The sequence below is a fragment of the Manacus candei genome, unplaced genomic scaffold (assembly GCF_025592945.1).
Source record: "Manacus candei isolate 608988 ecotype Guabito, Panama unplaced genomic scaffold, ASM2559294v1 h1tg000008l, whole genome shotgun sequence".
NCBI lineage: Eukaryota > Metazoa > Chordata > Aves > Passeriformes > Pipridae > Manacus > Manacus candei.
This window is the reverse complement of record NW_026138056.1, coordinates 3,858,225-3,930,313: the sequence shown is the minus strand read 5'-3', so window position 1 is coordinate 3,930,313 and position 72,089 is coordinate 3,858,225.

The following is a 72,089-nucleotide window of genomic DNA, read 5'->3' as shown; positions in this document are numbered from 1 at the left end:
AATATTTGTAAGAGAGGGGTCTGGGAATATGATAGTCTCTAAGAGACTCCCAAAAGGGTCTCAAATCTGTTTTGTTTTTTTTTGCTTCAGGCAAGGCGGACTGACAATATACAACATTCATAGGGTTTTGGCTATATAGCTCAGATAAGCACCTATAGCTTGCCAGCTGCTTGAGAAGAAGGGAAGACAGTGTTGTATCTAAGATTCAATATGATTTTTTTTCTTTTCTACTATTTGTATATTTATGAGTTTTTCAACTGCATTGTCCACCTAAGATTTTATTAATAAATAAGCATATTTCCTTTTAGTCTAGTATGGGTGCAGTGAGTTGAGGCTGGATGGATACCAGGTTCCCACCAAAGACTCTCTATCATTCCCCTCCACAAGCAGACAGTGCACAGAAAACACAATGAATATTCATGAGTTGAGATTAGGACAGGGAGAGATCACTCACCAAATACTGTCATGGGCAAACGAAATTCAACTTGAGGATATTAATTGAATTTTATTACTAACAAAATCAGATCAGGACAATAAGAAAAATAAATCTTAAAACACTATTCCCCCACACCTCTCTACCTCCTGAGCTCTACTTCTTCCCCCTCAATGGCATAGGGAGGCAGGAGTGGGGGTTACAATCAGTTCATAATATATAATTTCTGTTGCTGCTTAAGGAGAAGAGTCTTTTCCCTGCTCTAGCGTGGAGTCCCTCCCACAGGAGGCAGTTCTTCATGAATATTGTAACGTGGTCACTCTTACATGAGGTGTGGTCCTTCAGACCCAGGCTGCTCCAGCATAGGTCCCCAAAAGGGTCACATCCCACCAGGAAACTTGCTCCACTTCGGGTTCTTCTTTCCACAGATCTGCAGGTCCGTACCAGGAGCCTGCTCCAGCAGGGGTTTCCCACAGGTTCATGGACCTCTTCAGGGCATCCACCTGTTCTGGCATGGGTCTCCTCTATGGGCTGCAAGTGGATCTGTTTATCCCTGTGATCCTCCATGGGCTGCTGCTTCACCATGGTCTGCACTATGGTCTGCATGGGAATCTCAGCTCCAATTCCTGGAGCACCTCCTCCCTCTCCTTCTCCATTGTCCGTGATGTCTGCATTGTTGTTCCTCTTGCGTATTCTCACTCTGTTCTTCTGTGGCTGCAATTACATCTGCACAATAACTTTTTTTTTTCTTTTTTTTTAAATATGTTATCACAGAGGCACTACCACCATTTCTGATTTGCCCTACTTTGGCCAGAGGCAGGTCTGTCCTGGAGCCAGCTGGCATTGGCTCTGCTGGACTTGGCAGAAACTTCTGGCAGCTTCTTGCAGAAGCCACCCCCTGGCTACCAAAACCTGGTCATGCAAACCCAGTACAATGACATTTTTAGTGGTAAAATCATAATAATAGGATAAGACCCAGAGAAATGGAGATAGCTTTTATTAGAGTTCTGAACGTTTCAGGCAGAGGTGAACACTGATGTTCAGGACTTCCCGAGGAAAAGAGTGTATAACCGTGTATCTGCACAGGAATTTGAGAACTCTCACTGCAGTGTTCTGTGGAGTCTTGATCTAAGTAAGACACCATGTTTGAAATGAACTTGTCAAAGTAAACAGCCATTTTTGAGGTTAAGCCTAGCTTCTGTCCTGACAGTGTATAGCAGCAATGAAAGAAGCAGAATGGAAGACTTTCTTGAATGAATACTTAACATCTGGTTTGGGCAGGAGTAAGTAGCCACGGTCAGTTCCTCCTCTGTAAACTTGGGAAAAAAAGAGCTCACTGGAGATATATGTAGAACTAAAATGAGATATATTCCAACATTATTTAACATTAGAGTGAATCTAGGCTGTGACAGAACTGTGGAGTTGCTGGTAGTGTGAAGACCCTTTTTATCATGAGGCACTAACAAGGACTCTTTCATCTGTTACAACCATTTTCAAAGTGAAAAAAAAAGTGGTTTAAGACAATACTAGGCTTGTTTATTCTGAAATGTTGCGTACATTCCAGCTCTTTTCCATGTCATCAGGAGATCACAGAGAGCTTGGACCTGCTACAAGAAAAATCTTTGATAGTCAGAACCAGGAGAGATGCTAGATCTGAATTTTCATTAAATGATGTGATATACTCCTATGGGACTAGAGGTACTGAGAACAGGTATTTTCAACCTGCTACTCAGCTGTACCTAATGACAGCACTGAAGATTTTATAGACCTGTGAAATTCCATACTTTAACATGCCTGACATATATTCAGCATTAGAGCAATGATTAGAGACATGTGTCTAGAGAGAAAAGCAGAGCTCTGAGGTCAGAACATCTTCCCCTTCACTTTTTGTTTGAATATCGTTTTCGGGATTGGCTTTCCCCTTAATAACAGTTGGTCTGAATGCTTTCAGAACTGTCTTTTCTGATTCATGAGTTGTCCTTTTCTCCTACATTCCTGTCTCCTTCCTTGGAAATTAGTTGCCATATCTGTAGTAAGCACAAAGTGGGTGGCCTTTGGGGGGTACCAGCCTCTGGAGGCAGACCAGGGAAGTCTCTTTCAGGTTTTGGACAGGTTCAGTCTACTTTTGAAGCAAAGTGCTTCTTTTCTTCTGGATGAGAAGATAATGTTTACTGCAGTTTCACTCCCTGAGAATTTCCATTTGCTTAATTTCTCTCCTTTACTGATTCTCAGTATATGTTAATAAAAAATAGTATCTTACCCTCTGAAGCCATTGCAATTTCATGTCAGGTGAAAAGATTCCTGTGTACTCCCTTTAAGATTCAATACACTCTTTAAGGTGGTGCAAACATCTAAGATGTCCTATTACTATGAACTCTAAACCTTTACACTTGTAACTACAGCAGCATTACAATAGTGTCTCTTATCTTGATTGCACAGCTTAACATTAGAACCAACTTTTTTCTTCCTGTTCAACCTACATAAGATATGTTTGAGCAGCATAGTAACAAATTTTGAAGTATATATGCGTATTATCCTAGATGAAAATGGTTATACAGGTAAGATACACTGCAGCAAACACATCAGTTTGCAGTTAGCTCCTGATCTCTCTGTTTTATTGTTGATGGTAGTAATAGTTACACTTAGTACCCTGGTTAAACAGAACAGAACAATGCAGTTTTATGTGTTGGGGAGACAGTAGAAAGCCAAACTCCTGCCTCACTTCCCTCACCCCAGAAAAAAAGTGTCCTTGTATTATCCCCCTCTATCATATTCTCTTTATTGGTTTTGAGGATTTATTGCATCAAATATTTGAGAACTTCTAGTTCACAAGAAACTTATGGAGTAACACTGTGATGTCTCTAGCTTGTGAACTTCCATGCCAGTCTAACTAACTAACTTATTTACCCCAGTATTCCACTATACCTGTCAAGCAGTTCAGGATATTTCCAATAGTGACTAACAGGTAATTATGGACCAATGGAGTCGCATGAAATAAAGTTCTTACTACCATCAGTAATTTAAAAATTCGCTATAGATTGTGCAGAAAGATTTCTATTATCCCCAAATACTTCAAACTGAAGATCTCTTCTTGGCCAAAATACTGAATATGAGTTTGAATATCTTGTTTTCAAACCACATTATTATAGATTATAACAATTACAAGTATTCATGTATGTAACACCTTTGGCACAAAGTCTGCAATTCTAAATTGGTTGTTTTTTGTTCTGGGGTTTGTTTTTTTTCCTTGGTTTTTCTTTTTCCCCCCTTCCTTCCAGAATATTACATAGATGGCCTGATTTTTCTCTACAAGCTTTGGAGATAATTGTTTGCATTTGCAATGTGTGCGGGCACAACATCTGCCTCAGAGTGAGTTGCTGTGTTCACTACTCAATGAAGCAGTGAAGCATTTGAAATGCAGGAACACCCCTCAGACATCATTGCTAGTTAATGATTCTTCATGCTCTGAATGTTGCATCTCTTGCATCCTGTGTCTATTAATCTTAAAATGACACACCTTACATTGTCAGTAGTCTCACTAAAAAATATATCCAACAGAAACAGAAAAAACTTGAGGAGTCTTTCAAGAAAGTGTGTGTTCAAAAAAGAAAAAAAATGTTGAGTGTATTATTCTCCCTGTTTTCCACCATAAACAACAGACATGTAACTTGGAGCTAGTTAACCAGTTAATGAATCAAGACTTATACACAGAACTCAAAATTAACAAAGATCCTTCTGCTTTCTTTTGATGTAATCTTTTTCTTTCTTTTTTTTTTTTTCAATCCATCCTGATCTCTGGAAATATGGCAAGTTTTAGGTTAGTAGGATGAACAACTAAGCAGATGTGAATAAAAATTGATGATAATGCAGTGTGCACAAGGCATGGAATGATCCTAAAATGGTACATTAGTGAATTTAAACCAAATTAAGAAAGAATTTGCAATCTCTCCAAAATGAGGGTGCACATCAAAGGGTAACTTGTTCTTTAGGAAAGGAACAATACATTCCTAAACGGCTGTTGGGGAACATTTTAAGGACAAGATAATTTAATCTCAATTTTAAACAACAATGTATTTGTGTTTGTTTTGCTATTTAGTTAGTACTCTAGCTAAAATATTACCACTCCTAACCGATGTAGACTTTTTACAGTCAGGGTCCTTAAATAGCAAGACACATTTTAGTGATTAAGCTCTTTGTGTGAAACACTGTATGGTAGTCTCAAAGAGGAAAAGTGGGTAGATTTGCAGTAACCTATATAGAACGACACGGGAGTTATACTGTAGAGCTTCCTTCCCAGTAGGATTTGACTAACTTTCCTTTGTTATATTCTGAATGCAAACTAAATAGGGTGCTTTGCATTAAATATCACCTTAGAAAAGAAAGTACCTTGAAGGCTGCCATGAAGGAAAAAGAAAGAAAGAGCAGGCAGCAGGGAAACTCTGGCACAGTGAACTATAATCTCAGTACAAATGACTCCAATAGCTAAAGAAAAGTCAGGGTCTCATTGCTTTTTGATTGTTGCAACAGTCTATTATAATATTTACTTTGAATTACAAATTTTCTCTTATAATAATGCCCGCTTTACACCAACACATTTTAGAGTAATAGTAAACCTTAAAAATAGATTAAATAATGTGAAAATTGAAAGATTAGGATTCTTAAAACCCACTTATCTGTATCAAAGGGAATCATAATGAATTTTGAGTGGTGCAACTTAGAAAGTTCTTTCCAAGCTAAAACCTGAAATCTATTGTTCAATAAAAATAACAATTTCAGTTAATTATTTTTTCCAAGGTCATACAGTACAAAGGAACTTAATATTAGTGTGTCAGAGTACTAAAGAATATTAAGAGGCACTAAGCATTAGATCTTATTTTCAAGTATTTGTAAGTCTTTTCTTAGTCTTCAGGTTTTTGAACTGGCTTAAAAGCCAAAGTGATCATTAAAAATTATTCTTTTTTCTAGTTATTCTTTGCAACCAGTCTGGAAAAAGAATATGAAAAAAATACTGTATTATGAAAATTGAAGGGTCACATATAATCACAGAAATATCCTTTTCAAACTAACAGAACTTTGAAATCTTTGGATGTTCTTCTGGACTTATATAGATTTCAGCTTGTTAAGGACTCGGTTCATGATGACACCTTACATGACAAGTGATCAGAAATTCCTAAAATGAAAATTCCTGAAAATATATAACTGGAAAATAAAAGAAAACATTATTTATGTGGCCTCAGAGTAATGGATTTATTTCTGCATAAAAATCTCTAGGTTCTAGGGTGGTTTTTATTATGTATTAGGAGATTATCCTTGTTTAACAATGCTTATTTCAGCTAAAACAAAAGAAAAATTGTTAGCATCTAATCCATTATAGACCTGATCCAGAGCTTGTGCAAATCAGCCATTTAGTAAACTAGCATGGTCTTTGGATCAGGACATATATGAAGGAAGAAAATGCTTCTGACCCCAAGAAAAACAGATTTTTTAAACATCCTGTAAATCTTGCAGATCTAGGATAACAGTAATATGATATACCCACAGAATTTAATTTATATGTTGAGAATCTGAAGTTGACTTATAAAACGCTGACCTACAAAATGAATAGAAAGGTGAGACTTAACAAATAACATCATAAAGCTTTATCTTAACTAACCATATTCGTGAAATGTAAGATAGTGGTCGATACCAGATTTATGATGATTCTATCTGATTGCATATTTCTATATCTGCTTATTCAACAGTTACCTGGTGTCAATATGATTATAAATGGGTTTGTTTGGTATGTTGAATACAATGTTGTTAGTATATTTTCCTACTTTCAGATGCCTACAATTACTTTAAATGTATATATTTATGATGAATTCAGCATTATTCAATTCCACTATATTTATTATTCTCTGCCCACTGCTTTAATCAGCATCCTGCCAAAAAATACTAAATGATTTTGAACATGGCAGACATTCACTCTACTGAAGATGCAGGGAAGTATTTGCCTAATTTTCATTCAGTTTAAATGGGAATGACTTATTATTAAACAATGACAAAACTGTATCAGGAAATCATTCTGAGGGTATTACTCTACTTTTTCTTTTTATTCATGCCTATTAGTTGTGGATGAATTGAATGAAGCAATTTTTCTTTCAGGGTTGGCATTAGCATCCAGATTTTCAGAAAACTTCCCAAACAATCCAGAACTGAATATACCACTTGCTATTTTGGAATTAAAAGCAGAGTAGGAAACTAACCTTCAGAATGCTGCTAGCAAAACAGAGTGGGTTAGAAAGTGTAATAAAACTGCCAAAGGGAGTAAGTTCTCAGGGCAAATCAGGCACCATCCAACTACTAAATCTTGTTTTGCATTCCAGCAAGCAGAAAAAAAGGGAGATGCAACAAAGAAAACAGACATCATCTTAGATTAGTCCAACGTAAATGAAATAAAGAAAGCAAGCTGAAAATTGTAGAAGAGTTGATTTCACTACATGTTTATGTTAATAGGGTATTTGACTTTTGAATGCTTCATAAACCTTGTTATGTTCAGTGCTATTTGAGGTAGTAAAACAGCTGGAACTCTGCCAGAAGCTTTAATTGGAATCAGCTTAGCAGACTCTGACAAGGTTTCCTAGTGTTTAGTTTCAACCTTATTATAAAAATGCAAAATTATGTGCTATGTGTTTTCTGTTCCTCTTTGGTGTATGTCCATAAAGGTGAGACATAGCTGCGCTAGAAAATGGAATAATTTTTTTCTCACATGCCCCAGGCCAGTGTTTTAAGAGGGCAGTGTGACTACTGTTGCTTATAATTAGATGTTTTCTCACAAAGGAGGCTGCATAGAACTCTTTCTCTTTTTTGTACATCTTGGTTATTGACTAGGGCAGTGTGTCAGATGGCCACAATAACACTAGAGGTGTTAGCAGTATATGACTGGGGAATGAGATCAGAGGGCGTCACCAAAGAAACATCAGAGGAGTAGTCTGATTACACTTTTCACCTAACAATAAAAGAGAGGGCTGCAGACTAGGGCATCTTGCCATACAGAATGAAGGGATTATTGTTTTGTGGAACCAGCTCTGCAGGCTTGTCCATATGGAGGAACCTGAAAGACAGAATTTTGTCCCAGAAAGCAACTGCACTGTTTGAGCTTTTGAAACTGATTAAAAACTTTGATTCAAGACTATTAAAAGAAAAATTGTTCATTCATTATCTATAGCTGCAAATTAATAGATTAAAGTCTTTCTCCCTTCAGATTGTCTGCATGATCTCTTGGAATTCTTTACTCAATAAATGTAGGTCACACAGATATGTAACAAATATAGATAAATGACTTTCACCAAGGTTGTTAAGACAGGAATGAATCCCAGGGTAATGTTACATTGTCAAGAGGCCAAAAGTAGTCAAGAAAGTCATGTGTGGAAAACATAGCTTTCAGAGTTTTAATAGAAAATCTTCATCTTGGGAAACTTCTAGTTCAGAGAAAATACCACCTACTCTGTCCATCCCCTTCCCATGAAGCTGATTTTTGCAGGCTATTTAGTGTCACTACCAAATCTCACAACAATGCTACTGCAGTATGAAATGCAGTTCTGCATCAATGTCAATGTTTAAATACATAAAGTGAAAGCAAGATTAGGAAAGAGCAAAAGCCATCTTTGTTTGCTATATGCCATTAGTCTGAAACATTATGGCTGAGCAGCATAAAGGTACTGACTGAGGTGAAAAATAATTTCTCTAGGCCAATGGAAGTTTGATAACCTTGCTCCCAGATGCAGGCTCAGGTTTTGCAAGAACTTGAATCAGAAGCCTGCATCTGTAACCTCAGATGCAGAAGGGCTTTTGAGTTCTCTGACTTGTGGATCTAAGGGAAAGGCAGATCATCTGACAATTTCTCACTAGCTCGGTGCTGCAGCTCAATAAATACAACTGAAGCATTATCTGTAAGAGGACAGGTTTTGTACTGACCTAATAGTGGAGTGCTTCAGGACTTGTCTGTGTGTAGGGATGGGTACAATTTTGGAAAAATTCGCTTAGGAAGACCGTAAAATGCCTTCTCAAATGGGTTAGATGTTTTTTTTCCCTTCCTTCTGCGTTTCAGAGAAAGTCGCAGGGAGAAGCGGTGAACCAGCTATCTCTTTCCCTGGTATGTACAGAGATAATGCGTTTGCAGACATACAAGGCCTCCTCAGGCTAGAGACTGTGGGGAAGGAGAGAGAGAAGATTCAAAAAGCCTTGGAGAAGGTGGGGCATTGCCCTTTTCCACTTGAGGGCCTGGCATGTGCAGCATCGTTAGGAAGTGGTCCTTGCATCTGAAATAAACCTTTTTTAAACCCTTTCACTGGCTTGGTATTCTTGGGAAGAATACCTGCATATGTTTTATCTTACACTGTGCTTCCTTTGACCTGAGGTTATTTTTAGACTTGTTTTAGGTATCATAGCAATTGTCTTCCAGTCAGATGACTACTACTGCCTAAATTTGTCTTAGCTTAGTTTTTCACTGTTGCACGCCACGGTGCATAATGTTAATTAATAGACAGTAATAATAACTATGCAGACTGAACCTTTTATGACCCTAGGAAAATTACTGCAAGACAGTATATGTATAGGAGGACAGAAAGGCTCAGACTGCAAAACCCCATTAATCTTCATGGTCAGTCACTGCTTATTAAAAGGGTGCAAACCTGAGAGACAGGAAAATCAGTGCTAAAATTAGCAAAGAGAACAGTAAAACAAGTAAGATGTGGAACTCAGAACAAAGGAAGAAAGTGAAAGAGAGCACATCTGGTAGATAACACAAAAAAATTATTGTCAAGTGAACTGAAAATTGAGAACAGGGATTGTTTCCCCAGTCATCCTGTCAGATGATGGAATCATTGTACCTTTCTCCTTTATTTTTTTTGAGTAAGCCAGTGGGGCACTGGAAGGTGAACACAACACCAGAAGAAAGGTATGTATATGTGTAAAATGTGTAGCAGTATGATTAAGGAATTTTTCCAGTAATAATTAGGTAATTCAGACTATGATTTTCAGTTTAATTACAACTGCAGTAATAACTGTTTATTGTGTTTGATTAGGCTGTTAAGACTTTAATTAGACTAACAATACATTTTTGGCTCTCTATATAAGTTGTGTCTTCTTTTTGCCCAGAACAGGATTTTGAATATAAAAGTGAATGTCACATGTATGTACCTTGGTTTCTCTGGAGAGAAGTACACAAGTCTGTGGAAAAAAGAACAATAAAATCCGCATTTGAAAACTGGTAACATCATATGGTTATGTATTTATCATGCCTGTAACATTAAAGGTCATCCATTGTCTATCCCAGCTCCTGCTCAGTTCAATCTCATTATTCGTTATGATTACTAATTTTACATGTTTAGTTGTTTCTCAGGAATCTCATCCTGAAGGAAAATAAAGTGAAAGTAAAGACATAAAGTGCTCCCATCTCATCCAAAGGGAGAAGAAAATTTGCCCCAATATTCTATCTTTTACTAAAATTCTGTTCCCAGGTTTCTGAGTAATTACTGAAACTCCACAAAGAGAAAAGTAAAAAGATTTAATTTTCTTTATGTAGTTTCCAACAGATGTCCTGACTGACTCTGACGGTAAAATAAGGTTGTAAGAAAGCAAGACCCATGGGCCCTTGTGGTTCTTGCACGAGGTTGCATGCAGCAATTAGAAGCTAGGGTTTATGTTCTCTTTGTCTAGTTTGGTGCAGACTTTTTGCCTTCCCTTGCAATAGGGCAATTAAGAGAGTAACTGATGTAACTGGGCCAGTTGTTTTTTAATCTAGATTGCTCTGTAGAACACATGAAAGAAATGTTCTCTGTTCAGCATCTGTCTGATGGAGTTAATTATTTTTTCCAGGGTTATAGTCATACTTCGTTCAGGAATACCTTTCTTAGCATCAAGTAAAACCAGGAAGAAACATTGTTTACATTAGTAGCTAATTCCATATTACATCACTTCATTTTCTGAGTCTGCAAAGATAAATGTTGTTCATACACTTTTTATGTGCAATGTTATGACTCCATTACAGTGAGAATGAAATTTCCCTTCTTTAGGTGCCAGAAAGCGTAGTGATTCTAAAGACAAGAAAGACTTCAGTTGAAGACCTAAAATCATCCTCCTGCTTCAGAAAACAAAGCTGAACAGTCCAACTGAGCAGATGACAAGAGATAAGAAAAAGTCAAACATCTAGCAACTGTAAGATTATCAAAAGCTGAACATCTAGTGTCTGCCAGTAGACAGTAGATAAGGTTGAACAACAGGAAGTGAATGAAGGTAAAGAAAGCAGAAAAGAAATTAGAGAACAAGTTTTGCATAAGGGTAGAGGAATACATCTAAAAACCTGTAAAGATACTGTAAAACTAGATGAAATACAATTTGAACTCTGCATAGTTTATATTTGCTTGTTCTCTTTTTCAAGAAGTGTTAGTGCACAATGGGCATGACTTCCTAAATATTTTCTCTCCTTTGATATTTTCAGAGACCCGAGTGTACTTAATAAGTGTATCTGAGTGATGGTAAACCATCAGCAGACATTATGTCCTAGTTCTGGCCAGGACAGGGCTAATTTTTGCAGCAGCCAGGAGGGGCATGGCCAGGACCCTGGAGTTATTCTATACCACCTCATGCCATGTATAGTGGACTGAGGAGTGGGTCTCTTGTGGTTTGGGCCAGTGGCAGAGTGTGCAGTTGTGGGGCACTGGGTTCAGTGTGGTGAGCACTTGCGTGTGAGTCGTTTGCCTACCTTGTACACTGTCATTCGTACTGTTGCTGCTGTTCGTGTTCTTACTTCATTGCTGTTTCTAGTAAACAGTTCTTATCCCAACCCCATAATCTCTACCTTTTGTGACTCCAATTCTCCAATCAGTCCTATCTCAGGGGGAGGTGGGGGAGATGTGAGTGAGCAGTGCACAGTCTGAGACCTTTCATCGGGAACACTAAATTGGGGAATGCCATTCCTAAACTATACCCTATACATGGCACACTATAACACCTATCTAGGAAAACACATACGAGGGAAGAAAAAGTTTTTGAGAATGGAAAATAAATTCAATTCCTTAATTTATTTCAGGTTTGAGTGTTATTTATTGTTATCTTTCTTCATTGAAACAGTTTTGAAAGTTCATTGTATGCAGCTATTTTATGTTCCCCTATTAAGAATCTTATTTTTACCCCTGCACAGACAGGTAGGTTATCAGATACACAGCATGATCTGATGTGTCATCTAATGATCAAGATTAATTTGTCATGTGCTGTTTGCTGATCTCTGTTCTGTGACACTAAAAGTGGTGTTGTGACTCATTGTATTTACTCTATTGCTATTGATTACACATGACTCTGTTGAGTCCATGGTACTAGGACCGTAGTTTTGACACACCTTTGACTCCAACCAAAGCATTTTGCTGCTCAGACACATAATACCCTAAAAAGAAGGCTATATTATTTGGACAACCAGGCTGTAACTATTTCAACACATGTGCTAGGTTATAGTGTCCCATACAGAAGCACCCTTTGTTGCTCAATTGAGTTATGAGAATAGTGGTACATCTTCATACAGTCCTCCATTAACCACTTCGTATGTACTGTGTACCAGAAGAACCAACTCATTATTTCTTCATAAATCAATCTCCTCATGTCTGAACTGACCACTTTTTATCTAAATCTATGTAGTTTGTAACATTTCAAATAACTGTAAATATTTGAGTAGGTGATATCTTTTACAGACCTAAAATGTGGCAAATTGGTCATGTAGCCAATGTATGAGCATTTGATGTTCCTGCCATGGCCTGCAAAGTGCACTGCTGTGAACTGCACTTTGGCTTTTGAGAAATGTAGAGAATTTTCCCTTTGGCTAAGGCTTTTCTTGCCAAACCCTACTTCCTGTAAGGAAAGGTGGCTGCTAGCATGGCATTCCTTATTTCTAATTGAAATGTGTCTTTACTGTGTTATGACTATATGAATAGTTATACATATGAATAAGAAAGGCGCTGTAAGAAATCTGACTGCTACCAGCATGTGTTGGGTATTCGTTTTTTAAGTTATGAAGCTATGTCACACCAAAAGAAAAATCAGAAATGTAGAAGCTATACCTTTTCCCAGGGTTTATTTTGATAAACAAACATATTTAAAACAACATAATCTGTACTGCAAAGGGATTTCTATATTTACGAGTTAGTTTTCTCAAAGAGGGGGAAAAAAGATAGTTTATAGACTGACACATTTTGTAACATGTAAGTTACAGAAAGGGGATTTAATGTATCATTTCATATATCACTTAGTGCTGTACATCATTCATAAATTATGTAGTTGCTTGTTCATCACTTCCAGGGGGAGGAGGCAGGAAACTGCTGCCAGCTGTTGATGTTCTGGCTTTGCTTTGAAACTCTGTGTGTTGAGGGAACAGCAAGAAACCAAACTCCTTACAGTGGGAGTTTTGGGGCCTGAAAGGTGATCTCTGGTCCAAACAGTCCTTGATAAGTTAGGAAATGACATCTGAGTGAACGTGTTATTGCCAGCTGGTTAAATAAAAAAATGTAGTTTACTGATATTAAGCCCACAAGAGATTTTTGTAACAGCATTGCTGTGAGAGAGCATACACACCTACAACACTGAAGCAACTCTTGAGGACCTTATTCCCCATGTCCACAATAGAAATTTTTCAATCTGTGTTATGATATACACTAAACCCGAGACAATGTCCATGAATTGTCATGAGCTGCAAATAGGTAGACCAGGTAACATATCATCTTCCTTTTACAAAAGAAATAATCATTGTTAAATAGAGAATTATTTTGGTTCTCTTTCAGGAGAGTGAGGAAAGTAAATAGACAGGATAGCTCTGTTTAAAAATGAGCACATGTGAACTGCCAGTATCGATTCTGTTTAAGCATGTGGAGACAAGGTCCTGATAGACAGGAACAAGTCTAAAGCACAGATTTTTCAGGGTAGAAATACTAGTGCTATTTTCTTGTCTGGACATATAATGCAATGAAACCAGAAAACAAAGTTGAATGTGTATATGAGCAAGGATTTCCTATATTGTAAGGGAACCATGAAAGAGGATTTAAATCCCAATCTTTTTTCCTTTCTCTTATCACAGAGGTTGCAGGGAGACTCTATTTTTCTCTTTTGTCCAGTTCAAAGGGGACTTGATGGCTCTTTGCATTCTGGATGGCAAAGGTGGAAATACAAGTCACTTAAGCCTGTGTCGTCTTTCAAAGATCCTAGGCACTCTTCTCTTCATTATGGTGAGACCACTTCTCATGAACACTGTTGGTGGGTTTCTTAATTTTCTTTAGTTTACCACAAGACTGACTGTATAAATAATTCATATTGCAACAGAACTGAACTATTTCAAAATATTGCTTGTTTATCAGTAGTATAAATAGGCAATTTTAGTACAATCACCTGATGCTAGGATTTTCAAAACAGTGTGGAGCATAATTCCTTTAGACTGCCTGGAAAATCCCAGCCTGGGATCTTAGCAGCATACAGAATATATTAAGAATACAGATATGTCAGGAGTTTCACATAATTATATATAGGATTTATAAAACATTTAGCTTAATCCCAGGAATTTTGAAGCTTAACTTGGTTTAAATGGTTCACAGACTTTGTAAGGCATAAATTGTATTCAGAAAGTCAAAATGTTTTTTTCCACAATCATATTCCCCCTTGGAAAATGTGTTTAGTGCAGAACAAAACTTATTGCATAAGCCTCTCTTTTGTGTATCTTCCATAAACTTCAGACTACCCTTTCCTGAAATAATCTTGTCTCTTCACAGGGTAATTTTTATAGTCCTCTGTTGGGGTAGAATTATCTAACTTTTCAATGATCAAATGTCATTATTTTAACAGATAGAGTAGTGTTTAATTGTCTCAACACTAAGAACCCTTGCTAATCAAACACTTTTTAAAGCACTTGGCAGATTCTTTGATAAAGACTGAAAGAATCAGAAAATCTCTGGGAGAAGTCAACAGGCATAACCAGGATGTCTATCTTTCAGGTTTCCGTTGAGGCTTTTCCTTATCCTTCCTGCACATCCATGTGTGTGCCAAGTTATTTTCATCAGCATTTGTCAAGGGGAGCACAGAGGTATAAAACTACTTGAAAATTTACACTGGAAAAAAAATTATTGGAGAATACCTATTACTTGAACTTAAGATGTTTTTGAAATTTAGATTCAGTACTCTTTCAAGACATTAGAGGCAGGATTCCCAGGGAGCCCTACATTCTACTGTAGAGACATGAAAGTACAAATCTACTGCCATAGGGTAGGAGTTATCTGGCACTCTGGGACTCACCACACTGAGAGTGGGGTCTGGTCTGGGTGTCAGGGATCTTCCTTGGTTTGCAACAGTTTTGCCAGTTGGTGGCTCCCAAACCACTTACCATAAATCTGACATAAAACTCAGTTTAAGCCTGGGGTATCTTTGTATAGGCTCTGGCCCAGAGGCTAAAGACTTTCAGGCTCCTTTCTCAAAGTCAGAAACCTGTTATTTTTCATTAGGATAGTTTTTCTAGCTCCAGGCAATGCTCTGGTCTACTTCAGAGCAGTAGGTAAGTGACTCTTGCAACTGCTACAGGAAACTCATACTCTGTGTGAATAAAAAAAGGTCAAATATCTAGGCACAATTTCCTCTGTTGTAAACCAGAAATCTTATTACCGACTTACACACTTCTATTAATGCTTTGTGATCCTTGGATGAAAGTCTCTGCATATTATTACATTATCTTTGTTCCATGCACTATGTAAAGACCCGAGTTCAGCCTGGCAGTATGCTTCCTTAAACACTATCAATCGCACAGTGTCTGGCACTACCGAATTAATTCAGAATATCTGTCTTTAGAACCAATGCCTTTCTACATTCACTAAAAAAAAATCCCAACAACAAACCAAAACCAACCAAGCAAACAAACAGGCAAGAAAAAGACTTAGCTACAAAAGTGATGAATACTTTTGGAAGTAGTGCTAATCAAATTTTAGCTTTTGAATTTTATGACCGAACAAATTAATTTAAGAAAAAAACCCTGAGGAGACATATGGATGACTATTGCACTGGATTTTTCATTCTGCCAAGTGGGTTTAAGGTACACTTAATTTTTTTGCATGCTCCTTCTTGAATTTGTAGAATAGAAACAGCCTGCAAAATGAATGTCTAACAAAATTATCATTTACTACAAGTATTTTATTTGAAGATTTATTTTTTTTTTTTCTTGAAAGCTTATCCTGGAGCTCTTTTCCCAATCACTGTTCTCACAGTTCAGCTTCACAACCTCATTTTGCAGGGCTGGTCCAATCCTTTTATTTTATAATAATTTTTAAATTGATGAAGGTTACTGGTTCCATCTTAAAATCATAGCCATCAAGTGTTTCACTTTTGTCAGTAGATCTCATCCCCACAATGTCCTTGTGAAACAGATAAAGAATCTGGATCTATATTATGGATGGGAAAGAGCATACACAGAATATATATGGACCATGTTGCAAGAAAAGTTAGCACTGATTTAATTGTATCCTCAGAAGAAACACTATATAGAGCTATTTGGTTGGTCCCAGTGCAGGTACTTTGAGTTACAGAATCAGAAATTTATTCTGTTACCCATCATATGGTTATCTGCTGTGGAGGGTCCAGATTTCTTTTATACTTTGGCTCCTGAATTTAATTGGAGTGGTCTTAATTCTAACTTAAGATAAAGGTACACCTTGAGATGTGAAAAAGACAGCTCCACAAAAGTGTATAAAATACTTAACCCCCACCAAACTATTTAAGTGGATGTTAAGCACCCACAACCCTACGAGGATAAAGGTCTTTCTGGTCTATTCATAGTCCTAAAGGCCAAGCAGAGAACTGGTTTCAACACAGGTTCCTGAAGTGAATACTTTTGCCACCAGATCGTTCTAATGAGGTTTTTCTTCCAAGCTGTTTTGGTAGAGGAATCTATAGATGGAAGAGCTTACATGCTTTTGAAACTCTCAGATTTGACTGAAATGGTTCCTGCTACAGCTGAAAGCATCCCTATGAATGTCTCATACCATGGCTCCTTGTAAAAGAAAGCTTGCACATCTTTCCTAACATCAGATTAGGGTTGGTCTGTTAGCACTTGTATAGAGAAGAGTATCTGATCTGAACATTTCTGCAAATAGATATAGAATAGTTTGGACAGTAAAAAACCTGGACACACAATTTTACTAGGTCTACCCCCAAAATGTACCATTATGGAATAGCAGCAGAGCAAAGAATAGAGCCTAAAATCCAAAAAAACCCCATATAAGCTTCGATTTTTTTTGGCTAACTTCAGACTCATTTTTTCTGAAGTCTTTTTCCCCTCCAAAGCAGTGTTTTCCTTACTGCAGTGAAACTAAACAAATGAAAGATTACTAAAAAAAGAATGAAAAATATTTCCTTTTTAAAAAAATGTGTTCCACCTCTTGATGTAATAATTTCTCCACATGATTTGGATTTGGTAAGACTGCCAGAGGAATGACCTTGTTCAGTACTTCAATTTATGTTTTCAACTTCAAGAATTTGAGGTGGCTTATGAGCCAGCAAATGTAAAATATGAGAACACATCTTAAAGCAAATACATTTCTTTTATTGAATAAATAGAAAATTGCAGCTTCTTATATGGCAGAAGCCCTAAACTATAAGAGTATAATGAAATCAAACCTGAAATTTCCAGTTTTATGTTATATTTTTCTCATGTCAGAGGGAAACCTAATAAGAACTGCCTTTGGTAGAAGGCATCTAAAAGAAAAGCAAATGAAAGGGAAAATAAGTTAAGAGGTTTATTTATTTATTTATTTATTTATTTATTTATTTAGTATCATTGTGAAGACTTTCATTATTGACATTATTTTATTGAAGGTAAAAATGTTTTTCAGTACAGCTAAAGAAAAGTGCCCTTTATACCTGCTCTTTAAGTACAGTTCAGTGCATTCAAAGCCAGAACACAGGAATCTATACAGAAAATATCAGACCTTCTTCTACAAAGCTTGTTTTCAGAAATATTTTCAAGATGTTAAGGGAAAAATGAAGTGGATGTACAGAGCTGGATTTTAGTATACTTTTGTTACCTATTTTTCCTGAAAACATTACTTCTTGGGGGAATATCTGATATAGAGTGAGAAGATGTTAAAAGTACTACACAGAAAAGTAAGACTTGGGCTAAATTCAAGACTTGGCTGACCATCATAGCTGTGTATCTAACTCTAAGAAAGGTAAAGAGATCCTTGACAGCACACACTTATGCATCTTTCTGTATGGGGACATATATGTGCCCGCCAAATCTATACCTTTAGATAGATACCTTTCATGAAAAGATTTCTATTACAAGACACGCAAGAGGTATTTTGAATAATGTGATAAAGAGTACTTATATGCCATGAGACAGATTGTATATATTGAAAAATGCATCTTTTTAAAAGGGGAAAAAGATTTCCTTTTCCCCTAAATATTCTTTTATAGAAATGATAAGAATGAGCCATATTTAACTTTTATTGATGGTCCCAGCCTCAGTGGATCTCTGTTCCCAGTTTACCATATTTCAGCCAAAGTATATAATATTTTCTGGCTTTGTTTTTGATAAATGTAAGATGTAATTTTTTGGTCTGAAAGCCAACATTTACATTTTGTTTTGTACTACTTTAGCAGAAATTCGAGATGATTAGCATACCTCCAGAGTAACATCTGTCTTTGTCACTAACTATAATTTTCTTTCTAGCAATTCTGTTACAGAAACATAAATGATAGGATAATTTTAGCATAGTATATGGAGTGGTTTTTTTTAAATTTTTTAAGCTAAACTGTGATTATATTCCAGATAAATATAATCTATTGGCCCTTAGGGAGCCTTGACAAATGAAATCCTAATTTATATAATTCTGTGTAGAAGACTAGTTAATTTGCCAGAAAAGAAAAGACAGCAAGGCCAGCAGCAATTGAGACAATAAACTAACAGCAGAGAAAAGCCATGCTCTTTTCCAATCTATATGAAAGAATGAAAGCTTACTGGTCAAAAAAATACATGACCAAAATAAGAAGGAATATTTGGTGCAAATCATTATGTGATAAATAAGGCAGTGTTCAATAAAGAAGCCACATGCATTTGAAGGAGTTGCAAGTTTTAGGTGATTTAATAATGCTGCCTGGTATAGACAGAAAGGAAATGGGTTGGGCTTTATGTTTTAGCGTGAAACAGAGCATGACATGAGTGCTTTGGCAGGCATCACGCTCCTTTGACTAGCAATATTTCACTGTTGCTTAAGCAATGTCTTTCCACTGAGAGGCAAAGCTTGAGTCCTTACTCCCTTTTAGTTAATGCCATCAGTTCTTGGGAAGGGCAGATTTCATATGCTGCCAGTTCTAGAGTGGGCATTCATCTTCCACTTATCTAAGCATTTTCATCTCTTTCAGATGTGTAAGGTATTTTTAAGATGCAGGTAGGTATAATGTTGCAGAAATTCTCAGTGTTCTGCCAGGGCTGAAGTTAATTTGTGTTTCAATAGCATCTCACCAAGGTGATAGTACTGAGGAAAAATTATGCATCAATCTCTCTTTTTCTTTTCTTGCTTTGTTTCATACCAGTAACTACTATGTTCCCTGGGATGGATCTGACAAAAGAGCTAAGGGAGCTAGAGCTGTGGGACAAAGCAATCAGCACACTGTGTCGTGCAATAACAGCGGTAATACCTGTCCCGTGACAGATGATCCTGGCCCTGCATCACCCATTGTATGAAATTATCTTTGTGAATATTTTATCACATTTGTAATGGAAATAGTAACACAAATGCGATGACAATACAGGATGCTTCCTTTTTTCTCTACAAGAATTTGTAAATTTTTTATGGAAAAAAGGTCATTTTTGGCAGTGTTTGAACCTTGTTTTAAACATGAGGAACACAGAATTGAAAAAAAAAAATGCAACGTTTTTAATCTGTATTAAAACTCAACAACATTTATTATGTTGATGAAATTCTTAATGCAATCCAAACTAAGCATAGGAGTTTTTAATCTGTCTATTGATATACAGAAGCTTTTTAAACATATACACATGTGATCATATACACTGAAAACCTCTCTCCTCATTTTTCTCAGAACCACAAAATCAATTATGTTGGAAAAGACCTCCAAGATCATGGGGTCCAATCTTTGATTGATCACCACCATCTCAGCTAGAGCAGAGCACTAAGTGCCACATTTAGTCTTTCCTCAAGTACCTCCAGGAATGACAATTCCAACACCTGCTTGGGCAGTCCAATCTGATTCTTGACAACCCTTTCTGTGAAGAAATTCATCCTAATGTCCAGCCTGAACCTTCCCTAGTGCAGCTTTTGGACATGTCCCCTTGTCCTGTAGCTTTTTACCTATGAGGAGAGGCAGCCCCACACCTGGCTACAACCTTCTTTCAGGTAGTTGTAGGCAATGATAAGTTCATGCCTGAGCCTCCTCTTCTCCAGGCTAAACAACCCCAGCTCCCTCAACTATTCCTTAGAGGACTTACGCTTTAGACCCTCCATGAGTTCCTCATAGGACTTACCCTCTAGACACCTTCTTACCAGACTGAGATTAAAAATCTGAACTTTTTTCCCCAAAATAGTCTTTGCCATGCTAGAAGGTAATTTCTGAAACAAACAGGTGTGCTATAAGTGTATCTTACACTTTTCTGACATGTATACTAGAGCTCTGGAAAGGTAGTAGACTACCACAGTGGAAAATTAATTCCTTGATATGACCTTGTTGTAAAGTTTAGGCAGTTCTTAAGCTCATTTCTCATATTTCCTAGTCATCCCACCTTAAATTATGCTACGGGATCTGGTCAGATTTCCAGAGCAGTTTATAGATGGGCTTTTAAGCGCAAATAATTTGATGCTAGAACAGTGTGTTTATCATTCCTGGTAAAGTGGATGATCAAAGATTTCAGCCTAAAGGTGATACTGCAATAGAAGACTGTACAAATAATAAATGATAATAATTAATCAGAACAGTCTAAGCATGAAAAGTAGCACTATATAGCTCCCCCAGGTGCCTCTTCCTGACATGAAGAGTTCACCTTGAGGATGAATTGACAGTTCATTCTCTATGCCCATGAAATTTCCAGTCTCCCTGAGAGGCTCTATTAGCAGCAATTGTGTTTGTAATTTGTAGACATGTCAATCAACTAATTTCATATAGGCCACTGAACAATTATTAGAATGCAACAATTTGGATTTTTACTGACCCAGGCTGAATTTCAGCTGGTAATTTACATCTGAAAGACTCCATATGGTATTACAAAGTCCCCGAGCCTGCAGTTTCCAACTGTTTATTTAATTCAGGTATGCTTATTAGTTTTAACACACATTCACACAGTCTACACAACTTAGTTTGTAGATCTGCATGGATAAATTCCATTGAATTGGCATTATATGTGGAAAGCATAGTTTGCTAAATTAATTTGTGTAGGCCTAGAACATTAATAAAAAAAAAGGTAGTTTTTTCAGAGTATTCAATTTCTTTCCTCTTTTTGTTCTTTTTTTTTTTTTCAGAGTGGGAGCTTCAATTCTCAGTTTCTGGAAGTATTGCACAGAATCACAGAATGTTTGGTTTTGGAAGGGACCTCTGGATATCATCTAGTCCACTCCCTTGCTAAAGCTGGTTCACCTGGAGCAGGTTGCACAGGTTCACATCCAGGTGGGTTATGAATATCTCCAGAGGAGAGGACTCCACAACCTCTCATGGCTGCCTATTCCAGTCCTATGTCACCTGCAAAGTGTTCATCCTCTTTGTGATTCAGTTTCTTTCCATTGCCCCTTGTCCTGTCACTGAGTTGAACTGAAAAGAGCCCAGCCCTATTCTCTTGACACCTGCCTTTAAGATATTTGTACATATTGATAATATCCCCTCTCAGTTATTTCTTCTCCAGGCTAAACATCCCCAGCTCCATTATCCTTTCTTCATAAGACAGATTCTCCAGTCCCCTGAGCATCTTTGTAACCCTCCACTGGACTTGCTTCTGGATCTCAATGTCTTTATTGTACTGAGGAGCCCAGAACTGGACACAGCACTCCAGATGTGGCCTCACCAGGGCAGGCTAGAGGGACCAGATCACCTCTGGCGACATGCTGGCAATGCTCTTCCCAACGCAGCCCAGGATACCATCCTGACTATAAGGGCGTGCTGCTGGCTCATGGACTGCTTGTTGTCCACCAGGACCTCCAGGTCCTTCTGCACGGAGCTCCTTTCCAACGGGTCACCCCCTAACCTGTCCTAGTGTGTTAGGTTATTCCTCCCCATGCTTCCCTTTGTTGAACTCGATTAGGTTCTTCTCTGTCCAACCTTCTAGCCGTAAAATGGATACTTTTGCCCTCATTTTTCCTGTGCTGCCCAGCCTGACTGGCTGCCCAGGCACACAAGGCTTTACGGTCCAGCTTGTGCTGGAAGCCCTGGTGTGCCCTGGGAGAGGGCTCTTCCAGCAATATGGCAACTGTGTGAATTCCCCCTTCCTGTGGCCTGGACTGCGGGCCCAGAGCCTGACAACTGCTTTCTAGGAATCTTCCCCTGAATCACATGACATTTGTCTCTGGACATGACAAATGTAAGAAGGTTCAGAGGTTCCATTTTTCTTGAGCAGATGCTGTGCAGCTTAGATAACTGACTTAATTGTTTTTTCAAGGTTTTACTCCTGGGAGAACTGCTAAACTATTTGGACACCCAGGAGCACAGTGAGTACTACTGATTTATCAAATGCATTTACCATCAATGCTTTTTCTGGGATTAAAATTTTGAACTAAAAAATGCATAATATCTGATTTTATGAGAAGTCCATATTCTTGCCTAGCTAGGAAAACCACAAGGGAGCAGCCTTTCTTAAGGTTTCTCAATTCTTTTGGTTGTCAACTAGAAAGCACAGAGAGGCACAAACAAAGTTAAGGTAGAACTTTCCATGCATATAAAAGATTTCAAGACTTGACAGTGGGAAGTTCACTTTGTTTTATTATTACAGGCAGTGCTCAGTCTTGCATAAGACTGAGTGTGTTTGGCCCAGATCTACAAGAGCTAATCAGCACACTGGGAATTAACTATGAGGGTAAGTGCTATGCTGCATTAGCCTTGAGGGGTAGAGAGTGCACTTTACAGAAGTGGGCCCCACAAGGACTTTCCAAGAGCTTGCCTCTTCAAACTGTGCAGAGTCCAGATAGCCAGTTCTAGTTCATAAGTGTAATTTGTAATTCTTCTTTTGGGAACTGTAATGGGCTCTGCACTTCACTAACCTGCAGGAATAAGACACTTCCTCCTCCCTGACCTCTTTGACTATCCAGAAGCTTTGTAAGTGTTGAAAAGTCTCAAGCTCTGCCTGAAGTCTTGTACAAGCAGCCTGAACCAAATCTGTACAGCAATGATAGCAAGAGTCAGCAAAATACTGGAAAGAAGGATCTCATTCTCATGCAAATGTCTTCAGAAAGAAAGAATAAGAGATGTGAAATATACAGAAAATATGATATATTACAGTAGTTTCTAAAAAGAACATTTTTCAAAGTTTTCTTGAGCTGTCAGCAGCTGTTTAAGTTTGTTAAGAAGCAATGGGGCAAAATGAAATCTTTTCATATATGATTATTTTTATATTTTCAGGGCCTTTTTACCCCCCAGGTATTATCTAGTGACACACAAGATAATGCACTGTGTCCATGCAGAAACACTGCAAAAAAGATCAAACATTTCACTTCATCATCTTCAAATACTTTCATGCTACCATGGGCAAGAAGAATAGAGGAAAAGAAGCAAAAGTGCACTTTAAATAGGATCTAGGAAAGAAAGAGTTTGTACACTGAGCTGCTGTAAATTACTGCGAGTAAAGTTGAAAAATCGCCAAATGCTAGAGATGTAGCAGTTTGGTAATGCAAGTAGAGATTTAAACTTCAGCGACCAACCCTACCTCTCCCCACGTTACTTGGAGAAACATAGTCCCTGCTGTTCACTTATTAGTCTCAGGAGTAAGAGAAATGTGCAGATGGCCTATATATAAATTACCCACGATTATACAAATATGGCCAATTTAAGTGTGAATGCAGTCATGGAAGCATTGAGGGACAAGCTTCATTTAAAAAAAATAAAATTAAAAAACCCCCTAAACACCACAACTCGCAGTTAAGGTATAACACAGTAAACCTTGAGTGACCTTTTTCTTTGTTTATGTTCTGTGTCATTAATTTACAGTGTCACTTTTTAAACAAGTAAATGATAAGCTTCTCTCATAATTTCCCTACTATTTCATCAAAATGGTAAATGCTCATTTCTATCATGCTGAGCACTTTCTCCAGGATAAAGCACCACTGCTTTTCCATCTATTCCCCTGCAACATATGATTACTCTCTACTCTACTCTCTCCTTAATTTTATTTAAGTATCTCAGAACTCCTTTATATAAAGAGGTGAATGAATATCATAAAACAAATAATGAGGACTTCACACCGCTTTCCAGTTAGTTAAGAAATATAAGAAGATTTAGGAAGAAATTCATTTTGTTAAAATTACTCGACCAGTTGGAACACTAAAGAAATTAAACCTTTTGGGCAACCACTGCAATTTTTGCATGCTTGTGGTGACATATGAAAACTGTTCCTTGGCCTAAAGAGACTGTGTTAGCGACTGTGTGATGATTTCAGCATGGTATGGCAGGAGAGAAACTGTCAAACCTTATTCACAGTCACATGCAGGAAGGGTAAGAAGATCTGCAAGTAAATGAGAGCTGTTTCATATGCTGTCTTAATGTACCATAATATTCTCAGGCTGTTATTTATGACTTTTTATAACACAACCATTTTGATAGCTATCTGTTACTTCTTCCAAATGAAGTAAGATTGTACAAAAGCATGTTGTAGATAGAAAAAACAGATTTTTGGTCCCCTTATTCTATTGATTTCCTTGTATCAAAATCAATACAGTATTTGTTCAAGTTTATTTAAGCACTGACCAAAAGATACTGTGGAGCAAGTCTGAAAATGCCCAGAAAAGAGTGAACTGTAGGGACTGGTTCATGCAGTATTTAGTTTCCCTTCTCCTGTGGGACAGTGATCAGATGGAAGGCAGAATGTATCAAATGAGCACAGTGGTTCTATTTGCATTTGATTTAAAGGCAAGTCTTACTTTCCTTGTACTAGTCTTAAGAAAGTTTGACTTGCTAAGCTCCTTATATGTCAATTTGTTTTTCTTCTGTTACATGACAGATCCATAAGAGAAGAGAAAAAGTCAGATGCAGGAAAGTGTGTCTCGGTCACATAACCTGATACCACTGTGGGAGGAGGGAAGGAGGGTATTAATGGCATTATTTAATGGCAGAAAAGAAAGATCCTGCATGGACCCCGGTTCTAGAAAGAGTCCATGACCTAAACTGCTTAATATTTGATAGTGGCTCTGACAGTGGGCTATTAGTACCCTTCTATATAGAATGGTTTTTTCTCCTTTAATTCAAATTCAAACTTATGAGGAATTTCCAAAATGATACGAAAATGGAAATGATAACAGGACCAAATGTTGTGTGGGTTTTTTTTTTTTTAAATTAAAAGTAATCAATAGTTTGATGATAGAAAGCTGCAATCCCAGCTGTATTTTCAGTTTTGTATTCAGTAGCCACAAACTGCAGGACATTTGTGACAAACTCACGTTTTGAGAAACCTTTCAAAGACATGACAAAAATGCAGCCTGCTCTTTATAGTCTCCAGCAATACCATCTCATGCTCTGATCTCTCTAGATTTTACATGCTCTGGTAGGCAGGTTGAGTGCTTGACTGGCAAGCACTGGCTTTTCCAAGGAAACCCAAGACACTGCTAGTGACCGTGCTGGCTGCTGTGCATTTACCACAGTCTTTGTTCAACACTAAGCCTGTCACCTGATATATCACTAATGAGCACTGACTTCTGGAATAAAGGCTCCAAGTCAAGTTGCTTAATCACCCAAGGTGTCATAAGATCCCACATCAGGGAACCTACCAGTTTTAATGTACTCTTGAATTACGTTCTTCCTGCAGCTATATTCAGAGGCAGAATACTTTAGTTCCTGTTTGAAGCTCTTCTCTTGTTTTCTCTGCTACATCATATTTGGTTTTCTGATTTATGCAGCAGGGTTTGGGAGATAAGATTGCTCATAAAAACTCTTTAGTTTCTTCAAGTGCATGGAATTAGCTTATGATTTAATATTTATAAAGTATTTTGGAATCTCTGTGAAAGGTGCTATAAGAATGCACTTCAAGGGGCTGTTTCAGATATGCAAGGTCAGGCCATAGCAGAAAAGAGCTAAGAGAGAGAGCAAATATAATTTCAGAGGATATATCACAATTAATAGACTTTGTCAAAGGGAATCCTAGGGCAATCTGCAGATGAGGAAGATGATATATCAACAGAGACTAAAAGAAGTTCAAGGCTTTTACAAAAGCATAGCTTCCTGATGCATTCTTGAAGTGTTATAACTCTACAAGCATGAGAGTAATTGTTAGACCCCAGCTACCAACCAAGCCCCACACAGCCACCCGCTCACTCCCACACCAGCAGGACTGGGGAGAGAATCAGAAGGGTAAAAGCTAGAGAACTTGTGTGTTGAGACAAAGACAGTTTAATAGGGATAGTGAAAGCTGTACATGAAAGCAAAGCAAAACAAGGAACTAATTCACTCCTTCCTATGGGCAGGTGGGTGTTCAACCATCACCAGGAGGGCAGGGCTTCACCACATGTAATGGTTACTTGGAGAGACAAACACCTTCACTCCAAATGTCCTCCCCTTCCTCCTTCTTTCCCCCACTTTATATACCGAGTGGGATGTCATATGGTCTAGAATATCCCTTTGATCAGTTTGGGTCATCTGTCCCTGCTGCATCTCCTCCCAGCCTCCCATGCACCCCCAACTTCCTTACCAGCTTGGCAGTAAAAAAATCAGAAAAGTCCTTGGTCTGTGTCAGCTCTGCTCAGCAGTAACAAAACCACCTCTGTATAATCAACCCGATATTCAGCACAAATCCAAAACATAGCCCCATATTAGCCAGTACGAAGAAAATTAACCCTACCGCAGCCAAAACCAGCACACTAATTTATGATTTATCTGTAAGTAGTGAAATGGTAGGGTTGTTCAGTTTGCTTGTTGTCTTTTGTTTTAGAAAAATACAAAATGAAAATTAAGTAAATTAACTTTATTTTAATAACAAATAATCATCAATAAAAGGAGACCATGCCAACTTGCTGAAGAAAATTGATATTTTAAACAAAACAGCCAATAATTACAGTAATTTTTTGTTCCACAAACCTCTGATTGACAATACCTTCAGACGGCTTCCCATGTAATTTTATAGCTCTAGCAATAGCTTACTGCTGCTGAACATTACAATAAATATTGACTATTTATCTTTGAATGGATGATAGTATAACAGTTTTATTCAAATAGGAATCTTTTTTTACATGGCTTTCTAAAAAGAGATTAATATAGCATACAAATATTTATTATTATAAATAATACAGCAGAGACATTATTGAGTCCACTATGGAGTCCAATGCCATCAGTCTCCCTTATCAGAAAAGGGTCCCCACAAAACCAAAAGCAATCAAACCTTGTAGAGGCAGAAGATTGGCCCTGGCACTCCAAGGGCACTGTATTTTTGAGCGACCTCAGCAGATTAGTACAGTATGGGGAGTCCTATTCAAACCTGAACTCAGAACAGGTACATAGTTACTAAAGCAGGTTGTAATGTCTCCTCTTCTGATGCTGCTGGTGACGTTTCTCAGGGCTTCTCCTTTTTCTATTCAGACTTCTCTTCTTACTACAATTCTGCATGTCAGAGCTCACAAAGCTGAAGAATACTTTATTTGTAAGGTGGAACGCAATGTTTTTAACACCCCAAATTTAAAATTTTTTTGCTTTGATTATCTTCTTCCTGAAGTTTCTTATATAGGTTTTAGTCAGCAGAACTGTGCTGCTAATATAAACCTGACACCAGGTAAACAGTATTTTGTTGTTTGGGACTGAGACTAAATGAGCTGTCCGGTTCTGATAGAGTCACAGTTGGGTGCCTTGGGAGAATTGTTGAGCCTGAATGGAAATGGCAGAAATTCAAGGAGTGACACTGGGACAGCCACTGGTCATGCAGCAGTAATTGTTAATTTCTGGTTCTCTCCATCTCAGAAAGCATATAGTTGAAAACAGTATGAGAAAAGGCAACAAGGATTATCAAACACCAACATTCATGTCAGAAACAGTTAAGTAAATGAGAAGTTTTCTTTTTTGAAAAATAAATGAGCAGGCATGGTATAAGCAGATTCAGGTATGTAGGGATTGGGAGTGGTTGTTTCCTGCATCTTCCCTTACAGGACATAAGGGGAGGAAGGGGTCAAAAGTAGCCAGCATATGTGTGAGTTGAGCAGTCTGCAATGTGTAGTTTAGTTGTGGTGCTCCTGGCCAAAAGATGTTGCAATTATTTAAGCTTACAAAGAGCCCAGAGAAAGCTGGTGAAAGTCATGGAAAACAAATCCTTCAGAAATTTCTAAATATGTTGAAGCCATGCCCGGCCCAGGAATTACTCGGGCTGCAAAAAAGTTTGGAGGCAAAGGGGATACTTCAGGGAAAAGTGAATGGTAACTCTGTTCTTATACTCTTGTCAGAAACTTCTTTTTGTTCTCTCTGAGAGATAGACACAGGGCTTAAAGGACCTGGTCAGACCAAAGAGGACTCTTCTTACAGTTTTGACATGCAGGTGGAAAGAAGTCACACCTTAGGCTCTACCTGGATCATCCAGGCTCACCAGCTGCTTTGAACACAGGAAGTAAGAAGCACCTATGGTGCAAAACAGCACTGAAATATTGAATGATCAATAGAAATTGCATGTTAACAGAGGAAAAGGAGCAACAAAGAAAGGACCTGCAGTTGCAGACCTGCAGAAAAACAGGCAGTTAAAAGCTACATGAGTGTTAAAACTCCCTGGAAAAAGAAGAGTTTTGAACAGCACTTCACTCTGCCTTTTCTAGCAATGGATGTCAGAAAAAGGCAGAGATTCAGAAGGTAGTCTTCATTCTAACAATAGCTAGCTCTGAAGCTCTTGATGTGTTTAATAGCTTCCACTTAACTCATGTAGAATATACTGACTGTAAAACCTCTAGAAATATTTGAAGATTCCTGCATTCTATGGAAACATTAAATGGACGAGAAGGCTGAAGGCTTCTCTTTTTTTTTTTTTTTTTTTTTTTTAAACAATAATGGGAAAATGCCTTGAGTATGGAACTGAGGCTGAAAAGCCAGTTTTGCAATCTAGAACAGTGGGAGGAGGTGCTAAGATATGATGAAAGGAATATCCAAGCAATGACAGAGTATGTGCAATGTACCCAAAGACTCAGTGGAATGAGGTAAGACAACTTTTCATATACAGAATGAGCAATATCTCTGCAGAAGATAAAAAGGTTGCAGTGAGGTGTTAATTCATTTTAAACTGAAAATTAGCAGGCAGTAAAAAAAGTACTGCTATACTCATTCAACCAGGACTGGCAGGAGAAAAAGACAGGTATGAATTAACGAATTAATCTTTGTGCATATTGTATGTATCTATTTCTATTAACTGTATGTGTAAACTAGATACATGTGCAAATAACATGCTAGAAGACAAAATTTGAATAGTATCAGCAAAAATTATGTTCTTATGTTAAAAGCATGCCCATCCAGAAACTCAAAGGCATGAGATAACAGACACTGAGTCTAAGTTATATTAAAGACCTAATAGAAGAGGGTTGAAGCTCAATCAAATAATAAAAAAATGTAGCTGAGAATCTTTCCAAAATGCATAGGGGTTTACACTAATACAATATAGTCAAAACTGTTGCCTGTTCATTATGAAACATTAAGCACCACTATGCTCAAATACATAGGGAGACTTTGGCCTTTCCAAGACAAAATCTGAATTTAGTTTAAATGTATCGTAAGCCCTGTAATTTAAAGATAATCCGTATAATATGAAAGTGACAATATGCAATTTATTGTCCCTACTTAAAAAAAAAAAAAAGTCTGAACGTACTCGGCAAAGAAGCAGGGGTCTTTTATGCAGCATTTGACGTGAGTTTAATAAATCAATACCTATTGTCCATTTAATCTGATAAAAATGCCCTATCTGATCTGTGACAAATATGTGCACATTGAGGTCCAGAATTAACACCAAATGTGGGACCTTAAAGAATATAATGAAAATCATTATCAAAGTGTGCCTCACACAATATCATCTTCAAATCTCAGAATGTGGAATACTTTATTGAACCAGACATTTTGCTGTTAAGTGTCTGCAAGAGATAATATCACCTTTGCCTGTATGGCATGCATTAAACAACAAGAAGAAGTGAATTTCTTGTAATTCTGCTACTGTTTTAACAGAGTTTAATTGACCTAAGTAAAAGAACAGATTGTCTTGAAAATGCATACTTTCAGAAAATGTATTTCATATAATAAGAATGATTTCTGACTGTAAATAATATTAGAATACATTTTAGGAGTCACTCAAATTTAGCTTTGACAGGAAAATTGATTATTCTTTTCAGAATTCGTAGTGCAGGGACATGATGCCAGAGACGGGACGTAGCTGCTTCCTGAGAACGTGACAGGAGGTAGCCCTTTGCACGAATATATAGGTCTGTCAGCCCTGCAAAAGCAGGGTTTGAATCTATTGAATCTAGAAAAATGCGGAAACCGTTGTTTTTAGGGAACTGTAGTTTTTACATTGTTTCTAAACAAGAGCTGCAAGTTAGAACAGGACCAGTCCCTTATTTCTTGCATTGGTGTAGATAAAATTAAACAGTTTTCCTTTTCAAAGTAAATCCTTTTCTTAGAATTTCAGAATCCAGTCATTTATGTTTCCATTGAGAGGAACTTTATCATGGGATAAAGGTTTAATCCCCAATACACTGTGCATTTTAATCAGTTTAAATCTTTGCCTGAGAACAGACATTTCACAATCAATGGATTTTAATAACCTTTGGGGGAAAATTGCATTAAAGGCAAGTAGTAATACTTTTCTGGTTTCCCTCTTTGTTACTGTTGGTTTTCTATTTTGTTATTAAGAATCTTAGCATGAGACCCAGATCTTCAGGCATTCATCTGCTCTTGATGATTTTTCCTCGTATTAGAGGAAAGTTCTAATTCTCTGTTTGTGACAACATAATAATTTCCACCGCAGCTAATTGCAATATTTGTAACCACTGATTAGAACTACAGGTGGGGATATGTAGTCAGGACCTACTGAATTAAAAACAAAACAAGTTCCAAACAAGCCAAAATAGATGACAAGGAACAGAAGTGTTTTCAACATTGTGTTTCCAAAGCAACTGTATTTTTTTTATAAAAAAGTGGATGTAAAGCATTCACTACCAGTGAAGGACTTCTTTAGACAGAGCCTCCTGGTAATTCAGTTTTCTTTACTGTGATTTCTTTACAGGAGTGGTGTTTAGGGTGATTGGAATTGTAGGTTGTGGTTTTTTTCTGGAGCCACAGAAAAAGAAATCATCTACAAACTGATGTTTCTGTCAGTCTGAGGTCTCTTCCTGAATGATTAGAAACTAGAGCAAGGCAAAGAATCTTGCTTTTATGGACCACTCTATGTTTACTTGGAGAGACAGTGAAAGAAGGAAATATCAAATAGTTCTACTGGATCACTGAAGAAGGAGTTATTAATTTATAATTTGCCCTACAAGGGATGCATACTGTGACAGTGTCCCAGCACCAGCACAGGAAGCAGTTGTAGCTCACCTGTCTTTCCTGCCTTCTTGCCCTCCATGCTAGTATGCTTTAATTATCTTTCCACATCTAACCAGGCAACCCCGAGGTGGATTAAGAAGAAATGATAACATCCCATTATCCAGGTTTCTAACTCAGGCACTTGGAAGCTGCTTTTCATGTTGTTCCTACAGCTATGGTTGCAGCATTTTTTGATGTGTTTAATGCATTACATCCTGGATTTTTTAAATCAGAAATGGATGGGATAATTATAAGAAAAAATGTTTCAGAGCAGCAGGTTGGTAGCTGGCATTTTAGCCTTGAGCGTGAGGGTGGACTTTCCAGTTCATTGGGAAGCTCTTCCTCCCTGCAGTGCAATTTCTTCCTTCACATTTCGTACAGGCTGCTATACACAGCAGGAAAGATTAAAAAGGGCTGTGACAGTCTATCCCCAAGTGAAAAATAGAGTGCAGGCATCAAACCAGCTAGACCTGGCTTAGATAAAGCAAAACTATGCTTTTACTCATTCTTTACCTTGAACCTAATTTCAACCAATATTTCTTGGAGGACTGAAAATGCTTATTCAGACCTTAATTGCAAATATCAGATAGAGAGGAGCTTTAATACCAGGTTTTGTGCTATGGAAGAGTAGAACATTTTTTATTAACTAGTATTTTTTTCTGGCCTACCACTTTCAGCTAGCAAATAATGGTCTGTGTTAGGAATTCTTTAATAGATCCAAGCTGGAAAATATGAACAGTTCCATAATGAAACAAACCGAAAAATGACAAACAATTTTTTTTCTCCAACTTTTATTTAACTGGTCCTTACACCTATTAAAATCACCTCAAAGTCAACACTATTGATTATATTTCAAAGCTCATTATGAGGACAGTTCAAAGTGAAGTGGTAGGTTATCAGACTTTGCTTTAGATTATGTTAGTCAGTACTATATTTTAAGACATCCTTTGTAACAACATGGTTTCGAAGGTTCATTTGCCACAACTTGAAAGATTTCAGTCATTGATGAAATATGTGTTCTGTGGAAGGGCACTAGGTTTTTTGTGGTGTAAATAGATCTGTTCTGCTGCAGACCCATAAATGTTGAAATCTGGATATATACTGTAAATGCTTTTAGTGTCAATATGCATGTACCTGTATAGGAACCAATTCATATGAAGTCCATGACCTGTTTTTATGTTCACTTTCAGTTAATATTCACAGAGTGACTGGAATGATCGATCAAAACTCTGTTTATTAAACAGAATTTTAATCTCAATTACAGAACCTTTTGAAATTGCTTGAATTTATTTTTCCACTTCTATGGACAAGAGTTTTCCTCTAACAGGAGTTGTGGACTTGTCTGATGGAAGAAGTGCTCTTCAAGGGAATGGAAAAAAGTAAATGTTGGGTATATAAAAAGAAGTAATTTGCAACCGTAATTGTGAAGCAACTGAAATTGCCTCTGCTTCGTAACAGATTAAGTCAACTGTGGGTAACCAAATGTAAGAGGAAAAAAACCCCAAACCAGTCAAAATTGCACCAGAAAAAGGCATGGACTAAGTGCTTCATTTTTTTTCTTTCTACTTGTCGAAGGGTGGTCTTACTAATGTTGAGACTACTGTTCTGTGAGCCTGTGATAGACCTCACAGAAGAAATTAAGTGAAATAATTTGCTGAGGAAGATGGTTGTATATTCTTTTGGTTAAAATTTGGGAATTCCCTGTCACTTTTCTCTCCTGGTCACAATGGCATGCCTGCCTGCCTGCAGATGCAGTGGTCTGCCATATCATAGACTTCCCAGCAAGTTGCTTTATGCCTTATTCCTGCCTGGCCTAACCTTACCTTTCCCCCAGAGAATTTCCCATGGGGACAGGGAGTCATTTCTCCAGCTGCACTCCTTGAATCCCACACCTTTTATCCTGCCAAACAGTGTTGGCTTTTAGACTCCAGCCTGTTATTACTGTTGCCCAACTATTTTTCCCTCATTTAGGCTCCTTCTGAAAGAAAACCCATTTATTTGTGGAGATTCCCCACTCCTGCATCTTCACAGCCCCAAAATGATGGGAATCAGCCGAAAATAAAGCTGATGCCATATCATATATGAGTCGTCAATAGAAACTGCTCTACCTAGAATCCTCAAGGGATATCTCCTTTGTGATCCTCTGGTGACTTTTAAAACTTATCAAGGACACACTGAGTATCTGCTGGTTGGCCTAGCAGTATTGTGTTGTGTTTGTGGTCATTATTTCTTCAGTCCACTGAACTGCAACAGCCAGCTGCTGAAATAAGTGCATGAAATCATTTGTCTTTCAGCCAGAGCAGAGTATTTAGGGCAGACAGCAGTGAGAGAAACTTGTACTTGCTGCTACAAGAATGAGATTTGTGTTACTCCTTTTTAAAATGCTAGTTCATCAAGGATGAGCAATGCTGTATTTGTTCATACAGACTGGAAGAAGCGAGAGTGCCAGTTCCTAGAATCCTTCTGGCCAGTTCTCTCCCAGCAGTTCACTGTCCATTCAACCTCTTCTCTGACAGAATTGTAGTCTTCCCCTTCTTCAGGATCTGCTACTTACCAAGAGAGAGGAAAGAGGAGACCTGCATGTTGCAGGTGACCTGCTGTGTACTGGAATAAGCAGAGTTCATGACAGACAACTAAACCTGAGAGCAACCCATATGCTGAAGTGTTCATGCCTAAAAGCTTCTGAGGCAATGTTTGACTGTGATACTACAGCAACAGTTGTTCACAAGAAATTCAAAGGCAAAGTTCAAATTTCAATTTGCTTGCATGAAAAGTTTGATCAGATAAGTCCTTAAAAGTAGATGATAAATACATCATATTAGACAATTCATTCAATTCATGAAAGATGTGCTGTCATTTTGATGAGAGCTGAGCAGATTATTGTTAACAATTTTTTTAACCAAAAAATCTTTTCCCCAAAAAATCTTGCTAATAGGAAACTAGCCCATCTTTTCTGTCTCTTCCCATTTCAAGTTTTAATCAGCATTCTGCATCCTTGTTAGAATTCTTCTGGAACTGCTTGTTACAGAGTGTTTCACTTGCTACCCTATCTCAAAAACTGTGCATACTCTTCTTTCTAATGTGTCTAATGTCACTGCAAGCATGTTTGTGTTCACTCTGCTTTCTTTCAGCATATTTACCACGTGCTTTGGTTTTCTATGTTGGCTTTTAAATATGTTTGTCCAAGTTATTATGTAAGAGACCTTTATTCTTCCTCTTAATTATTGTAATTTCTTTGTGTGTATGTGTGTGTGTGTGTGCATGAAACGGTGCTTTAAAAAGTTTAGTATCTGTTCACTTATGAACACTGGAGAGAGCTTCCATGTGCAATATGAGAGAATCTGTGAGGGAGAGAAAGAAATACAGCTAAACAAGTGGGATAAATGAATGTGAAAAATTTCCTGAGCTTCATAATTTAGAGAAATGAAATTTCTTCCAGAAATTAATTGCGGCTGCATGCATGCATGTATCTGGGAGCAGATTTTTTTCTTTAGCCTAGCTCATTCTAAGTGCTAAGGGCAAGCTAAGTGCAAGTGGAAAAGAAAGAAAATATCAAATATTTGTTGTCGAGATTGCAGCAAAGGAAAACCAAAAGAGGAGAGCTGCAGAGAAAGAGTCAGGAAAAAGATGGATATGCACAGGAGTGTGTACTTTACAGCTGAAAGAGATATGTAAGGACCATATTAAAAATAAAAATAAAATTCATGAATTAGAAACCTAGTAGGGAGCAAAGATTGGGAAGTATTACAAAATGAAGAGCCTACTCCTTTCACTTGTACTCAACTGAAAAAGAAGAGGAAGAATTTCACCAAGCCAACTTTTCCATTTCTGTAGAAGATTACTATGCTGTTTTATCAGGGATTGTGATAGAAGGTACATTTTATATTCCCTTTATATTTTGGCAGGGAACTGACACTTTGTTATTTACATGCATTATGTCGTTATGTTTCATTACACAGTATAATAATATGACACAGCTAAATGACAAAGTCCCCAGTGAACATTTTAAGCGGTACACATCCCAGGACTGCAGTAAACATGCTAAATTACAAATTCATGGACTGGTGAATATGGCCATTCAGCGATATAGGAATAGCTCATCTTAATAGACAGTGTGTTTTGTTGAAAGGGCATGGGCAATAGGATAGTGTTTTATTTATTTATTTACTTAAGGGCTGAGTATAGAAACCCTCAAGGAAAGAATATGCAAATTTATTTAAAGCAAACGGCAGAGTAAGCTTGTAGCTGTAAAGAGTTATCCACAGTGGGAAAAATCCTATGGACTTCAATGATGTTTTCACCACTATTGTCTACATTTACTGAAGAAAGGGCAGAGGTACTCGGACATTAATTGCAAATTAAAGGCTAGGCTTAGTGATGAAATACTGAGGTTTTATTAGCAACTGATTACTCAAAAAGCTCAGTCAATTAAAAATAACATCCTCAGGAGACTATGCATGAGTCTTGAAGTTGATCTCTCTTTCTCTACCCATAATCCTCCTTGTCATCTTCTCATGCCCATAATGTCTGCATGATGTCACATCATTTAATTTTTTGGTGTAAGAAATGTCACTTTTATTCTTGACTTTTGCTAAGAAGTGTAAAAAGAAATGTGGCTGACAAAACAATGAAATAAAAGGCATTATGTACTCTTTTTTTCTTTTATTTCTTTTACCTTTAAGAAGAGAAGGCTAAATGAATGAGATGGGGTTGGAGGGTGAGGGCAGGGGTAGTGTGGAACACTCAGCTAGAGAAGAAAACAAGAAAAACAAGTAAACCCCAAGCCTTTTATTTAAAATACACTTTGTTTTAAGGCTTCTAATTACTATTTCCCATCCTGGAAGTGGAAGGCCAGGTTGGATGGGGCTCTGAGCAACCTGGTATAGTGAAAGGTGTCCATGCCCACAGCAGAAAGTTTGGAACTAGATGATCTTTAAAACCCCTTCCAACCCAACCCATTCAATTATTCTATTTTATGATTCATAAATATATTTATTCTAGATGATTATTCTATAAAAAGCTTTAACATCCACCTTTCCCACAACAGTAGGTTTTGGATTTGCCCTTCTCTATAGACTGTATTCTTTGAATTCTCTGCTAGATACTGAATGCATCCTCTCTAGTCAACCATCATCTGTCAGTCCCTTGCTCTGTAAGATTTTCAAGCTGATGAGTTCCTTGAAGCTACAATGGTCCCAGCCTGTACATGCATATCCTTGAGCTAACATCTTCATGACTCACAGTTACAATAGAAGAAGAACAAATTGTTCTGGAATGTCACAATGAAGGTAGTAAAGTGCAGGCTGTTGAAAATAATGAAGTGGAAGTGATAAGAATTTGTTCAGAAAAGAGAATCAAGAAAGTCTTTGTTTTACATGAATTCTTTGGGATTATATAAAGACAGAAGATTGCAGAGCTGCAACCATATGTGTTTAGACAAAAATAACTTAATTACTGTATGTTAACTGAGACCAGGCTCAGGACTCTAAAAAGTTATGAAAACACCATAGTAACAGGAGAGTATATGCAGTAAAGGACAATATACCTTTAAGAACAGAGAAGTTATATTCTGCATGCAGACTTACTTACCAGAACAGGAGAAGTCTAGATGTAAATGCATGATAGAGAGGGTACAAACTGTGTTATAAGGAAATGGATGAAAATGTGCAAACCAGTGTGAAAAGAGACAGACAGCTCAGGAAATGTTTGTATGCATAACGGATTCTCTTAAAGAGGCATATCATTAATCATGAAGACTTCAATTACCCTGGCATAGACTAGAATAAAAATCATGAAATTAGTATGGAAAGTTATTTCTGGGGGTAAAAATGGAGTGATTTCTTTTCAAATCTGCTGAGCAATCAAGAAGGTCAGACAAGTCTTTGGATGTATCCCCAAGAAAATGTGATCAATGAGACAAAAGTTGGTGAAGATATGATTCTTGTGATTGTAGAGCAACAACATCAAATTTTAAGCACTCAAGAGAATATTCATAAGGCTAGAAGAATAAAAATATTGGACTTTAAAAGGGCAGAGTATGAAGAATTTGAAATATATTTAGAATACTGCACAGAATATTAAAAAACATACGAAGTCCATATAGTGGAAAGGGAAGCTACTTATGAAAAAAGGAGAAAACATAAAAATCTAGCATTTCAAAACTGTGCAAAATTAAGAACAATACCTGGGACAATTCCTGGGTGGTGTACATATAACTTCATTTCCTTGGCCCATTTACACCAACTAGAGATGGTAAAATGCTTAAAGTAAGATTAAGATAAGAAGAAAATCAGACAAAAAGACATTTATAAGTCAAATGTGTTGCACAGAAAGGCTTATATTAGAAAAAAGTGATAGAAGAAAGAAATTAGAATAGCTACAATGAAATACACATACCTCTAAAGTAATTTCACTCATAGAAAAAGCTTTAATTTTCATAAATACATTAAACAGGTATTTTTTTTGCTTATGATTTCTACTGGTTTTATATGTAATTCCACCATGAGTTAAAAAGCTCAGATGATGGTAAGCTACAAGTAGACAATTTAAAACAATGTCTTCATCTAAGGTATGTTAGACAGAAAAGGATGCTGTTAGTTTTTATGGCCTGTGTGTCTGCTGACTAAAACAACAACAAAAAGCTGGTCGAAGTGAATGCAATGTATCTTACAGTTCACAAATCAAACAAGAACTGTCTTTAAGGAGGTCTTTAAGCTATTTAAAGAATTTCATGGACTTTAAAAGCCATTCTCTGTGAGTCATGCTGTCTTTAAAACACTCAAGTTATTTTTTTAGAGGTTGGCAAGCTAAAAAATTCCATCATAAACCAATGTATTACTGTTTCTGTGATATTTGGTAGAAAAGCTAAGTTTCCCTTATGAGAATAACATACAGCTTCGTACAGAGATATATGCCAAGCAAGAGTGTCCCTTACTGTAATATAGGACTCTATGCTACGAGAAAACTGCTGAGAATGTAGGTAAAAACTAAAGCAATAACAAAACATTCACTTCCTTTTAAAGGATAAAATTGTTTGTAAGGTAAAAGCATCCAAAACAAACAAGAAAAAGTTGGGGTTTATATTTTAAGGTTACAAAGAAACCTGAGTGTATTAGAATCAGTTCCATTAGAAACTAATACTTTGTCATGACCTAAATGAGAAAACTGCAAGGGTGATTGAAACACAACTGTATCTCACGAATGTTTTCAGCAAAAATATTCAGGACACTGTGATATAAAATAAGAAAAAAACAATGTTCCAAAGGAGAGGCTATTGGAAAAAAGTCTATTTGTTGTTATATACAGTTATAAAAAAGCTTGGAATTGTTCACATCATCTCTAAAAATAAATTTATAAATTGAAAACTGTTAGGAGGTTGAAAGTCTATGTATTCTCTAACCTAAGTAAGGGCACTTGTTAAATGATAGGTATGTCCTGATTGTTTTTTTTTTCCCCCCAGATTTTGTCCTGTGAAGGAATAATTTAGCTGGGGCAGAATGACCTTAATAGTACAGCTAACACTAAAGAGATACAAAGAAACTGTTGGGATGGAAGGACAGCACTGCTTTCTTCTTTGTTTGGAGCAGGGATCATGGGCCATAGGAGGGATAGCAGATGGGGAAAGGAGATATCTTCTGTGGAGGGCAGAGAAGTATTCTTGGCAGAGTTTCCAGACACTGAGAAGCAGTATGTTTCTGTCTAGGTTTTCAACAGGGTAAAGTGCCATGTCATGTACTGTACTCTTATCAGCTCTGCACTTTATGCTATCTCAGCATTTTACTCTGCTCATAAATTTTCCCATTGGCACAATAACTATAAGCTGTACTAGATAAATAGGTGGAACCTTCAAAAATGCCATGAATCAGGAGTCCAAAAAATCCCTTTCAGAAATGGAACTAAAGTCTGAAATGTCAAAATATATTCCTCCTCGGTACTGGAAAGCCTAAGACATTTATGTAGTTGCCTGCTTGTAAAAGCAAAATATTCTGTCTCTAGATGGGATGGGAGCATGTACTGGGGCACACTGAAGCCTCTGTCCCATGTTCCTTCAGCAGTGGCGCCAGATGGAGCGTGTCCTAGCTCTCTTTCTTTCCTGAAGCAACAAAGCCACAGCTTGAGTGCAAAGCAGCTGGTGTCTGCCTGGTTGCACCCTACCAGGGACTGAGGTGGGGGTGGGACCTACATACAGCCTGGCACTTAAACGGTGCAGACATGGATTCCTGATGGCCTAAGGAAAACACAGTGTTTCTATTTTTTGGATTTAAATTATTTACTTGTAAGCTTTCTACTTTTTGATGTATGTAATGTGCTTGTGTATCAAAACAGTAAGTCTTTGTGTGAAGTGCAGCTTCCCAGGTGCTGGCAACAGGGGCTCCAGGGTGCCCTCTGTGATGAGAGATCAGAGCTGCCCTGTGCCAAACACGATTGGTTGCAGCTGGTTCCAGTTCCAAGGCATGACTGAGCCTTGCAGCCAAGGCAGTGGTGACTCTGGGAAAATATACCTAAGGAAAGGCAAAGAATGCCACCAAGGCAGAGAACAAGGGAGAAAACTAATGTGAAATAGCATTGTGAACACAAAGGTCAGAGAAGAAGGAGGAGGAGGAAGCGTTCCATGTTCCACAGCAGATATCCCCACTGCAGCCCATGGACAAGACCATACCAGACAAAATGGGTCTTTCATGGTGGAATGCAGCCCATGGAGAGGCCATGCTGCAGCAGAGGGAAAGTGTGAGAAAGAAGAAGGAGCAGAGAGAGCAGCAGCCACTATGTGCTAACTGCGGCATCTCCCACCCGCCACCCTCCCTGTGCTGCTGGGGGCAGGGGAAGGATACAGGAGTGGAAGAGTCTACTTGAGCGTGGGAGAAGCAGGAGGACAGACATTAACATTTGTCTTCATTTCTCACTATCTGCATCTGGTTTAATTGGATATAAATTAACGGTAATTGTCCTTACATCAAGTCTGTTTTGCTCACAGTAGTAATCAGCTGTCTTGACCCAATAGCTTTCTCATTTTTGTTTTGTCTTGCCAAAGAAAGAGGGAGTGAGTGAGCAGCGCAGTGAGAGTTGGCCTGTTAGCCAAGACTAAGCACCATGAATTTGAAAAACTGAACAAGAAAATGGAAGCTAAAATTCAGAATAAGAGAGAAATAGTAGCTAATCTTTCACATAGATATTGAAGACATAATTTCCCACACAAACACAGGGATTTCCAGATTCACCCTGACCTACAAGGTAATTGGCAGTCCTCTTACCAAGGTCTGCAAATTAACATGGAGAAGGAGGAGAGGGAAGGATCTTCTGCCTTTCCATCAGCAACTCCTTCCTGCTTTCCAGGATAAGGTAAGGTGGAACAGGGCCTCTTCTGGTTCCCTGGATACTTTCCAACTGTGATGATAATTTTTTGCTTCTTTCAACACCTTAATATGGCAAATTTTCTGTAAAAACTCTTGTGTCGGGTGGAAGGGAATCATATAAACATTCAAATATAGATGGAATAATTCCTATCTTACTTAGATCAACTTTATTCTCCATTACTATTTTCTGATAATGTTTTAAAAAAAAAGTTTCCAGTTCATTAAAGACTGTAAAGAGTCAGAATTAAGACTCTGAAAATTTTGACTCTTTGTAAACTGTCACAATAAAAATAATTCTGTGACAGAGATAGAAAGGTCTAGAAGAGAAATGCTTAACTCATATATACTTACAGTTCAAACAGAAAACTCAGAAATATTAGTAATCAGATAATATAATACCCTTGATAAAAAGGATTTTGAAAACCTTACCTTTTAATCTGCCAATCTATCCAGTGTCATAACGGTATGTCATAGAAAAGTGTCTGAATTAGGCTAACCTATAGAATGGTGTGTGATGAAAGAGAACAGATATATGCAATATATAGAGAAAAAAGCCTCAGGCATAGAGCAATGTTATATAAAGAGAAAACTGGGCATACACACAGGCGTACACATACAATACAATATTCCTACATCTGTGTTTACTTTCAAGAGGTATTTTTCTGAAAAATAAATTACAGCAGTAGGTGAAAAGCCTACAAGGGAACCAGATAGATGAACAGTGCTGCAGAATTCCATCTCCTGTACAAAGAAAAAGTATACATCATAGTTACTGTCACAATTGACTGTTTTAAAGAATCAAGAGCAAGGGCAACTGCTGGGCTTAAAAGAGAGTAATAACAACTGTCTTAGTGACACTGCAGCTTGTAAGATGCTGTGAGGTTAGGTCGGTGGACAGAAAAAGAGCTAGCATATCATCCATAAATCATTGAGCCTCGGCAGAGACAGAGTTCCTTGGATTTTTAGCCAACAAAGAAATCAACCTGAATTTTCAGTGGTACAAATGAGAAATACTACAGAAGGGCAGTCACAGAATCCCAAGTTTCTACAAGACAGATTGATGGAGCATCTTCAACTTCAAAGTGCCAGTTTGTACTTAAAATAGGAAACTTATAAGCTACCTTTTAAGTGTCAGTTCCATTGCATTATCTAGGTTAAATACCTTTTCCACATTTTGAATTTATGCATTCATCAAATTACCTTTTTCTGTAATGTCACTGAATATAGTAGGAGAAGAGACTAGGATGTAGAGCAGGTTGTATATTCATTTTGGTCTTGCTTACAGGCCCTCAGTAAATATGGACAAAAATAATTAGGACAGTATAAACTCAAAAGATATGTAGAACCTGCGATGCAACAGGCCCTTTCAACATGTGTTTAAAGGTTTAATTTAACAGATACAAATTTTAAACAAGCAGATACTCAAAGAAACTGCACAGCAGCTACCAGTACACTTAAGTTGTTGCACTTTTGTGATCTAAATCTGCAGGAAATTTCAGATATATTCAAAAAACACCCACAAAACAGGTCAGTAAAATGCAATTCTATTTTTTAAAAGGTTTTTCATCAAATCTAGAACTTGTAAAAATTGTATTCTGTCCAGGTCCCTGTAAACAAAATATCATTTAGTGCAACCGTCAGAACCTCGCAAGTTTTTTGCACTTCACAATATAGTCTTGTACCTCATGTGTCAAGAATAAATCAATGTCTAAAGTTTTACTTCTCTGACATTCCTAGTTTAGACTGCAATAGGTATGCTGAGTTGATGTTTCTAGAACTGAAGAAATCCTTCAGCTTTAGTTTTCCTTTTGCTTCACGCAGCTAGCTGATAGAATACAGGTTTTTATCTTTTCATCTTGCTTTCAACTTTCTTTAATTTTTTTTATTATGCTTCATGCATAGCACACGGCAGTAACAGAAGATATAGTAATTATCAGAGAATATATTCCATAAAGACAAATAGATAGGAAGAAAACCCAGTTACAAGCAATGAAGTGTCTTTATAGATTATTTCCTGCAGAGCAGGCAGACATATTTCTAACCTGCCAAGGTAACTATTCCCTACTGAACAAATCCTAGGCCTCTTAAATTGGCAAAACTCTTGTTGACTTCTAGGCAATGAGAATTTTGCCAGATAAAGACTTAAGGATATGGCCCTATGTGAACTCTCTAGGACATGAATATTAAATAAGACATGGCCTGAAGGGGGCTTTGGGTTTAAGGCTTTATTTCCAGTGTGCATTTATATAATTGATCTTCTGCATTCAGTAATTGTACTTTGGTAGCTATATGATCTGCATAGTAGCTGCTTCGTGGGTTATGCAATCCTTCTTCCACTTGTACTGAAACACATAAAGAAACCTAAATTTTATGCGTTGATGCATAGTGCCTATCTCATTCCATGTGTTATACATTGAAAGAGCATGTAGTTTTTGTGGCTTTCCCGCAAACACTTTTTCTTGAACCCTGACACAAAACATCATTTTACCAGAACTTTGAGCATTTGTGAAGAACTGGACATCCGAGGCTACGTGCTACATGCACTGAAGTGGAAGATAGTTATAAAAGGTGCAAAGAAAAATACAATCTGTCAGCAGGCAAGTATTTTTGCTTTAAAGCTATATTTTTTAAAACTTAAGTCAAGGTGAAGTAAAATTAAGCTAACACAATCTTTCCCCAATACTTGTATGTTATTTTATTTTCTCTTGTCCAAAAGTAGATACTTTGAAAACTATGATATGTAAATGGTAAATGATTACTGCATCTCAAATCATAGGTACAGTAAGAGGCTGGAAAAAGCCAGTTCCATAGCTAAACCTAATTCAAATTTTGCTTCACTAATAGCCCACAAACACTGAACTTACTGTCCTGAAGTACCATAAGATTATATACCTCAGAATTCCTGGATAATTTACCATAGAGATTTCTATATGTTTCCTAAAAACACAGGCAAAATTTCACTGTATTTTGTACAAACATAATAAGGTAAAAAAAATAATTTTATTTTGGTAGAACAATTCTGGATGTTCTCCACCTGTTTTTCTGTGATACAGAATAGTCTCACAATTCTAAGTGTGCTCTTAGTGGTTTAGTTTGCTTCATTTCATGAACTTGTATAAACTACAGCACCCAAAGGTCCTTTTGTTATAGTGTATGATTTATCTGTTGCAGTTGCATCAAGATTTACTCTGCGCAGGCAAGACATATAACATGGGCAGGATGAAGCTAATGTGCCACAAGAGAAAGGTTTAGAGAACTGATATAGTTCCTAGTTTCCAGGATAAGGTTAGAAAGGGCTGGTGGGGTACTCAGACTGGGAGGTACTCTAGTTGTTGGGGGAAAAAAAAGATATTTCCTCTTTTTAAAAATAAATAAAATGTTACAGCATTCAAACAAGCTTCAATACCAGCTCAGCAAAGAGCACTCAAAGATTGGTTAACAGAGGTTCAGATCTTAACAGAGAGAAAGAGAGAGAGTGAGTGAGAGGCACACATATACACATAACGGTATGTCATATCTATGTATTCTACCCATCATCTCCAAATGGCCACTCTTTGTTAAAAAAACAAGATAGGAAGTCAAAGTTGACCATCATCATCATTCATCTTTTGACTCTTCTGTATATCAACATGTCCATGCAATTTGCAAACATGTATCTCATTCCTTATCATAACTCATTTCATGTGCAAGGACTTATTATCCTAACATCGCATATGCAAATACATGAGCTGCAACTCATTTTTCCACCAAAGTAACTGGGAGTCAAAACTGTTGAATAGCTACCTTTATCGATCAGCTACCAGGCTGTGACTGCTTAATAACCTGATAGAGGACCTTTTACAGAGAAACTAATTTTTCATTCTCATCTTTGTCTGAGGGAGAAATATAGATGATAGTTATCTGTGATCACTAAAATTGTATTATAAGCTTTATATTGCCCGTCATATACAAAGGACAATTCCCTTAAACTAATAATTTACCTGAAAAAACAAAAAATAACCATTATAGTTTCAGGATTCTTTTGTATATTTTTTTATAAGTACATGTATTAGTATATATTCCTTATCTTTATGGGGGTTTTGTTGGTTTTTTTCCTCTTTTAAGGGTTAAGAATAAGTAACAAAAATTGAATGTATTGAACACCTTAAGCTTATCCTAATTTTAGAGATCCAGTCAAAAAATAAAACTCCTGTCTTAGTGACACAGTAAGCAACTATATGATCGCAGTGAGAAACTATTTAATAATTTATCTTTTGCAAACAAAAATGAGAAACATTGTGCATAACACTGTATCATCAAAGAACACTCTTTTCAAATTTCCTCCTGTTTACTTAAACAATTTTAAGAGAAATGAGTGTGTATGGTTGTAAATTATTAGCTTTATTTAAAAAATAAATTAGCTGGAATAAACTGTATCACATAGTAATTATATAATTATCCCTCCTCCAATCATGAACTGAGGATTCTTTTGTATGGGAAAGACATGAGAGCAATTTCCACAGAGAAGAGCCCATGGTTGCCTTACTAAGTGCTCTTTCCAGGCTGCATATCCCCAGTTTTGTGTTGCAGCTGGGAGTTACATTAAATATAGCAAAATACATTTTGTCTGCAAAGAAGCTCATGAAATTCCCCATGTTGGCTGTGGTAGATTTGATCAGCTCATGAATGGGAGAGCAAATCAAAGAAAGTCTCTCAGGTTTAGGGTGGTAACCTAAGCTTTTCTTTTTAATCCCACACAAACAGACCTGCACTGACATCTCAGATATCCACACCGTTCTTGCTTAAGATGATGCAAATTATATGTGCACATCCTTGGATGGTGTCAGGACCCTGTGAGTGTTAAGTCTAAGTGTAGCAAAAAAGAATGTTCTGAAACACTCCAGGGATTAAACAGTGGTTCCAGTGAAGCCAGTAGGATCTTCAACTTTGGCTTCCACACAACTGAGATTTTACTCTGGTTCTTTTAAATGTGGGCTACTGCCTCTGTTGGAAGAACTGGTTCTTTCTTTTTCTTTCTTCCTCTCTTTTTCCTTTTTTTTTCTTTTTTTTTTAAGCTTTGCCTTGAAGTAAGTACTTGTGAAAGATGTTACCCAGAGACTATTTTTTTTCCTGCTAGCCTCAGAGTTGTTTCAGCAAGGAAAAACTTTCTCGTATTAATGTACTAATATGCACTAGCTGCCTTCTGCAAGAATAGCCTCTGACAGTTCAGTCTTCATACCTCTTCACCTTTTTTTCTCCCCCCCTCTTCCCCCAGTGTGACTATCGTATGTTTGTACAGGTGAACACTCTAGCTCAAAGAAGGTAGCAGATTTCTGCGAAAGGACTGCTTAGGATGCTTACCCAAATGTGGATCTGATTGGGTTGCTATGAGATTTATTCTATGCTTAGCACTACATAAAATGCATAGTTTTGTCATGTGAAATTGATGCCTCTTGTGATTTTTTTCCTGTAACCAACAAGACTAAAGGCTCCTTAATGTTTCTTAGTCCTTAAGAAAATTTAAATAGGCATTAGTATTAAAAGAAAGGGAAAGAACATATTCCTTTTTTATTTTTACACCTTCATATCATTCATGATGACTGCATTCAAGGTTCAGTGCTCCCTAAATTGGGTATATTAATTAACAGAGGAGCCATTCCTACCAAGTGTACATCAAATGTTGGCCAACATTCATGTTCCAAACTTGAGTCTATGGGTGCTTCCTCAAGGCTTGTCCTCATTATAATATTGATTTAGACTACAGAACTTAAACCACATAGAGAAATATGACTTCTATATACTTCTTATTCTGTACTTATTATACTTTCATATACTTCTCAGTGAGTTAATATGACCTCTTTATACTTCTTAGCTCCTCTAACTTCCATGAACATACAAACTCCCTATGATCAAGTACAATTACATTATAATACAAAAAGCATAGGGTAAGCCTTGAATGGCTGTAACTCATTAGCTGACAACATGACAATTTTATGGTACATATGCAACCCAGCAGTCAAATATCCCACTCTGCCTACTGAAAACACATAAGGAGAAATCACATAAGGGACTGTCCTGGAACTTATTTTCCACACTGAAAATATGCAAAAAAAGCGTTATTAAAAGCCATTATTTCATGACGTGACAGTTCCTACTTCAGTGTGAAGGGACATATCCCCTGTAGGAAATATTTATTTTTCTTTCTCAAACACTATTTCATGCTTGAAGGATCCTTGTAGACTCTTAGTCCATTTATGTTCCGATTTCTACTGTCCTGTTTATCGCTATCCTGACCTCTGCTGCTACTGCTGGAACAAATACTGCCAGCAAGAGCCAGAGAATAATAAAACTGTATGGTACACAGAATCACATTTGTTACATAACTAATTCAGGACACCGGACATTTTTTACAGCCTAACGATATGAAGTATAGGTGATTTTTTCAAGGTCCTCTTCATTTATATAGTTTATCAAGACACCTTATTCCACTTCAACTCTTTCAAAGAATATAAACAATGCTTAATGAAAAGAAGACAGGAGTGCAATTAGAAACGTGTGAAGGTTAAAACTGGTAAGTATTGACCTTTTCTACAAAACAAGTTGACACTCTTTTGCATCTCTAATTAGAAAATGAGTGTAATGGAATTTTATTATTATTGATCAATAGCTGTGTTATGATTCAACCAATTATGTTAAGACAACAAAGAAATAACAATCATGACATGCATTCATTTAGCTCTGTATCTCACAGTGATCATTCTGGAAGCTGTGAGAATAACTGTTAGAATATAAGACAAGCAGATGTATTATCCCAGCCATTGGAAATCTTCAGCTTAAGGATTCCCATGTGTGCAAGTTTTGAGCTGGCTTCCTGCCAAGTCCCCAAAACTCGACAACAAGGACTTGCTTCCCAGAGAGGGAAGAGAAAAGAAACGACTTAAGCAGCCAAAGCTATAGCAAATATATATATATATATATATATATATATTTTACATATGAGACAGATATATACAGTGAGAATACTATACACCACAACTCCAGAAATCCCAAACAGTTCCCCAAAAAGGGAAGAGGGGGAGGGAGAAGGGAGAAGGACAAAAAGGGACAAAGACCGAGCAAGTCAACCAGCCAACTGAAGGTAAATTAGCAAAATCTCACTACTTCCCTTTGAACAAGCAGGATGGCTGGACACGGCCCAGCACTCTCCCCTCACGCGTGGCAGAGAACAGCAGTCGCTGTAGACCTCAGCTCCAGATAAGCCAGACCGAGACAGGGACCCACCGTTCTCGAACCTCGCCGGAAAGGAAGAGCGCGAGGTCCCTCCTGCTGGCTTTATTTATACCTCAAGTTACGTAAAGGAATAGCATGGAATACTTCCGTGGTCATCTTCCTAGTTCCTTCCTGGTTACAAGCTGGTCTCCAGGAAGGCCTAGAGTGAAACCATCACACCATGCCAGACCTTTCATATACTTTTGTGTAGTCAACACAAAATAGTCTTCTATAAATTAATATACTTGCCATTTGAATCGACTTGTACTTCAGAGTGCTGTAACATCTTGTGACCACAAATTTTGTAATCTCAGTATTCACTGGATTTCAGTAGACATTTTATTGTCAATGACTCCAAATCATGAGGTGATCCTGAAATGCTTTGTCTAAATCTGGCAGAATGTGGACATGATTTCAAGACTCCATCTTTGAATGCAGAGAATATTTATGCCACCTACAGTAACAGACTTTAGTGGGACCAGAAAAAGCCAGTATTACTAATCAGTAGATTAAAAAAACTATTACTATATATCTATCTATCTCTTTAAGCAGAACAAAGAAGAAGTCTGATGAGGGAAATAGGACTTATCTTAAACAGCAGCAAATTAAGATTTAAAATACGTAGTAAAAAAGGTTTGGAGTAAAATGGGACTAAAAATACTAAGAAAATGTATAGTAAACCTTGTGTGTTGACATGAAAGGGATGACTGTGAAATAAGCTCGTTGAATTTCAGAAGATGTAACTGAAGGCTTAGATTTTGAATGCCACTGTGATCTTATGCAAAAATGGCTGCTAAGAAAAAAATTGTAATAGTCCCTTAGGAATGAATCTCTCCTCTCCTTGCAATACTGACAAAGGGTAGCACAGAAAACATCTCATTTAAAATTCAAATCCTGATAGATCTTGTGTGGCTTTATCAGTTTCCGGTCCACCTTGTTACAAGATGTTGAAGAATCAGGGATAGTAGAATCTAAAATTCTGGAAACCTTTGTAATAAAAATTGTAGTTCAACTGGGGCTCTACTCTTGTTCAAAAAGAATTTACAATTACTTGCCTTTAATTGCAAAGACCAAATACCCACTTCACAGTTGAGTTATCCATAAAACTCCCTGTCTCCCCGCCAGTTCTTATGAATTCTACCCTGCTACCAAGCAAAAGGCAGATAATGATTGTAGAAAGTCTGGGACACCCACAATAAAGGTTTCCTCTAAAGTGTGCAGTTGGGCCCATCTCTCATTTGAAATACATTTTAGCTGGCAGTCCTGTAAGAAGCATTCTGATCAAAAAATTCAGAAACGTCTTTTGATGCCATCATTAGTCAGGCCTGTTATTTAGAATGCCTAAACATTTTTTTAAAGTGATTGAAGACTATGACATTTTAAATGTAATATCCCAACACTCTGCTAATGTGCTCTTAGACATCTATTTCATCATGAGTGTATTCGGGCAACATGAACAAGATTTTTTTAAGGAATCATCTAAAATTACTATGCAGCAGGTCTGTTCTCCCTGCACTTGGTATGTATCACACATAACAGGTTCAAGTATAAGTGCTGCTGTAACAACTCCTTGAATCTGACACCTGATTTTTTATTATGTTTAATGCATGTTGAATGTAAGAAAGGGGGGTTTGGTCAAGAAACACAATGAGCTAGTAGCAGTCATACAGAAATACAAGATGATATGAGGTGTTTTTAAAGCACTATCTCAAAAGGCAGTGACCTGGAGAGAAAGTGCTAAAGCCAAATAATAGTCTGAAACTTGTATTCCAGTCACCAGACATAAAGAACAATTTAAAAAACCCCATATCTGGAGCACAGACATTTTATGTGTGCTCTATTTCAATGCATTGGGCATATGAATGATACTGAGAGTCGCATTCTGCAGAGATAGAAGAAGTTGTTGATTTGTCACTACAACTGCATTTGTTTAAACAGGCAAATGACGGTGAAGACTGTCTTATCCTCATCTGGCAAAATAGTCTGGGTGATAACTATATACTCTACCCTTAGCCACCTTGATATATTCCTTGACATACCCTATGTGCAAAAAGCTCTTTCTATCTTACTGCTTGCTTCAGGCTGTCCATTTAGCTGCTACATTTCTTAAATTTTGCATAGTACCTTAATTCCAACTCTATTTAAAATGTGAGTCTCTTCTGGAGTACAAATGAAAATGCAACAATAACAGCACTGGCAGTTAAATGATAACTTTCAGATTATCCAGTTCCTCTTTTTTTCCTCCTTTATATTTGAACTCGCTATCGCAGATTCTAATAACTTCTTAACTGAAAACAAGTCCATAGTCAGGAACTTTGCCCTGCATTCCAGCTTATATATCCAACTTCATTATCAGTTTGCAGGCAATCACCACTGTTAATGAATCACCACTGTTTCAAGCAGCTTTCTGTTCAGATAGTTTTTCTATCCACAGGCAGTTGGCTTAGTCTGCCACAGAAAATTTCATGTGATAATATCAAATGCTCTAACAGATTGCTTCTATCTTTGAACTCTCTTTCCCAATGTTATTATTGTCTTGTATCACCATATACGTGTGTGTATATAAAATTATAGTTTTCTTCATTAACTAATAGTACTTTTTTTCATGTTATCATAATAAAAAGGCTGAAAGAAACAATCAGAACTTTGCATGTGAGGATCTAAAGATTAGTTACATTTTTAGAAAGAGTAGGAATTATTTGGGAAGCATGAAGGTGAACAAAACTCCTGGTGTTTAAGAGCTCATTCTACTATTGAAAATAAGATTTTATTCAGACATCCCTTCATTTGCTTCATGTAAATCATATGCTGATACTCAACTGAACCTAATGGTAGTTTATAGAGCCTTCCTAAATCTTTGTTCGCGAAGCCTAGCCATGAGTACTAGGGCATCCAGAAAGGTACAATCAGAAATGTTGGGGATAACCTATGGGCTATTATTTACCCAAGAAGCTAGATAATTTTTGCAGGTCGCTGGGCACAACTGAGAATACCCTGGCACCATCCTTCCACCCTCCCTTCAGGTACTTATATACTTTGAAAAAATCCCTGTGGAACCTTCTTTTCTCTAGGCTGAGCAGTCAGAGCTCTCTCAGTCCTTCCATCATCATCAGTTGTAGCTTTAATTTTACCTAATTCCAAGAAGCAATGATGACTTTACGTTTCTGTCAAATTTGCTGATATAGAACGTGCAATTTGATACCATCAGTTAGACTAGGCTTTTCTTTCTCACATCAAATGGTCATGGCAATTTGGCTTTAACAACTGTCAGGGCCCTGAGGGCACTACCTGGGCAGCCCCTTCCCTGCTTCTGCCTTTAACTTTACTTCTTATTCAACTACTTCCTCTGTGAAATCAAATAATAATTACTGCTTCCACTGCAGATTAGTTACCTATAGCCCATGAGGTCCTTTAAACAAATCGATATGTTCAAGCAGGATTTATCAGCTATGTTCCCTACAGAAAACTGGGGCACCAACTGAACAGCTATTTTCATACTTGTGAACAGTCTTCAGTTTAAAAGTGCTGATGTTAGTTTTTTGTTATCCTGAATGCTGTGATCTAGAAAGCATGGGGGGGGAGAAGAAACAACCTGAAACCCTATATACAAATGTCACCTCAGCACCTCCTGAAGTGGATTTTTAAGTGTCATTCACCTGCTTGACAAGACCATTTTCCTTCAATGAACAGTTTATCATTTCCAGTCAGGAGAACTAAGAGACATGTCATTGAATATGAAGATGATTCAGAGAAGTTGAATATATTTAGGAGAAAGTTTTATTGGGAAACATGACCAAATTGCAGTATAAGCACTTGAGGACAATATTTTCAAGAGGAAACACTTAACAGTTGTTTTTCAGGTGAGTCTTTTTTTCCCCAAAGAAATTAAAAATCCTCCTTGAAGATGTTTCTAATCAAGTTAAATTCAGGAAGACTGAAAATCTGTATGTAATTACAGACACTCTGTTGCTTATTTCTGCTCAAAGAACACTCTTAATTTTGTCCGATTCTTGTGTTCTATTTTACAAAAACTTGACCAAGACAAGTGCTAAAACATCAATGTCTCAGTCCTAGTAAAAGGCACATGGTTACAAGATCAAAATGACTGATACTAGACTCATATATATATAAAACTTCTTAGAAATATGACATCTGCTTAAAACTTGAAGCCTTTCAACAGCTCACAACTTCCCAATCTTTGAGTTTAACCTCCACTGGTCCTGACTTTGGCTTTGCTTAATCTGTCATGCCTTCTTTAAGTTTAAGTGTGTGAGTGTGTTAAGCAAAAAGGTTTTATGAGATACAAAGAATTAATTTGATTGACTCCAAGAAACAATATATAAATACCTAGAGGTATATATAGCATTTCCTTTTTTTTTTTTGATACTGTTTTCCTGATACTTTCACTCATGTGATCTTGACAGGTATCATGGCTAAAAATGAAGTTTAGGCAGCTAGTAGCAAGGGGGTAGTCTGAGCTAGAAGCAATCGATGATGGTACTTTAAGGGTAGATAGACTTTGTGCCAGGCACTGTGCATTCATGTGGTTGGTCTGAAGCTGCAAGTCTCCTTGGAAGCAAAGAGATCATTTAAAGGATGACAGGTGATGACTGTCAGTTGGAGGAGTGGATAATAATCCTTGGAAATGAAAATAAAAAATCTAAACAACATTTGATACCTCACCGAGAATGTAAATTCATTTCTGAAGACAAATATGCCTGTCAATTGAACAGATTCTTCCCATTCTTCCTCCTTTAAACTTTGATTTCTGGCTCAGATTTACTAGGCACATTTAAAATTTATTCCTCTGATGCTATTTTTACAAGTTCCTTTATAGACTAGAACAGCAATTTTAATAGGTTCTAAAAATGAAGCCTTTTATTTTTGGTACACAGAACACTGTGTACTAAATGCTATGTAATAGAAGTTGCACAAAACACAAGAACTTTAATACTTTTACTCTGGATTTAAGAATAGAAGCTTGTACTTTACATTTTTCTACAAAACATGATATGTAAAGCTTTTCTTTAAGTAAATTATTTTTCCTTCTCCTCCACATAGTAGGAATGAAATTTGAGAAGCTATTTCTTAAAGCCAGTAATATTTATCACACAATTGAAATTTTGAATCATAATTCTTGTGGATAAAGTACAGGTTTCAACTAAAATGAAACAGAAGTCTTCAGAATGATGTTAGGGAGATTATTGTAATAATAGAAAACTCTAAATGATAGAACTATTAGTTTTAGAAAATCAGGGAATAAATGTATCTTTTAAAACATGGTCAGTTGCTGTGGGTAAAAACGAATGCTGAGTTTATTTTTAGTTACAATAATGTTTTTACAGTCCAATAGTCCAAAATAGTACATAAAAAATTTAATTAATAATACAGTTAAAATTGCTTCACAAACAATTTCTATTCTGCCCTTTTCTCTGTTGTGATGTTCGTCTTTCCAGTGTCCTGAATCCTGAGGTCAAGAGCTGAATCTTTCTCAGCTGCCACAGGGTTGGTAGTGATAATAAGAAACCTGAAGACTTTGGAGGAAGGAGCATAATGTTTGTGGTGGAGTTTCTTTCCTTTCATTTTCAGATTTGTTTCTACAAACTTTCTCACAATATTTTCCTTTCCATCGATCCCCGAATATTCATGACAGAAAGAGCTCTTGTTTGTCATGCACTAATTCCCTAGGCCTGTGTGACATTGTTGCATGGGGTATTTTTAAGGTACCACATCTGGAGTGAATTCACCTGACAATGTTGCAACAAGCTAAATCCAGCTCAGGCTGTACCAGCCTGGGTGAGACCTGAAACCTTGCACTGGCTAGTCAATGCAAAGCCTATGGCCTTCTACTGGCAATGGTAGGAAGTCATATTTGCTGGGCTAGACCTATTGCCAAAGTGAACAGAAACATATCACTGACTTACTTCCATCTGATGGCATCTGACTCAGCTGATGCATTCCACCAGGTAAAATGGAAAGAAAATAAAATTGTACTTGTGTTTCCTGAATGTATCTTCAAAATTACTAGACTATCAAAAGTTCAGAGGACAGATGTCAGGGTTTTTTTAAACATTAAGTATAGTTAACTTATGTATATATTGTTATATATATTGTTAAGAAAGGCACTTTCAGTGGTTGGAGCGTAAAATTGAAATTATTGAAACACGGTGAAAGAAAAGTATTTTCTTTCTTACTAGATGGAAGACTTGAAATTACACATATTGGTTAATGTGCTCAGAGGTAGAATTGGAAAAGTGAAGGCAGTAAAAACAAGGCAACTTCCCAACTTCATAATCCATTTTATATTTATTAATCTAGAGTTTGTTTGTAAATAGAGCTGTTTTCTTATTCATGCAGTTTTTTTCAGTGTTAAATAAACCAGTGAAAGCTTCTTTTGAGACTGACCTCTTTCAAATGTGGAGTTAGAAATGTTCCTTATTAACTTGCAGTATTTCTTTGATGCCATTGTACAGTTTTGTTGTTATTTCTCTGAATTAAACACTGTTAATATCAATATATCTCCATATTGAAGTTTTCCTCATGTTTACTTACTTTACTCTTTAATGTTTATTTCCAAATCTTGTTTAAGATAAATGAAAATGGGAAGAAAGTTATAAAATAATTATGTTTGAGATGAATAGCTACATCTTTCATAAATCTGTTTTTTAATTACAAATGAGCTCAACATAGTAATGCATTTTACTTTAATTATGATTTTGATGACCTTCTTAGAGCTGAAACCCGTTTCTCTTTATTTAATGACATGCATGTGTGTGTTTCAGGAGCTCTGTTGCTAAGTGATTTCCAGGGAAGCTAGTGAAGCAAACTAATGAAGTGTCAGATAATATTTTGTAGTGTTTTTATGGAATGGCATTATGGACCAAGAAGAGACCTGTCTTACAATTGCAAATTCTTCAGAGTTTGTAGGCTTGAGAGAGTATATCAGACTCAAATTTGAAAACAACCCCCCCCATCTCCCTGTTTTACCATATCCAGCTTGTACATTTGACCATATTGCATTTCCCTGTTTCTTTTCTTTCTATTTCTCTTGTGTGCTCACTCTTTCTTTTTAAATAAGCATCACAATTTCTCTTTCCTGCGGCTTTGTTTCTGGAAGAACCTGAAATGCACTGCATCTGACATATATAGTGTATAAATTCAGCTTTAAGATACGGAACTTGTCAACTTCAGAGTGTATCTGTAGCAGGTGGAAGTGACACAGCACTGACTTCAGTACCCCTCTGTCACAACAATAATGGAACCTTGGCCTAGCTCCACAAACAGTTTAAAAACACTCTTTATAACAGATTTGTTCATAAGTAGTCTCTCTCACGATGGCAAAAGATTGGGATCTTAAAATAGAAATGCTTAAGCAATTCCAAAAGGCAATTGGTGTAGGATTCTTACACTACATCATGTTATAGAGGGGAAAGGAAGCCATATTTTCTCTGGGATCAAGGATTTTAAGTCTTCAATAATAAGTTACAGAGCATCTGGTTAGGACTTAGATATACCCTACAGAAGAGGTAAATGATATGTCGTTTATTTACAGGTTATACGTGATCTTAACACACATTTTTTTAAAAACTGATTCTTTAAACTGGTTACTAACGTATTGAGAGCACATGAAAGAAAAGGAAGCATTTCTCAAGGATAACTGAATGTACAAAATGAAGCTCATATCACATTTCAATAATTAATAAAACCCCCCTGACCTTTCTTAAAGAAATGAACCACAAACGATTATTATTATTTTCTTTTTAAGACAATGAAGTCTTAAACTAATCAGCTAAACTGATTTAGACTTTGAGAAATTATAATTTGAAAATTTTAATTTGCACATATCCTAATTTAGAAAACATGAATTTCACAATAGCTTTTTCTCTCATTCTGACTTTCCTCTAGATCTTCTTTTTTTCACTTAATAAACTACCTCCCTCCATTGATCCTGCTGGACCAAAACCATGTTTGTGTTATACATTATTAAAGTGGTGTCAGACTCATGATATAGTATGCTTGGGCCTTTGCAGCAGCATTATTTTACTTGGTGTTCCTTAAAAAATACTCAAGAGATTCTAAAGCAGTATTAGCTCCTTTTACAATGTACTGCATAACCTGTTTAGTTGTATGACATTAAGTTACTAAACAAAATCGAAGGTGCTGCTGCTTCCTACAGTCTACTTCAGAGTTACTTTTTGTAGGTAGGGTTTTCAGTCCCCACCAGAAAGACCTAATATTTGAGGGATGGTATATATTTATTTATATTAAATTTGCCAGTGGGGAAGTCACACAGATGGTGATTAAAGAGAATAACTTGGCATTTCACTGTGAGAGTGTACACCAAACCTGAAAAACTCTCAATTGCTCAGGTACTTACAGCCTCAATGTACTCCTGTTGCAATCTGCTTAAAGGGCAACACACCCCACTCTAATTTTTACATGAATTAAGTCCTGTCTCTCTTTTCAAGTTTGAAAGCAAAATATTTCTCATGTTTCTGTGTGACAGAAGAGAGTAGTTTTCAGCTAGAGAGGAAAATAAGACAAGAAAAGGAAGGGCATGTATTTCAATTGCAAAGATTAAATGGTAAATAAAACTGATCTCATACCAATCTGCAACCTGATATGTGGGTACCTTATCTCCTGTGAAGGACAGAGCTGTGAAAGGATTGCCTTTTTGCCTCATTCTGTTTGCTGAAGTCTGAGCCAGGTGGAGCTCTCCCAAAGGAGGGAAAGTAGGTCCCTTCACAGAAACAACTGAACATCTAGAAGCAGAAACCTGATTTCTGCTTACTTTATTCTGCCCTCTGAAGAGAATGGGAAGGAACACAAGCTAGAGACTGTTATACAAAAAACCTGAAAGACTTCAACAAAGAGTGGAGGAAGGTATATAGGTAGCCATCAGAAGTGAGAAGACATTTTTCCCATGAAAAAATGGGCAACTTCTGGAGTAGGGGAGAAGCCCAGAAGTAATATTCAAACAGTTCAATAACACTTGCAGAAGCAAGTGAAGGCAGAACCCCACCCTGCAACAATATATTGTGCAGTCTGTTGTGCAATCCTCTTGTTTCAGGGTTACACCCTAGCGATTAAGATTTTCAGTCTCAAAAGTCTCTGTGTGCTAGTTGGTGTTCCAGTAAAGAAAATCAAGAGCCTTTTGGTATCTTGTGTCGTACTCACTTTTCAGAAAATTTCAATACCATGGCTTACTAGGGGTGTTCCACGTTAGGAAGACATTCATAGTTAACCTATATTTAGTTTGCAGTGAAAGATGCAAAACCTACAATGATGCAATACAGTCATGTTTGGGTGCTGTCCTCATCCTTTTGTCAGTCAAGAGTGGGCCAAAGAAGAGTGCAATATTTCTTGCCAATAAGCTGTTCCTGTGAATAGTAGGAGATGTTAGTGTTGCTTTCATATCATACATAGGCAGTTTTCATCCGTCTGCTGATATTGTTATCAGTACTGGAAGTCAATAGAAGCTGTGATTTTTGGACTTGAGATTACAGTTCTTGTCTCCTGGGAATGGTGCAGAATCAACAATATTTAGTATTTAGTATGTGTAGCAATATGACGTGTTTCCCAATTGCACCTTGTCTGGAGCAGACTGATATAACTGTATCAGTTAATCTTCTCTCCTCACACTCAAAGTTTGGCAACAGACATGTTGCCTCCAGCTAACTTCATAAATGAGTAATAAATACTTTATCAGAGTATTAGGCATGATGGCCTGGGACAAAATTTGTTAAATCACTGAAAATGTTTAGCATCTGATTTGTTCTACACTGGTATATTCTGTTCTATAATAAAAAATAAATAAATCTAGGTGGACTTTGTTAGTCTGGGCATTTACCAATTCCCTGCTCAGGACAGCTAAATATTTATTGAGTATATGAGGACTCATTACGCCCACACATAATGAATAAAACCTCAGACATTTGAAGGCAGAAAATAATGTAGCAGATTACAACAAACACTTTTTTTTTGAAAGAGGAATAACTAGACAACCAGTACTTTGTTATGTCCTTCTCTTGTCTCCACCTTCACTTCACACCTTCTTCCCTAAGTCAAATTTACAGTAATACCCTTTCTGTAATTTATTTATAGTAATTGAGAAATATAATCCAATGAAAGATTTTGTATTACTGTACTCTTCCCTAGTGTCCCTGGTGCATACATAATCTCTGTAGAGGATTGCTACAAAACAGTATGATGAAAAGTAGTGGGTAAACATATACAAGGCTGTGTTGTGTTTTAACTCTTCTGTCTTCTTTGGGAGTGTTACAATCCTGAATCAGAGCCTCTAATCTCTGTCTGTTTCCCTGCAACAATACCCACAGTTCAAAGACATCTTGAAGTCCAGTAGGACAAACTCAGATATTTAACCTCAGTTTACTTTTCTTAGCTTTACCAGCTCAGCAAAGTATGCCACACTATATTTCAAATTAAATTCCTTTTTTAGCCATGCCTTTTGATAAATGACAAAGTCTTTCACCAACGACTTTTATTAAGTGAAGCTGCAAAAGGGATTTCTTCATATTTTTAAGATTAAGGAGACATTCTACCTGTGTAGGTTTGTTCTTCTGGGGGGGGGGGGGGCAGTTTGTGTTCCAAAATAAAATCCTTCACCTCACAAAACAAGTACCTTCTGTATGACAGGCAACAAGAACATTGTTATTGCTGCATCATTAACAAATGTCTTGTTTAGACACCAAATATGTTTTCTGTAAAAGGTGAGCTCTTGTTCACATTACATTTATTCGTTTGAAATGTTTGTCTTTAAAAATACACATAGGAGCCTGAAGGCAAGTATTATAACGGTATGTTTTGAAACATTGATCTAAGCATTGTTAATGCAAGTGTTATCTAAATCTTGTAGAAGTAATGAAAATTTCTCCAGGTGTTAAACTTCAGAATCTTCTGTCACTTTGATATGAGGGTTAGACAACAAAGTGGATTGCCTTGTCCATCAAAATGTAGTTGAAGAAAATGTCACTGACTACTGACGTTAAGAGTGACAAATATACAGGAAAAATGATGTGGAATTTATCAAATTTAAAAAAACTAAATGCTCACCAAAAACAAACTAAACCAAACCAAACCAAAGCAAAAACAACAACAACAACAAAAAGGGAAAAAAAGCAGATGCAAGATGATAAAGATGATATTAAGTTTGCATTTAGCTCAGGAATCAGTTTAGAATTGGATAACAATGAAAGAATAATGGCTTAATCTAAAAAGATACATTTAAATTTACTTGATTTAATTTCCTATCATTGGCTAGGCTGAGAAGAATATAACCGTATGATTTTCACAGGGAGTCTAACACAAAGGTAGAAAAAGTTTGCTTAAAAACATACTTACCTTCTGCTTTGTTCTATAAGATTAATCATTACCTTGAGTTTTAAGCTGAGCTATGAGAAAAAGAAAAAATAGTTAGGGTGTACAATTTTGTTTGGTAGAATGACTTCCTTAAAGACAACACATTATTTGGCTTGAATTATTGGGTGTAAGAGTGGCCAGATGGAAAATTCAATTTACATTTTATTTTAACTGATGTATCAACTATTCCATTGACAAAGAGAGGTGTTACTTTGGTGAGTGAGAAAAATGTTATTTTCTGCTTATAGTTGCATTAAAATGTTACAGTATGTTAGAAATTTTCACTCAAAGCCTTTTCATCACTGTTGCTGTTTCCCAGACTCCTCCATTTTTAGCTGTTCCTAGAAGTGAGAGCTTTAGAAGGTGTTACTATGGCTGACATTTTGCTGCCATTTCCTCCATCCCTCCCCATATATTGATGAATGCACAGTGTAGTAAAAGGGCTGCATGTGTTATGGACTTTGTCAACCCACTTCAGGGTCTTAATTGGTTTGCTGAGGCAGTACCAGTATTTCTTCAGTTTTCTTTAGCAAAACTGACAGCTTAAGAGAACAAGAGTTCAATCCTTGACTTCCCAAATCTCTCATCCTTGTTAAATCTCCTCCTTTTTTTTCCAAGAGAACAAGTCAAATACCCAAAGCCTCAGCTGATCTTCAAAGCTAAAGAGGAACTTGTGTTCTACTGCTTGAAAGAGGAAAAGATTGATAAGCAGTAGTTAATCTCTGTTTTTATTCATTTGCCCATCCCCTCTACTTGTTCCTCTTCTGCCTTGCTTATATTTTTCCAAAGGCAAAGAAACAATGTATTCCCTAGCCACAAACAATAGCTAACATTTTCCATGGGCTTGTGCTTGTCTCACAAATCTGGGATGACAGAACTGTGGCATTGACTTTTTTTCCAGCAGGTGTCATAGAATCATAGAACAGTTTGAGTTGGAGGCAACCTTTAAAGGTCATCTGGTCCAATCCCCTGCCATGGGCAGGGACATCTTCAACTATACTAGGTTTCTCAGAACCCCATCCAATCTGACCTTGAATGTTCCAGGGACTGGGCATCTCACACCTCTCTGGGCAACCTATTCCAGTGTTTCATTACCCTCATTGTAAAAAATTTCTTCCTTATATCTAGTCTGAATCAACCCTCTCTTAGTTTAAAATCATTATCCATTGTCCTATTGCAACAGGCCCTACTAAATAGACAGGCCCTTCTATATAGACATTCATGGAAAGTCTTGGTTTCCTACCATTAAAAAAGTGATTTTGTACATACCACCTGTTTCCTGAACATATTTTGATGGTTGCAGCTTCTGACACACCTATGATTTGAGATTGGTTTGTCTTTTGCACAGGTTTCCCCCCAGATGTCTATTCTCTAGGACCTTCTAAAAAAGCATGCATGAGACATGAAATGCTGAACTATGTCAGTGGATTTACAGGGTTTTATTTTGTAATGAGAAAAAAGAAAGGTACAAGATTTAGAAAGCGTAAGAGTTGGAAAAGCAGCCTACTATTTTCAGTGGTATTTCATGTACTGGTATTGAAAAGTGTAGCACTTCTCTGTTTCTGGCAAGAGGGCTTGTCTAAGTTCAGTGACATGGTAGCACTTTGTACTACTTCCTTAAAAATCTAACAAGGAATAGGAATTCTTTAAAACCAGAAAACATCTTATTAGCAGTAGTTTCATTTTCTCATAATTCATAAAGTATTAGAACAGACAGTATTTGAACTGGAGACATGTTTGCATTTCACAACATACTTGTTTTATTTCCTATGTTATTTTATTCATGATATTTTTCAATCATCCTGACATTAATTTCATGTGAAAGACATATTTTATTTTAAGCAAAGAAGAAAAAAATTCTCCACTCTGATTGATGGATATTTATGATCTTGTCATGGTCAAAGCAGAAATTTTGCAAGTACCAGACACAAGATTGGCTATTTTTTATTTATTTTTTTTCTTTCTTTCCCTGGGCTGGCAATAAAACTGAAAGTCTTGAGGAACACATCAAATGTAGAGATGGTTTCTCTAAAAGAAGACCTTTCTGGGGACAACAGGGGATTAAAAGAGTTCCTGTTCTGAATTGCAGCCCCATAGGGCTAAAACTACATCTGATTAGAGTTAAAGAAATGCCATAGAGCAAGGAAAAAATAAATTAGAAAGAATGTTTTGTATTACTTGCAATTCATTCCATTTTCCCTTTAGGCAAACAAACCATTATCTTTGGTGATGGCAAAGTCTTTGACATTATATGAAACTTTCTTATTTTACTCTAAGCCCAAGAAAAACATTTCTTTAAGAGGTGGGTGAAAGAAATAAGAAATTGATAAAAGAAGTGTTCAACTTTTAATTAAGTTTAGCTGACAACAGATTAATGATTTGCTTTATTTTTCCTTCAGTATCAGAAGTCCTGTATCAAACCCCTTGGTTCAGTACAATGTAGTTTACCATGCAGAGAAAATTCTGTGGCTTCCTGCACTTCCATAGCTAATCTTTTATTATCCTAAAGCCAGCTTTTATAGCCCAGAGCATTAATTTTTACCTACTGACAAAATTTTAAATGGGCATCAATATTGGGCAGTCTCCCTCCCTCTCTTCGCTTCCTCACAGTCAGAAAGCACAGTAAGCTAAATATGTGTAAACAGCCCAAAATAAATTCAGTTACATTTCTCCAAGCTGAATACTTTGGTGTGGTTCAAAAAATTATATTAATATGATAATTCTGCAATTATGGTTTGCATTTGTTAGAATTTCGGACTATTTGCTCTGGCTCCTCATACACAGCTCCAAAATGCTTTCAGCTAATTTTTCTTCTAATTCATATTCTTATTTTGATGCATTTGTGATTTCCACTCCACATGTTTTAATGAATTTTTCTGTTGAATAATCAAGAGTTTGCAAGCGAAAAACAGGGTGTTAATGTAATGTTATACAATAGAGAGGAGAATACTAGTGCAGGCTATATATTATCATGATGGCCTACTTTCACTACTGCGAAGTGCTGAGAACATTTCTAAGTGAACTCATGTTGTTCATTTCCCATTTCTCTCAGTATTTGTTCATGGAAAGTTATTGTACCTAATCTGCACTGATGGGATAGTAATCCATTAAGTTTGTTTGAATACTGCTGTGTATCCCAGGCCCAAAGAGGAAAAGACTAAACCTCTTTCTAAGAAGTAGAGTCAAGCATCTTGCAATAGGTACCATATGGTTCAATTGACTGAATTAAAGAATCTAATTTGGGAAGAATCTGAGATGACTATAACCATTCCAATTATAAAAATAAAGAGGTGGGTTAGTGATCAGTAGCATTAAATCCCAACAAAACAAACTGTTTGGAATGAGGAAATGAAGAACAAAAATGAAAACATTGTTCTGCTACTAGGAGTAGCAGAACTGCTATATGCAAATGTATAAGATATCTCATCCTGGTAAATGCATGTATTTCTGGTCTTTATCTGCTTTGCACTCCCTCACAAAAAAAATTAAAAATATTAGTAAGAGCAGGAAAAACAGATAAAGGGAATAGAAATGATCCAAGTTTTGAATTGCCTTTCATATGTATGACCAATTAGATTTTTACTCTCCTCTTTAAAATCTCATTGGTTTTAAAAAGCTTACACTGCTATATGGGAATTAGTTACTTGTCCTCTCTGGTTTATGTAGTACAATTTGTTTGCATATAACTTAGGAAACTAAAAGAGCAGGAACCACTAAACATATGGATCAGTGTCTTGATTAGGATACCAAATCATTAGGGCAGTTTAGAGGTCTGGGATAACAATGGTAAAGTTTGTCAATTTCTATCCTACAAATTATCAGAATATGGATGAAATTTAAAATTTAAGATCAGGAAGATTATTTCGTTTTACAAGAGCATCTTATTGGAGAGAGTTGTCCTGTCTTCAGTGTCCTAAAGCTACCTTTTTGCATCTAAGATTTTTTTTATTTAGGAATTGGCAGGTTAGGCATCATCAGTTTTGCTGCTGACCCACCCAGATCCCCTCTTTACAAGCTTTTCAAATGACAATCTAGCTGGTATGAACCTTTCACTCTACAGTACTTTTGAGATAGCATATCACTGTCTTTCATTTCATATCTTGTCAAAATGCTTAGCCAGTGACTGAACTGAACCAAATGCAAAATTGTTGCTTGTAAAGTCTTCTCTAAGTTGACATAACTGGACTGGTCAAATCTGTGACAATACATTTTCCCCCAAAGTCATTGGCATCCATGTCATATTCATACCAACACCTTATCTCTGTTCCTGACAGATAGGGCCTCCTACCATTCACTAGTAAATTAAATAGTAAACTAAGTAATGTTTAATAGTGAACTAAATAATATTTCATATTAATGGGTTTGTGGATTCCTTCTTTATAAACCTTCTCAGCTATTTAAATAATCTTTTCCGTTAGGACTAACCTCCTGTATTTATGTTCTGTAATTTCTTCAGCATTCATCAGAATGTGTTTAGGAGGCAAAGTGCTAATACACATCTTCTAACAGTATGTATTTGTAATGGACCCCACAGCAGTTGCCCTTCCTCCAAAACAAGGGATATACATTTTTGGTGTGTTAATGAATAGTGTTGTCCAGCTTTCTCAGTTTAAGGCTGAAAAGCAGCTGCAGAATGTACAGACAAAACACTTACAGGGAGAAGGGCCATGACTGAATGACAGGTAACTAAGAAACAATTTACTAATTTAGAGCTACAAGACTTCAATATTTATTGGCATTAAAGGCTTTTCTTAAATATTTTTATAATTTTAAAGGCTGTCTGTTGGAGACCCAGAGAATACAGCTGTTGTTGTTAGACAGCATAGAAGAAAATGTACACATATGTAAATTGTAGTATATAAAGTAGAGAAAAAGGGCTCTTGAATTTAACTTTTCTGTAGGAATAATCTCTCCAATTCTGCTTTTTTTTTTAAACAGTTATCAAAATTAGGCATAGCAGGACTGTCACAGCTCTCAGAATCTTGTGTTTGCCTTTCACTTTCTAAGAAAATGAATAAGACTCCTAAGGAGCGTGATGGTGTTTTCAAGCTTCCTTAAAAATCAGACTTCACACTAATTTATTTAACTATAAAAGAGGACAGAAAAAATAACTTCTCTCATAATTTTTCTTTAAAACACTTATCTTAGCATACCCTAGATTTAAGCCTAGTATGATCTTTATTACTTTTTAAATGGAACTTCTCAGAGTTATTTGTCTTTGAAACAAATCAAGAAGAAGACCGTATGTACCACTGCAGACTATCTCAAAATGCAGTTTCATAAGCCCTTATTTCAGTCGAGGAGGGATAAAAAGAACCATTTATTTTCATAATGGCTCTATTAGAGCAGACTGTGCCTCTGCTTAGAAATGCCCTGTTAGCAAAGCTGTCATCCAACAATGATCTCTGGGAAGGTGAATGAATATAGCACAGACTGTTCCTGCATTCATTTTAGAATAGTCAATAACTTCCCCCATGCCTCTACTATTTCACAAAGCATCATAATTTCTTAAGGTTTATTTTTTGTTTAGTAATAATGCCCTCTCATGGACCACAATTCGATCCACAGTGAAAACTTGCCTAAGCAGAGAATTATACACTAGAGAAATATTTACAAGATCTATTGTAATTTCTACTGCAAGCAGAGTCATTTTTCAGAATACTCTGTGAAGTTGATATACTGAATTTCTTCTCCCACTGCCTCTGGTCATACTCCAGGGCCATATATGACTGTTCAAGACACTGATGGTATAAGATCAAGGAGATCCAGTTTCAGAAATAAATTCTTTGTAAGACACTTGGGAATAGCAAGCTCTAAGAATAATAGGTTGGACACCTCTTATGAAAAGATGTTACTTGGGAACACTCAAAGCTTAAGGAGTTCCAGGAAAGGATAATCTCGTTGAAGGCTGTGTGTCCTTGAGATAAAGACCAGATTTTGCATGTGATGATTCACTACTGGAAAATAAATTTAGAATAGATCTTTCATTTTCAAGATTAAAAAAAGAAAAAAGAAAAGAAAGAACACTTTGGAATAGTTTTGAAGAAATTTTGGACTATTGCACTAGCTTAAATAAGATTCTCAATTCCCATCGGAATAATTGGTCATGTGCGTTTCAAATACAACAGTGTGTGTGCAGATTTGATTTCACAGGATAGGAAGGGGGAAAATGGATTTCAATTGGAAATCATCCTGGATGGAGTATATGGAAATATTGTTTTCAAGGCACAGGAGAAATACTGTCATTGTATTTTGAAATAAAAAAAGAGAAATGTGAAGCAAAACCAATTGTAATGATTAATTTGACATTGATCGGGGCACATGCAGAAGAGTATGATATGGTAGATTACAATGAGGCACAGATCATTTACTTTGAAGTGTCAATAGAAAAGGTTGAAGCAAAAAGTGAGAGAGACATTGCTGGGATTTATTCTGAGATATGAGTGTTGGTTTATTGTATGATGTTATTAGGAGCCAGTGATTTTGAAGTTGTGATGTAAAATATCCTTTTTAAATTATGGTATTAGTAAAAGTTGATTAATTTTATTATGTACTATCTTGGAATTAACCTTTTATGGCTTACTAGTGGACAAATATCTATACTGTGATACAGCTCAGAGAGTTTTTTTTTTGTATCTTTGCATGCATAACAGCATTTGGCAATTGCTTAGGTAAGAAACTGAAGAACTGAACAAAAATTTTAGATTTCAAGATAAATGCACTAATTGTGCAATTAAGTTGCTGAGAATTGCACCTAACTACAAAAATGTCCTGTAGAACAGTGAATATTAGATGAATTGCTTGATCCTAGGCCTATGATCGGGCTTTCAGACTATTTTTTTTTAATTAAAAGAGATTGAAGGAGTTTGAAGGAATTGAAGTGGCTCTAGGGAAAAGACTGATAAATACACTACTCCAAAGTCTCTAGTGGCACTGTGCTGTTATGATTTGGGTGCTCTGATCTTGAAGCCTGAACTGATGTAGGAGGAATTTAAAGTGATGGCTCTGAAGGACATTAGGTCAAACCCAACATCACTATTCATGCACTGTTTTTTGCTATGGCATCAAGATATTATTCCTCATATCCTAAACTTTTCTATCAAGACTAGAAAATAAATGCGTACCACATTCACCACCCTCTCCTATCACAGAGATATTACAACAAGGATTCCAGATCAGATGTCAGTTCAGATTCTAGTTCTCAGTACAATAAACCATGATAGCTGTTAAGGGTTATAACAATCTCTGTTTTGGAATTCCAGAAACAACAAAAAAACAGTCCATCAGCACCAACAACTTCTGAATTTTTCAGCTTATCTTTTCATATCTCTGAGTATAATCAGTATTTTGCCTCTTTGGATATGCTAGTGTTATTTATTAGACAACATCACCCATTGCACTTAACTCAGTGGCAAGAGTAAAATCCTCTTCCTCCTTTTTCCTTCTGTGAGGTACATTTTCTTGGGTGAAACATACATCTACTTATTCTTGATACTGACATGAACACACTTGGTATAATATACTAAAGAGGAATAAATGCATGGAAGTAATTACTGGTTCTTGATTAAGCACTGACAAGAGTAGTCCTGGCATGTACTTGGGTTTATCACTTTAAGGTGACATTAGGTAAAAAACTTCAAATCTCTCTTTTAGGGATGAAAAGCAACAAAGCCTTTTTTTGTACATCTGGCCTGAAGACAGACACTTCAGCTGACACTGTGGCAGACTGTGAGTAAGTGGGCATAAGATATTCTGTCACCAGACAAAGTGACATTAATATTGTGCCCTGCCATGAGTTATCATGGCCACAAGCCATTAGTTCCAATTAAAATAATGATTTTCTCTTTCAGGATGTAATGCCAGACTTTGTATCAGGTCAGTGATTAATGCGTATTCCTTTTGTGCCTTTAATGGTGAAATACAAACAGGGAAGGCTAATCATCCATCTTCTTTCTAGCTGACATTTTTAAGTAGGACAAGCACACACTGGATGCAGACATTCACCTAGGTATAATGAGTGTTTAGTGAACACAATCATTTGTCTCAAATTCAACCTGGGGCTTAAAGCCAGAAGATCCAAGAGGTACCAGTTCCTGGTATTGATTATTTACAAAGTATTGTATTTTTGAAAAACACTGGATACCTGTCCTCATGATTTTCTAAGCAGAAATATCTTTTTTTTTTATTATTAGTTTTAGTTTTAGTTTTATTTCACTGGAGACATTTTCAGTGGATTTCACAACAAATTATTCCAAACAATCTGGAAGGACCGAAGCACAGCGTCATGCTATCACAGTTCTAAGTAGCTATTGCATGTTGTCTGTGCCATGGTGCTAACTGTCTATACTTATTTTTGTTCAAGGCATACACAAGACAATCAGATTTACACAACTCTAACTAAACAGGGTTAAACTAACTGCCTAATGCTTACTGTGGACTACAAGCACAGATATAATTATTAAATACTAGTATTAGTTCCAAACGTGACAGAAGCAGTACGTTTATAGAAGTCCCAAAAACCCACAACGATGATTCATCATACTTAGAAGTCATGTAGCTTGCAACGTAGGTTTTAAATAAACTCTTGTACCTACACTTCTGAAAATCATTCAAAATAATTTTTAGGGGCTATACTTTTAAAGCTATTATGTTATTGAAGAATTTCAGTCTTATATGTGGAATTTTCTTAGTTTATGCCTACAGTTAGCTGCCAAAGACCACAGTGCGTAATGGCTCAGGAAGCTGTTCTAGCATTTGCATAATAGTATTATTTGCTTTGCTTTGTACACACACATGTTGCCTATTCATGCCCTGAAAGTCTTCTTAAGTGTAAGGAAATTGCAGAGCAAATAAATAAGTTGAAGCTGTTGGTTTTGGAGACAGTAATAAAGCTACTGTATTAGGTAGTCCCTTGTTTGAACTGATCAGCTATCAAGGTCCCCTGGGAAAAACGTGCTTTTGGAAGCTGCCATTTCTCAAATGGTGTTTGTCCATTGAGATACACTGGAGGAGATGGATTGGGCATGTTTTTGGGATGGATTTTACCAGCTTGAAACAGTATCCAAGGATTTTAATTTTGTAGGAAAAGATGGTAGATACCAGATCAATTATGCCAGAGATCAAGATCTTTCACTGCTAGAGCAGTTCAAAATTTTTTTACATTTTCATTTAGAAAAGACTGTTATTTCTCTGGAAGAGGTAAAAGCATTGTTAAAATTCTGCTAGCAGGGTCAGTTTCTTAGGTTAGGGATTCCTCCTCCCATAAGAAATCAAGAAATGAATCCAACACATAGGTATTTGCTCCATCTACTAATTCTCTTCGCAGATTAAAAGAGAAGAAGAAAGAGGCAGAGCATTATCGAAGTCCTCAAGACAGACTACTGGAGAGAGAAACCTTAGTGAAAACTACACCACTGTAGCTCCCAGAGACTCTTACCACCTCTCCTGCTGAAGTCAATATTGCTTGTTATGAAAGAAACCAGAAACAGCTGATCAATACATAGTATGCAGAGGAGTTCCTGAATTTTTCTTGTCATGAGGAAAGTTCCCACCTGCTGAGGCCAGTTGGAGTTTTAAAACTGCTGAGTTAATGTCCCTGTAATCTTGAAAGAAAAGGAGGGGAAAAGGGAAACTAAATACCAATTATTTTGGGTTACTTGATCTGTGCCACCACAAGCAATAAAAACGAAGCCTTCTTTTCATGTTTACATCACTACGCCCAATATCCACCATGTCTTCATGGATATTTGGGCATGTTTAAGTGTTTGAGAGCAAAGTTGTCACACTGGGAGTACTAAGGATATCTGGAGCTCATGCAGCAGCCATGTGGCCTTTAAACAAGATTTCTACATATACATACCACTAGTGCTTCTTTGTAAACCTACATTCCCCAAAAGGTAATGTTTTTTCCATTTAGAAGTGTTCCACTACCAAGAAAGGTAGCAGTTTTATCTACCGGACCCCCAGCTATGTTGATTTTGTCAGTTGAAAGTATTGTCACCTCTAGGAATTAACTATAAATCTCAATAGGGAAGAGCCTTTGTTTTTTTAGGCCTGCTGCCATGTGATTCTTCCCCTCCCACTTCACAATGACAGAGAAAAATTGGATTCTGTATAAGCCTACAATGAGAGAAAAATGCAGTTTTGCTCTCAGTGTTTTCTAGCTCTGAGTATTTTCTTCAGTCTTCTTCCAGGACTATTTCTTGTTCTGTGTTTGTTTTCATTCCTCCAACAGATTTCTCTTTTCCTGAGACAGGTTATTTCACAGCCTCATTCACTCTGGCCCTTGAAGTCTCCACTAGACTGCATCTCTATATACCTGAGAAGCAATTTGCTTTTCATTCCACTTTCTTCTCCTATGATGATTTGTGCATCCATTTTACACCTCAGAAACTGGTTTGAAACCAGTCAAAATAGATATAGTGCTTAGTTCCAATTCATCTCCACCCATGCAAGGTGATGCTTCAGAAGAAACTGCTACCTCTCTCTGCAAAATGGAATGGTATTTTTTTCAGGTGCAATGACAAACACAGGAGTAACCATTCGGGCAAATTCTGTCTTCAAAATCCACTAGGTGCTATGAAGCAAACCTCCTTGTGATATTGCATACAGGATTCTTAATAGAAGTGTGTATTATTGAGGTATTCAAATTTGGCATGATACCATCACAGTGACTTGAAATTCTCTCCTCACTTGTTATTAGTACCGTAATTGTGTGGAGATGGCAGGGGGACAGGGGACAGAACAGTAGGAAAAGAACTTCCCACTTTTCCTGATTAGACCATAATTTGACCCTTCCAGCAATCCCTGTAACTCTCCAGAGGGCTCGAAGTCCACCAGCTGCCAAATACCAAAAGGCTGAAGCACAGGGTCTCTGCAGGGACCATAGCACCTCTGTTCAGCTCCAGGTTAGCATAGCTTAGAGAGGATTTGTAAACAGGCAGGATCAAGCACAACAAGGACTACAGCCACTGCAGCCTTCAGGCTGGGACAGTGGATGCAGTCTCACCTGATCTCAGGAGGCTTCCTCCCCTCCCCTCTTTTTACTTCTCCTCCCTCACAGATCAACTTCGTGGAGGGCCTGGGCAAGTAAGCTACTGACGCCATAGCTGTCTGCTTAATAAGGGGGACATTTTCACAAGCTACCCATCCTTCCAGAACAGGCTGCATCTAGAAGGACCATATCCACTCCTGATGTGATCGCATGGTTGGCTTTAGTGATAGTAAGTTGCTTTCTTGTTTTTAGGTTGCTTTCTTGTATTTAAGTTGCTTTTCTTGGTGTAAAACTGGCTATAGGACTCTTCGATAGAAATTATTTTTATACTGAAAAGCAGTGAGAGACACATTAAAACCTTTACATTTATTCTTTATATGTGTCACAGTTTTTAAAAGAAATGGGAAGATAAAGTAATTAAAAGAAAAAAACCCAAACAACAAACCCAGCATTTGAGTACTCTACAGAGTTTTCCAATGTTGTTAAAATGATTGTCAAAGCCACCAGTATCAACACAATTTGCTACTGTGCATATGCCCATGCTGCATGGAATTCATCATAAACATATTGTATTTAGTGAATGAAGACCTTCATAGTCTGCTTGAAAGGGTTCCTGCATGGTAATGAAGAATGTTTCTATTTAAAGCATGGCAACTGGTCATCTTTTATGGTCCCATTACAAAAAAAATACTAGACAAATAAATACTGTAAAGTGGTTGCAATGAATGTGAGTTGGGAACATTTGTTTTGAAAGATTATCTCCCTATTTTTAAGAAAAGTTATCATAAATTAAATTTTTTATTATGTGGGACTTGCCTAAAAACTCCTGATAATTGCTAAAATAAATGATAATGACACTGAAGTTTTTTTGAATATCAAAACTATACGTTAACTGTAAACTACTTATGCTGAAGTACAGTGTGTAGCAGTTTTAGCATTGTTCTCTCTATATAGCTGTTGCAGATGTAACAGAAGAAATCAGAATCTTGAATGCTTCAGATAGCTGAAAACACTTTGCATTTATGGCAGCTTTCTTGTTAGGCTCAAGAGAGTCTTCTAAGATTGGGTTGGAGTCACCGTCTTTAATCTGCAGTAGAAGGAAGAAAGTTATAGTTCAGTTTTGTGGTTGGGTCTCTGCAGATACATGGGTCACAGTCAGCTTCAAAGTGATGATATCTAAAGGTAGTTTGGGGTCCCCTTAATCCCTCCACTTTCCCTGTGGTGCCAGCCTGCTCTACTCTTCAGTCTTAGGCAGACAGTTAACATTTAAAATAGTACCACATAGGTCAGTTGGCACAAAATCTAAGGCCTAAAAGGTTTCATGTTCTCCCCACTGTGGGATGTTCCTTGCACTGGAACTTGTTCTTCCTTTAGCAGTGCAGATGTTTCAGGCTCCTGCTATAAGAAGGCCAAGATCAAGTGAGGGTCAGCTAGTATGAGCTTCCAAGTGAGCTTTCTCTCAGGTCTCTGGCTGTTTTTTGTGATGCTGCTACGCAGACAACCATTCAGCAAGTCCCCAGACGCAGAATCTGGTACTGGCACATTTAAACCTTATTACCTGTTTATGTAAAATACTTTTCATATGGAAGTAAAAGGACAGTCTAAGCCTCTAATAAAATCACAGCTTCAAACCAACATGTATCTTTTTTATTATCTGTTGCTTCAACGGTATCCCTATTACAATCATTAGTCTTTTCAGGGCCAAACTTTATTTACAGTGTGAAGGCTCATGGAGTGGTCCATCTGGTTCCTGGCTGGGAAGAGAACCTTTCATGCCAAAATGCACCTCTGAGAGAAAGCACACGGGATGTGAAATGGGGCTTAAGCTAGAAATGTCAAAACATTTTGCATATCCTCATATTTGCAGCATCAATCACAAAAAATCTGGATCTCTCTCTGTTTTAAATATTTAAAAATTGCATCATGTAACTATTCATGAGTTTTGTCTTATTGTTTG